The sequence below is a fragment of the Ruditapes philippinarum genome, unplaced genomic scaffold (assembly GCF_026571515.1).
Source record: "Ruditapes philippinarum isolate M1 unplaced genomic scaffold, ASM2657151v2 ctg3307_1_1_1_1, whole genome shotgun sequence".
Taxonomy (NCBI): domain Eukaryota; kingdom Metazoa; phylum Mollusca; class Bivalvia; order Venerida; family Veneridae; genus Ruditapes; species Ruditapes philippinarum.
In genome coordinates, this window is record NW_026855911.1 from 62,735 (window position 1) to 134,823 (window position 72,089).

The 72,089-nt window shown below is 31.1% G+C and overlaps 2 protein-coding genes and 1 long non-coding RNA gene across 4 annotated transcripts in view; 1 reads left to right on the forward strand and 2 right to left on the reverse strand.

Moving 5' to 3' along the window:
* Positions 1-1,636: 1,636 nt before the first annotated feature.
* Positions 1,637-8,978, reverse strand: LOC132744783 (uncharacterized). Its single transcript, XR_009627747.1, has 3 exons — positions 8,650-8,978; positions 2,364-2,419; positions 1,637-1,909 (listed from the first exon to the last, which is right to left on the reverse strand). It is a non-coding gene; the product is annotated as an uncharacterized LOC132744783 (long non-coding RNA).
* A 1,634-nt stretch (positions 8,979-10,612) lies between these two features.
* LOC132744785 (fibropellin-1-like) lies at positions 10,613-36,053 on the reverse strand. The gene is made up of 16 exons (XM_060733564.1): positions 35,821-36,053; positions 32,505-32,674; positions 30,907-31,021; positions 30,343-30,506; positions 26,958-27,085; positions 25,978-26,119; positions 25,456-25,612; positions 19,299-19,477; positions 18,934-19,087; positions 18,468-18,622; positions 18,213-18,301; positions 16,061-17,830; positions 15,716-15,851; positions 14,924-15,149; positions 14,583-14,680; positions 10,613-11,475 (listed from the first exon to the last, which is right to left on the reverse strand). Exons 1-16 carry the CDS (start codon positions 35,866-35,868, stop codon positions 11,391-11,393), a joined length of 3,816 nt encoding a protein of 1,271 aa, XP_060589547.1. The 5' UTR covers positions 35,869-36,053; the 3' UTR covers positions 10,613-11,390.
* Positions 36,054-58,011: 21,958 nt separating this feature from the next.
* LOC132744784 (paired box protein Pax-9-like) overlaps positions 58,012-72,089 on the forward strand; it is a 15,634-nt gene continuing 1,556 nt past the window's right edge. The window contains exons 1-4 of one of the 2 annotated variants that reach the window (XM_060733563.1): positions 58,012-58,139; positions 63,263-63,329; positions 67,636-67,856; positions 68,022-68,562. In XM_060733563.1, the coding sequence (XP_060589546.1) occupies positions 63,317-63,329; positions 67,636-67,856; positions 68,022-68,562 (775 nt within the window). In that variant the 5' untranslated portion in view covers positions 58,012-58,139; positions 63,263-63,316. Of the gene's footprint in view, positions 58,140-58,423; positions 58,721-63,262; positions 63,330-67,635; positions 67,857-68,021; positions 68,563-72,089 lie in introns of those variants that run through there. The other variant, XM_060733562.1, reaches the window with a different exon arrangement.

A 72,089-nucleotide genomic window follows, 5' to 3' on the forward strand; every position in this document is an offset into this window, starting at 1 on the left:
ACATTTTATATTCTATTGACATCTGGCTTTGAAACAAGTTGAAATTTTACACTCTTCTTTGAGAGCATAATAGGACTCTCTTCAAGGCCTATAACTGTAACATGGATTTTGTTAACTTAGAAAATTTTACATTATCAAGGCTTTTTTTCACTATCAAGCACTAAGAATAGTCGAGCGTTGCTGTCCTACCGACAGCTCTTGTTTCAAATACAGACACTTTATTTTGAGTGTTGAACTCTGTTTTAATATTTTCACTAGCAGAACTATTCTTTGTTATTCATCCTGAAATTTTTATCTTCAAATTCAAATATGTATGACAACGTTACATGGTTTTGAAATTAAAAAAACCTATGATCTTCAAACAATTAGCGTTAATTTTCAATTAGTTTCCACGTGTTGATTGCAAATCTGAGTTCAACACTTTTTTTTTTTAATCTTAATGAACATTTTTCTGTCAGATATATAAAAGTGTAACAAATCTGTTACATATCTGTGTTATTAGTATTCTTTGTTTCTTTTCGAAAGAGGTACATGACTGCATTAACTATGAAAGTGAGCTTCCGTATCGTTAAAAGTGAATCACTAAGTATGACTATTTGATAAAACCAAGCTATTATACGGCTTTCGATTGATTTAATGTAAAAGTACAAGCAGATTTTATTGTTGGAAAGTGAAAAATAATATCAAAACAAAAACGAATAATACAGTTTTCATTCATAGTTGACAAATTACAATGGGCTTCTAATTTCGAACTAGTATGACATATAGATTATGAATATAAGTGAGTAAAAAATGTTGAAATAAATGAAGCATACAGCTGGCCATATGATAATTACTTTCATAAACAAGAAGACAAACTAAGTTTTACACTGCGACAATTTAGCAATGAAGTGAATCAAAATGAGTTGTTTTTTCAGCAGCATTTTTATCGTAACGGTAAACGGGGGGTATTTTCTTTATTACAAATATGGCAAAAAACAGCTTGAGGTACTCTTTGAGAAGTTAAACGTGAACCTTTCACGAATTGTTTATATACAAGACACCATGTATAACATCTTCTTGTTCATCTTCACCACATATGCTTCAGTAATATCTGATGTAGATAAGCACATATTCATATGAAAAATCTAAATTCAAAAGTTCTTCACATACTAGTATGTACATGTACACGTTTTTGCAATGTTTTACCAGAACGAGCATTTACAAAATACGACAGGAACCATTCAAGCGATGATAAATCTACAATTTTAAGCCATATATCTTAGTCATGGTGTGCTCCCCTGTCCCGTTTATTATCGGTTGTCCTTTATAGATATATGAATCATATGGCATTGTTAGCAAAGTTTGAAAAGTTTTGCTTTTCGTATATCCTCTGGGAGAAGTTTTTTGAGGTTCCTTCACCTTTGATTAGCTTTAAATCCAAGTTCCCTGCTCATTAGCAACTGCGGCCGCAAGGAGGCGCCCTCCTAATCCCATTTCGTCTGGTAATTTTTGTTGGAACACCTAATGCAAAAGAAATGGATTGCTTCATCGCAGTCGTATTTTTTCAAAGAAGTTTACTTCAGAGTCTTTGTGGTAAGAAAGGTAAAAAGTCCTTTCAAAGGCTCATACTCCAAACTTTGAAAATCAGGCGGGTGGATCCGATTTTTCTCATGATACCAATTATTCTTATTCCCATTAACTCGTTTGTGTCTTTAGCGATCATGCATATTGAAACGTTTTGAATGAGATTTTCGTATGTAGTTTTCCTAAAGTCGTCATTCCATTTGACTCCAAATGACCGGCATAAAGGTTCGTCAGGAGTGAACTGATTTGCCATGATTTCAAAAGTTTCTTCATAGCGATCGCTTGTTATAATTGCAAGGCGTCCATTATCCATCTCATAATCTTTCTTTATTTTGTCTAAAGCCTGAAATTTAAAACCATTAAATTGTATTTGATTGAACAAACATTAAGATTACTGAACGTGATTTTTATACAAATAGGATTAAATGTTTACATGACACAGAATATATAGACACATTAAAAATCGCAAATCTATTGCATTTAAATTTACAAAAAAATAAATAAATAAAAATAAATAAAGAAATAATTCTTATCTATTTAGTTTTTCCAGAATTCATTTTAGTTCGATTGTGCAGGAATCTATAAGCTTTATTCCTGTAACCAACAAGTAGTAAGCAATGAATTGCTCAAGGAAACAATGGCTTGCCTCTGACGAGATCTGCCTTAACTCAGCCATCAATCCTTGGATTCATTATATGGGCACACTTTGTAGTTTATTTATATATTTATATTTAAAATACATGCATGTTTCATTGTTTTCTACAAACAAACTTTCAAATAGAAAGATTATTGTTTACCTTTACAGCTTGATCTAAAGATATATCGCAAGGAGTACCCATGTTAGAACACAAGTCTGTAAGAACAAATAAACTGTTATTCAAAAAATATCCAAAGTTCTTATTCATTGAAAAAATATAATAAATCATTAAAAGATACCGTTGTCTAAACATCTCAACCATGCTAAACAAATTATTGTTTAATGTTATCATTTCTTTAAAAACAATCAAATAAAGAAACAAATATCAAACCCATTTTAAATCAAGTTCAAATTGTAAGCCTACTAATGATACCTGTTAAACTTATTTCTTATATTAGTCAATTAATACAACAGTTCGACGACATTTACAATGTTAATACATAAACAATGTGTAAGAAGGCTAAGTATAGTATAAGTAACGGTCAAATAGAGAAAAACAAAATCCCTAAAAAAAGTCCAACACGGCAAACTTGAAAATGTTGCAGGCTCGGTTTGATTGAGCCTGTTTATGGACGATACTGGAAAGTGCAAGTTACCGTCCACGCCCCCTAGCATCGACATAAGCAGAATTCATCATTTAAACACTAAAATGGTGAAATTTTGAATTTAGAAACATCCATAAAGTCGTCATATTTGAACACGAACGAAACATTTTAACTTTTGGTTTGTCCACTAAGTCAATACGGTGATTTATATTGTGGTACAAAAGATGTAACTCTGTGAATGGCTTCAGACATGAGAGAGCATAGATGCTAGAGAAAACAACAACCTTAAAAACGAACATTTACTAAAACCAATAAGCCATTTTTAATCTCGTACAATGGTTTTTTATGTCAGCAGCAGGCAATATCGATTTGTCCTTAAGTAGCTGTTTTCTGCTCAATATACTACTGTTAGGCTTAAAAATGGTTGCATTGATTTTAGCGAAATCACATGTTTGATTGTATAACAGGCCTTTATAATAAATATACTATATTTGCTTAAATAAAAGCTGTCCCTTAAATGTTTTATCAACAGACAAACGCCCTATCAAATTCTAACTTTTTATTGATATATACGATATTTATCTTTATCATTTTCAAAAAAAGTTATATCGTGGAGATTTAATATCAAATTTGTAACGGTTTTAAGATGATTATTCTAACTCGTTTTTATCGCATATCAGTTAACCCGGTATTTGATAATATCACACAAGAGACATTCTTTCATTATGCTTTGATTGTCATCATCTCCGGTTTAATTGGGATATACATGTGTCGAAAATTGTAATTTTAGAATCATGTATTTTTAGACTAGCAAGACATTATTTTATTTGTATGCATTTCTATGTAACACGAAAACCTTTTAATACATATTGCAATTTTCTTCCTGTTATAAAAAAGAAACAAAGGCGAAATGTAAACTAATCAGATATTTCTACAACATACCTTTGGAATATGGAATATATCGTACAATGTTTTGTTGACTATAATTTTGTTTGTTTGTTTGTTTGGATTTTCACGGCACGTCAACACATAACTGGCCATATCGTGCCGAATGCTATTAAAGGCTTAAAATGTTATGTAAAACTTTGTTAATGACAATAGAAATGAACCAATTAGATCCTAGAATACAAGTTTATTTCTTTCAAATAATCAATTATGTTTTTTGATGGAATTGTATTAAAAAGTTCTTTGAGTGAATTTACAGAATAAAATCTATTACGGGCCTGTGAAAAATCATGACATTCAAAACAGTAAAATTTGCATTACAACCTACACAGAAAGGGGCATTGTCATTTGTAAGGAGATAAGAGTGGGTAATTTTAGTGTGTCCAATTCGGCATCGAAGAAGAACTGTTTGATCACGGCGGTTCGACAGAGATAGAGATGGTGACACATCAAATGTGCATTTACTGGTAGCTGTAGATATGTTTGATAACTTACGTGTAAATTTAAAACTTAAATTATGAACATCCTAATGTATTATATCCGCTCAATTAGGCGAGAATTACTGTTAACTGCACTGAAAGTTTAAACCACAGAACGGTCAACATTTTTTCCTTTTTTTTTAAAACATTATTTCAGTATCTCTCATATATCTTTTGGAAAGAAAAACATGTTTAATTTTAATTATATAATTAATAAAAGTATTTACTGGCGAAATAATGTTAAATCTTGTAACAAATATGGTACCTGATATTTTAAAAGTCTAATAAAATAAAAATTGGAGATAAAAGTATTTTATAATTTACAAGATCTACCATTATACTATTGTGAAAATTTAGGGAAACTTTGAAAACAGCCCGTTATTTTGGTAAATTTTGGGGTTTTTTTTATAAGGCTTTCTAAGTAGGAAATTGGTAAAAAACAAGTGTTAAAACGGGTGGGATAGGGTTACAATTTTATAGATATTTTATAAATTTTGAGTATAAACAATCATTTGATCGCGTGAATGGTTAGCTCAATGTTATTTTTTGTTTTTAACAATAGTTAATGAGAACACATTTTTTTCATAAGGATGATATTGTAGATCATCTAAATGGTCCTTATTTCTGAAAAAAAGGCTGTTCAAACACCCAAGCTTAAGATCAGAAAAGTGGTCATAACTCTTTTACCTACTACACAAACTATTCAATCTTCAATTAGTTTGTGTAGTAGATAATTATTTACTGTTTCCAGAATGATTTTAAAAAATTTTTTACCGTACGTTAAGTTTGTTTAAATTTTGCATGCAGCTGTCTTTTAAGGCACATATCTGACCTATGTTGTCAAATTTTCAGTTCCTTATAGTGCCCGTTAGGGTGATCATACCTTTAACGACAATTCAAAATGATTATACATGTATCAGAATGAAATTGCTTTGATTCTTCACGTAGTGTTTAGGAAACAACATCGATATTTTTATATTCTCACACTGTATGATGATTCATAGAGATTGCATACATGATATTATTTGATTTACTATCAATTACTGACTACTCATTTCTGCCGTTAGCTTGCATTCGAAATGCAGTTAATGGAAGGCATGTTTCTATATAACATAGTCCATGCCCACAGTATTCAAATTTCATAGGATGATTGTCCATATTGTGTAGAAGGCCTCTATTGATTTTGGGGTCACAAGGTCAAGGTCACTTTTACCTTAAAACTGAAAACAATTTCCGCTCAATAACTTAAGTATATATCAACCTACAGCTAAAGTTCCATTAGGCTTACAGTGTTCAAACTTTATAGGATGATTGCCTATATGGAATAAAAGATCCAGTCATATCTAAATTGGGGTCACAAGATCAAAGGACAATATTAAATGACCTTAATATTGTTAACAGTTTTACAACTGTCAAACTTCATAGGATGATCCCTTATATTGAATACATTAATTATATGCCATAAAACATTTGCTTATATTATGTTATACCCCTGACGTCTTTCCGTCCATCCGTCCTAGCATTTTTACTTACAAGATAACAACTTGATGGTGGTGCTTTGAAAACAGGAACTGTATTTATATGATGGTTCTTCAGTCATAAAGGAGGATTGCTTTTAGAAGGAGGTAATACAGTATTTAATTCCTATGTCTTACAAATGCTTCATCCTTACTAAAAAAAAAAAAAAAAAAAAAAAAACCACTTTCGGGCATATAATGCTCCTCCTAGCGGTGCTCTTGTTACTGTATGTTACACACTTTGTATGGTTACATATATATTTATATAATAATAATATTAATAATAATAATAATAATAATTGAACGATTATTTGGTTTTTCTATATAAAAAAGCTCTTTAAGATATGAGGGCGAAACCTGGGTGTTAGATGAGTTGCCGACTTTCTGTAATTTTTCGCATGAAATATCTTTTACTAAAGTCGTGGGAGCATATGTATGCCTATTTTATTATATCATCAGACTAAATATCCGTTTTGGTCTTTAAGATGCTATAGATTGTGAAGTAAAATCTACATAAAATCACATACTCGACTGTGATATTTAAATAAATAACCATAGAAATGATAAGATTAACAATTGTGTATTCTGCGCGTGTTTGCTGACTGGCAATGTAAAGCAGGATGCCTCAAGAATTTTGCTAATTTTCAGGACAATTTTGAAAATTTATTTGAATTAAAATATTGTGAAGTGAACAAAGAAAATAATTAACATATTGCAAACGGCACTTAAAATCGACGTAAATTACCGAACAGAGGACACGATAGGCAAAAATAGCCCTTACTGCGCAAATGAGGCAGTGGAAATACAGTGTTAAATACTGCAAACTCAGTCAGTAATCTCACATAACATGTACATTATTATTTGAATCTTAACTCCTTTTACTTTTTCTTAAATTCTCATTACATTTTCTCCAGTTTAATATATAGAAATACTTTGGCTCATATTGAGGCATGCAGCTTTAATATAAAATATGTTAGCTTCGTCAACCTCACTGGCACCGCTTTACTTAGGAAGGATTAACAATAAGACATCTTTACAGATCAGTTTATGCATATATGCAGTGTTGTTCAATAGTCGATATACTTGAGGACAATGCAAGCTTTAATAAGTTTTATTATACCTCAATATATTCTTCATTGTAAGACACCCATAGACCTATTATGTGTTCTGATTGAATATAACCCTCCTAGGATATATTCCTCTGGGAATATTTCTTATATTCTTGCATAACTCCATATTCAGCAAATTATACATTTATATTATGTCTTTACTGTATGTACAAATGTATAAAATTATTCTTGAACTGGTTTGTTTTGAGCGAAATTAAATTGTGAAATGACGACGTGTATTTATTATATACTAATAAATGAAATATTGAGAAATATTGATGAAATAAAATGCATATTTTCATTTTCCGTATTTTCACTGTAAAAATTTATTTTTCACTGCAGTGAAACATATTTTCCGTATTTTCACTGGTGTCTCGCCGGACTACTTTCTTTTAAATTCTGCCAGTACACAAAATTTAAGGGAAAGTCCTTCAAATTTTATTGCAAAAAAAGAGAAAAATGTATATAATAAACAGAAAATTCAAGTTTTTTCTATAAATACATGATTTATTTTCATCTTGTGGCATGAAAATTACCATATTTCACTCGTGGCTACCGCCACTCATGAAATATTTATTTTCATACCACTCGATGAAAATAAATCATGTATTTATAGAAAAAACTTGAATATCCTCTATTTATTTATTTCATTGATCGCGTACTTGATAAATATCGTAGTTGTACGTCTTACGGTTTAATTAAATAAATAACACATGACTGTCGGGGTGATAGAGGATGTTGCCAACCCTTGAACTGGCATATAACTAGTTCAAGTGTTGACAATATCATCTATCACCCCGACAGCTATGATCTATTTATATAATATTACATAGATATCTTATATTTCTCATATTTTTAAATTATGTTGCAAATATCCAATGTCTACTCATGACAAAACAAAACCATAAACAAAAATGCATTTTAAAACTATTAGCAGACATACGGTTCAAAATGAATCAAATAATTATCAGGAAATGTGTGCAACAGATATCGATATAAATTTGAATTTAAGTTAACAAAATCATTTAGACTGAATGCCGCACAAGTAGCTTTATTTATTGTGCCAGTTTCCGATATAGCTTACATTCATTGGAACAAAACAAACTTACAGAACGTATTTTTATGCCCCCTGCAGCTACATATCGATCTGTTGATGACAGTTTATTTCCTTAATACTCCAGTTAGAGCAGACTTTTCCTAGAGTAACATTGATGAGATGTTATAGAGTTAATGTACTCGTTCCATTTAAGATAGCTCTCTAGCACTCTTGCTAAACTTATAACTTATTGATATTGTACAGAATATTTGATAATCAGTTAAAACGAATCTGACAGATGACATAATAACTACACACAGAATGTGTTCTACACTGTCAACTATTTTCAATACCATTATTTTTCTACTTGTTTTTCACAACCCTGTATTAACGAGTCCTATAACAATATATGTCACTTACTCAGTCGTCAAAATCTGGTGACAAAATAATTAGAGGTCTTGCTCAGATTTGAAGTCACTTTTATTCAGGTCAAAAGTAATGCAACATATTGACTTGGAGACTACTATAAACCCTATTCACTTCACGTTTTTTTATTTGCACCATACATATAAAAGGTCGACTATGCCAGATATGCTACAATAAACAAAATTCTATAAACTTAGCACACAATTTAACTTATAACACTTATTAATTTTCACACAATACATAACTAAAACGCTTAATGTAGTTTATACATATATATATATTTACAGCTAAATTGATACTAAAATTGAATAAGTATAATTAACTCATACCTTTATATTCGTGTCTACCAATATCCAAGATACTGATAAAAACAGCTTAACTTTTAAGATATACCTTCTCTACACAACAGCTCTTTATGAACTGGTCATATTCCGGTTTTACGCTGAGCTCATAAAAATTTACTACAGGAGTATTTCTGCATCGATTTTTACGTGTCTAGAATTCCCTGTAATTGAATCACGATATGTTCTGAGATTATTCCGCTTGGTCGTGCTTGTTTTGACTGGATATCTACCATGTCAAAGTATCGATGCTTCAAACAGTATGTACTAAATACCCGGAAATAATCGTCTATCACGGATCAATATTCAGAGAGAATCTCTTGCTTGGAATATCTGCACATATTTATCTTTATTTTTTTTTGTCTCCTGATCCAGTAAAGCAGGAATGTGAAAATAGCGCATCATTTGTGAAAAAGTAACGCCGAATCTGTGTAAAACTGAAACGTGGCTGAAACGTGTAACACAGTAAGTAAAAGGGTCAAAATATCTTATAGTAAACCAAATTAAAATAAATGAGTAAGTGCATACGTCTGTTTGCTCATGATACATTAATCATCATTATAAATATTTCCAGGGATTTCATTACTATTAAGATAATTCGTGAGAATAACGACCTGATAACCATTTTGAAGACGACATTTGTGTTTCGTCGATATTAATCAGTACAAAACCCCATTCAAAACTTTATTGTCTTTATATTTGGTATACCATAGACAGTTGCAAAACTACTAAAGACATATTTTGCTTTAAGGAAGCAGGTAAGATATGACTCAGATATTTTTTATGAAGTAAACAGAGTTTCTTCTGTGCATCATTCATGGAATCGGCGTTACCTCGTGAAATGGTCTCAGTCATATATTTTCAAAACAATAAGGTCACTTTCAATTTGCTAATCATACAATATGTTAAACGAGATTTTTAACATAATTTCTCAGCAACAGTATACGATAATTTACTTCTTTTAATTTGATTTACGATAAAAGATACAAGTCTAATTATTTAGCGGGGTGGTCGTTTCGGCCGTAGCATTGCACAATTCTGCATTACGATTGCACAATTCATACTTTATTTTCACATGCCTGCGTTACTGGATATACACGGTGTGACAACAGAATAAACAATATAAGGTATTTATTAAAGTTTCTTAAAAAAATTCCTAAACAATTTCATTTACAATTCTGCCCTGCCTTAATATAAAGAATATGCCAGCTGTGAGCAAAATAAAATATTGTTTCAAGCGGAAAATTATCTTTCTAGCCCGATATTGTCAGTTGATTATTTATTATCATACGACCTAAGAGGACACTCCATAACAATACATTATCTTCCTATATGGAGTTATAGTACAACATTGTTCAAAACTAAAAGAAAAAAATTATACATTTGCATTTAATAGTAGATAAATAATCTCGCTTTTGAAACAAGTTTTCTCAACACATGATAAGTTCATATCTATTTCATTCAATACAAAGTAATACAAAAAATGTATAAGGCAGTTATGCAAGAGATGTTATTACTATAAGAATTGCATATATATGTATTTTTGCTACTTATGTCATCTTTGGATTAAAAGGCAAATCACGAGCTGGTGGTGGCATGATACAACTTCATGCAACATTTTATTTAGGACGATATGTCCAAGATCCCTAATATTCTTTTTTTTTTTCAAAATAAATGACATGAGCACATCCTGATATAAATACGTTTAAAAACAGCAACGAGCAAATTAGTTTCTCAGTTTTGCATTTCAAAAGAAAGACTGAAACTCATCTGTTGTTTTTTATCCTTTACTTGAAAATATTTGCCTAGAACAACCTAAATGGATAAGCATTTAAAGAATGGAATATATTTCACGTCTTAACATAAATATATTAATTAATAACAACTTAAAGAGTTTGTGTATAGACAAATAATAAACAACAGATTTTAACAATTAAGATTTTTTTATTGAATAACACAACAGCATAGACATTAATATTATAAAAACAAATTTATTGATATAATTCCATATATATGTAAGAAAACATATGCAAATTCGTTTTGACTAGATTTTTCTCCAAATGTTACAATACATCTAAAATCACATGACTACAACAACAACAACAACAACGATAACAATGTGAGATAAATATTGACATAATATTGCGATAAATTTGTTCAAAATGAAAAAAAAACAACGAGTAGTGATTCTTAAAGATTCATTAAATTATACCCAAACAATGATAATATTTTCATTTTTTAAAAACTCTTTTTGGCGTCCTGTTAACAGTTTTCAATAACAAAAGGTTCATCATAAAGTTGAACCAGTGTTTGCTTTTTTGCATTTAAAACTTCAGTACATCTAAAGTAATTACAGTATTTTATAGTTTTTTTTACAAATATATTGATACAGAAGTCAAAATATAAAGTTGTATACATTTAGCTACTTTTATGACAAATTATTTCATATTCAACGCTTTTTTACTGGTGATGATCACCAAACATGCTCTTAATCAATTATTAAATTGTATAAAATACATGTTTCTCTTTCTAAAAAAAACAGGTACGTACCTTTGTAAGTAAATATTTGACATTAGGCACTTATATAATACAATACTCTAAAAAAACAATAATCTTGCACTCAAACACTATATTATATGTTTTAATATCTGTGTTTTTGCCTAAAACAAATAATTGACAATTTGATTTTGTTATTTTATAATGTAGATATGATGAACAACTAGATCTTCTCATCTCTCATCATATAACTGCAACTCCCTCGTGTAGGAAGGATTAAAAAACCCATCTCCTTCACCAACTTTTATTTTACCAATCCTGAAAAACAAATTAAAGTCATGTCCTTTTTTTAAGGGAAATTTCATTCACTTATGCAAATTAAACTGAAATTTTGTGATCACAACTAAACAGAAATTACAGCTCAAATTCGCTATTCCTTTCATTATCTGTTTACATCAATATTGACAAATACGGGTGTCGATAATTCTTATACAAAAGCATATTATTTATCGCCTAAATCTTTAATCACCAAAATAATTACTCATTTTTAACAGTTCAGCGTATTAGCGTAGTGGTTGAGCGTTGGCTTATCTCAGTGTAAAGACCCTCGTTCGATTCCTGGAAAGGGCATTTTTTCTTTTCTTATATTTTTTGTTGTTTTTTTTACATTTTTTTTCAAAGATCTGGATTTTAGTTCCTCGTGAATTTAGTTCATACAATACTACCGGTATTTGAGAACATTTAGTTTTACAAACATTCGCTTCCGACATGTTAAGTTAGAGGCAACCCGCACAGTCGTGATTAGAGTGATGCTTGAGGATTGGAAGATATTTGAATAGATAAATATACAATTGAGCCGAAATTGTAAAAAATGTAGCAAATTGAATTCAGAGTTTTAGATAGCATTAAATTGACAATACTATTCAATCTGTTCAATGACTGTTTAAATCAAATACATTCAATTTTGCTATTTAACCGTTGAAAGTTTAACTTAAAATTGTACAAAATTATAGATCAAAGGTTTATAAGAGAATATGAAAATGTTTTTTGAAAGTAAAAAACATACAAACATAAAAATTTTGCACAATTGCAGATTTGAACTCGGAAAAAAATCTAAACTTTCTCCTCATAATCTGAACTCTCTAACCACTACGATACTCAGTTTTACGTTTCCATATCCACTTTTATTCTTCTATATCGCAATAAAATGCAAAGTGTAAATAACTGAATAACTTGCACAACCCATTATATCATAATGGTATGACCGATTAATGCAAACGTTATCGTGTTCGACTTATACACCCACATAACATTAAAAAATAAATGAGACACCATTCGAGAAAAATATTCATACTGGAAAGAAAAATAAAAAACAGAAAATCAACACATAAAACAGGTACCTGTAATATGTTATAAAACACAAAAACCAACGTAAATTTGGTTTGAACCTGCCCTTTATAGAATGATTTGGGATAACAAACCTATATTTATAAATTCCTAGAGCGATAAGAATTAATACAAACCTATATTTATAAATTCCTAGAGCAACAAGAATTAATACAAACCTATATTTATAAAGTCCTAGAGCAACAAGAATTAATACAAACCTATATTTATAAATTCCAAGAGCAACAAGAATTAATACAAACCTATATTTATAAATTCCTAGAGAGCAACAAGAATTAATACAAACCTATATTTATAAATTCCTAGAGCAACAAGAATTAATACAAACCTATATTTATAAATTCCAAGAGCAACAAGAATTAATACAAACCTATATTTATAAATTCCTAGAGCAACAAGAATTAATACAAACCTATATTTATAAATTCCTAGAGCAACAAGAATTAATACAAACCTATATTTATAAATTCCTAGAGCAACAAGAATTAATACAAACCTATATTTATAAATTCCTAGAGCAACAAGAATTAATACAAACCTATATTTATAAATTCCTATATTTTATAAGAAAGGGCATTTTTTCTTTTCTTATATTTTTTGTTGTTTTTTTTTTTACATTTTTTTCAAAGATCTGGATTTTAGTTCCTCGTGAATTTAGTTCATACAATACTACCGGTATTTGAGAACATTTAGTTTTACAAACATTCGCTTCCGACATGTTAAGTTAGAGGCAACCCGCACAGCCGTAATTAGAGTGATAAATGAGGATTGGAAGATATTTGAATATTTAAATATACAATTGAGCCGAAATTGTAAAAAATGTAGCAAATTGAATTCAGAGTTTTAGATAGCATTAAATTGACAATACTATTCAATCTGTTCAATGACTGTTTAAATCAAATACATTCAATTTTGCTATTTAACCGTTGTAAGTTTAACTTAAAATTGTACAAAATTATAGATCACAGGTTTATAAGAGAATATGAAAACGTTTTTTGAAAGTAAAAAACATACAAACATAAAAATATTGCACAATTGCAGATTTTAACTCGGAAAAAAATCTAAACTTTCTCCTCATAATCTGAACTCTCTAACCACTACGCTACTCAGTTTTACGTTTCCATATCCACTTTTATTCTTCTATATTGCAATAAAATGCAAAGTGTAAATAACTGAATAACTTGCACAACCCATTATATCATAATGGTATGACCGATTAATGCAAACGTTATCGTGTTCGACTTATACACCCACATAACATTAAAAAATAAATGAGACACCATTCGAGAAAAATATTTCATACTGGAAAGAAAAATAAAAAACAGAAAATCAACACATAAAACAGGTACCTGTAATATGTTATAAAACACAAAAACCAACGTAAATTTGGTTTGAACCTGCCCTTTATAGAATGATTTGGGATAACAAACCTATATTTATAAATTCCTAGAGCGATAAGAATTAATACAAACCTATATTTATAAATTCCTAGAGCAACAAGAATTAATACAAACCTATATTTATAAATTCCTAGAGCAACAAGAATTAATACAAACCTATATTTATAAATTCCAAGAGCAACAAGAATTAATACAAACCTATATTTATAAATTCCAAGAGCAACAAGAATTAATACAAACCTATATTTATAAATTCCAAGAGCAACAAGAATTAATACAAACCTATATTTATAAATTCCTAGAGCAACAAGAATTAATACAAACCTATATTTATAAAGTCCTAGAGCAACAAGAATTAATACAAACCTATATTTATAAATTCCAAGAGCAACAAGAATTAATACAAACCTATATTTATAAATTCCTAGAGCAACAAGAATTAATACAAACCTATATTTATAAATTCCTAGAGCAACAAGAATTAATACAAACCTATATTTATAAATTCCAAGAGCAACAAGAATTAATACAAACCTATATTTATAAATTCCTAGAGCAACAAGAATTAATACAAACCTATATTTATAAATTCTTAGAGCAACAAGAATTAATACAAACCTATGTTTATAAATTCCAAGAGCAACAATAATTAATACAACAACAAGGAACGCAGCTCCACACCCGGCAACGATAGGTATATGTCCAGGCAACCAACTCTGTAATGATCAGCATAATATAAGTGTTAAAAATAATGATATTAATGATACAATACTGTTAACAAGAATGATATTGATTATAAAATATATTAGTGTTAACAATAATGGTGTTAATTGAATGACTGGTTTTTTACGTGAATTCTGACCATTTAAGACTTATTAAATATCTACTGGTTATGCGAATGACAATGTGAACAGATATTTAATAGAACTAAAAGAATTCAAGTTTAATGATTTTCTAACCTGAGTTGTTGGTTTCTTGGAATATTTGTATTCAGATGTAGATTTCGCTGATACTGGTGAAACAGAACTAGTTTTGTATGATGAGTCGACATCTTGTACATTAATTAAAGGAGACGGAAATAAATGAGGTAATGTGTCATTGGACACGAGATTGAGAGCGTCTTTGATTTGATCTGTCGTTACAGAGTGTCCATTACACTGTGCTTTGAACTGAAAGTTATTTGCCCTGGAAAGAACAACAATATGTAACATTGATAATATATGATGATTGATTACAATACAATTCAATAGCTACATTTGAAAATTCTGTGAAATTAATGTTAAACGCGGTCAAATAAAAAGTTAGAGGGCGTGAAATATAAAATAAGCACTTAATAAAACTTGTTACAATATGTTTTCTTTTCGGTATTGAAAAATTTCACTGACTCAAAATATCGTCTGTTTTGGATGATACTGGATCATTCTTAAAGTCAAGTATAAAATGTACTGAAAGTAATTTTAATTAATGGAGCCATTCCGACATGATATTATTAAAACTGTCCTCGAAGTCTAGTGTATAAGATATAGATATCAGTTGACATTTTCAAAATAAATATAATATTGGTATGAAAGTTTCTGATGATTTTATAGGCTCGATGCCTTGTAACTCAATTGAAATTTTCTTCTATGACGTTAAAATATTAAGCATTCAGTTACCTTTAAGTATTAAATGTTCTTAAACAAACGATAGAAGAAGTTATTTTTATGTTTTATCATATATACAAAGAAGAAAAAGAAAGAGAATCTACTTACTGAACAGATTGTAGATGGAAATGAATATCTGAACTGTTGAAAATATAGTCCTCTAAAAACTTGTACACGAAAGTAACAGAAGGTTGAACTAAATCTTTTGATATATTTTTCTGGAACACAAAATTCACTAGCTCCCCTGAAAATTGAAAGGCAAATAATTTACCGGTATAAACAGAATCTTCTTCCTTTCTTGTTTGAAAGACAATAAGAAGTTGATTTTAATAATGATAATAAATGAAGCATAAATAAATACAAGTATGAACAGGAATCGTGTTTTAAACCTTATTCCTTAACTATTATACATATGTTTGCATTTAAAAAAGATTAACCAATAATATACTTCACCTGCGAGGGATTTGATATTTTTTACTTCACATGTCATTCCGATCCACCCAGTTTGACATCCGCAGTTAAAACTTCCAGGAGTATTTTGACATATACCGCTGTTTTTACATACATGGTCTAAACATTCGTTTACATCAGTCTCACATATATTTCCGGTCCAACCACCGTAACACCTACAATAAAAGGACCCATCAATATTTTCACATATTCCAGAATTCAAACAAGGCATTATAGTTTCACACTCGTCCACATCTTGTTCACATAAAATTCCTGTCCATCCTTTCGCGCATGCACATTTTGATTCTGAATTTTTCACAATACAAGTACCATTATTTCTGCACTTCAAGCTTTGGCAAACATTTATAAATATTGAGCAATCATTCCCTGAAAATCCTGGAAAACATGAACATTTGTAGCTTCCTGGTAAATTTGTACATATACCATTTCCAGAACAAGGCATATCAAGAGTTGAGCACTCATCTATGTCTTGAAGGCAATTCTGTCCTTGCCATCCATTTTTGCACGTGCAATTATAGGATCCGAACTTATTGCTACAATTAATCGAATGTGCACCACACATATTCTGGCTGCATTCATTGATATCGGTTTCGCAATCTATTCCTGTAAAACCTGCATCGCAAATACAAGCATGCCCATTCGAACGTTCTTCACAATTTCCATGTCCACTGCAAGTTACATTAACACATGATGGCGACCTTGTAAGACAGTGTGGTCCAGTAAAACCCTTTGAACAATTGCACTTATAACTACCTGGACTATTTAAACAATTGCCATATTTGCAAAGCTTGAACGGACCTTCACATTCATTCATATCTACCGAACAATCATTTCCCGTCCAACCATTTGGGCAGTCACATCTGTAAGAACCAGGTTTGTTCTCACAAAGCCCACCGTTTTTACATACAGACTTAGCACATTCATTGATATCACTGTCACATGTTCTACCTGACCAGAATTTTGTACAATTACACATGAAATCATGGGCACTTTGTTGGCAGGTTCCGTTATGTTGACAATGGATATTGTCACAACGGTTTCTTATTTTTGTTTCACAGTAGTTACCAGTATAATTTAAAGAACACATACAAAAAAATTGCGATCCTCCAATATCTAGGCAAGTACCATTGTTTAAGCAATTAATACCTGCGCATGCCCCAACAATAGTCGCGCACTGATTCCCTCCATAGCCTAGGGCGCACGTGCAGGAATAATTTCCGACATGATTGTGACATTGGCCGCCATCATGACAAGGTTGGGAAAGACACTCATCTATGTCTTCGCTACATGTAGTTCCTTGAAAACCTTTGTGGCAAGTACATGTTTCAATCCCATTTATTGTACGAGCATCGCCATTTTCACATTGATTCTTTTCATTACAATATTTACCTGTCCAACCTTCTATACATTTACACCTAAAGTCTTCTTTCTGAGATTCATCAACTATACAAGTTCCTTGAGAACATGGATTTGGATCACATGATGGAACTTTGTCTTCCGTGCAAATAAACCCGGTCCAAAGAGACGAACAATGACAATTGAATGCACCGTTTGTATTTTGGCACGTGGCATTGTTCTGGCATATGTGTAATGCACATTCATCAACATCTTGCTCACAAGAAGACCCTGTGTAGCCGGGATCACAGGAACAGTTAAACCCATTGTTAGGCAAAAGTGTGCATTTACCCCCGTGTTTGCAAGGATTTGGACTACACGCATTTAAAGATATTTCACATTCGTCACCGTACCATCCTGGAAAAAATGAAAGTCCTTTTTTACTTAATATTCAGGTGCAATTTACATTGGACATTAATAAAAAGAAAACAACTGCCAAAACAAAGTCTTTATATTGCATTTTGTATTATGGTTTCATTTAACGTATTGTTTAGTTTTAGAGTATACTATTGTTTGTAAAAAGTATATAATACCCCGTTCATCCCCCTTTGCCCATTCGAACACTGTGTTCCACGTTCCAAGGCAGTGCACCATTGTATTTGGGCAAATGCTCAATTGTAAGAAAGTTAATTTAATATTTATATAATATACAAAGTAAGAAGATGTCATTAAATAGAAATTTATATCAAGTTAATTTGGAGAATGTATTTAATTCTAACTACTGGAAGCAGTAGCATACCTGGATCACACCTGTCGGTGCCATGATCAGCATGGCATAAAGGACCTGAGTGTCCTGGTGCACACCAAAATAACAATCTCAAAGTTATCCTGCAAGTAAAAATAGTATATCTCTAATTCTGATAAGTTTTTTTGACATAGAAAAACATTTTCAATTCAATTAAAAAAATAATAATACAGAATATATGCATCGTTTTCTAGGTATTGTAGTTATATATCTAAATATGTTACAATAATAAAGTAATTAATAACTTACGATGCAATATTACTGATTTTAACATCAAAACTCTTTGCATGTGTTACATTCGGTCCAGGCTGAACTGTAATATTCTTGGTAAGAACATCTATAATGTCTGACGCACTTCCATTTAAATCACTATCTTTGACGAGTACTTTGATCGATGTTTGATTCTGTTAAATTAACGAGAATGTTTATAATGATGGTATGTCTAATCACTTACTATGTAGTTAGACTGCTTCCTGCAATACAAACTTTAGTGATAAAATAAATCTTAATTAATTGATTTATTTATTGATTAATTTGAAATATCCTACTCAAGCAATTAAAGTAAAATATACATACTTTGCTCATCACACTTGTTGTATTTTATTTAACATTTAATATATGATGTTTAACCTTATTTCATTTGCATTTCTGATGATCTTTTCTTCATGATAAATAAGTTAGACAAATGTATTGAATATGTATTGAATAGCTTTACCTTAGTAAGACGGAATCCTCCAATCATTGGATGTGATACACTTGCTTTGTTATTAGTAAGGTCTAGCAATGTTGGTCCACATGTTGATATAGAACTAGTGTTTACAAATGTAGGGGAAATTGTCACTGCTCCAATACAGTCATCTTGCAGGATTCTTGTGTAAGGAAAAAAAGCAAGACATAAAATAAAGTCGGTTTAATAGAAAGATAATTTATGATTAATTTTAAAATCTCGAGTTGATCACCATAAGCGAAATGCATATTATTTTACTAAAATGACATGTTCTGTGCAATTTATAAATGTTAAGATCACAACAAAATAATTTATATTATTTCTTTTAATAACACAGTAAGTTTGATACATACTCTCCGATACAAACCGACACTTGTAGATCACATAGATCTGTAGCGAATTCGCAATGTTCGGTCTTTGGTTCATCACAGCACCGTCTGGCACCGCTGGTTAAATCACCGTTGTATGAGGTACCCTTTGGATTTGCTAATGTTTTTATTTCCACTCCAATGTAAATGTTTGAAATGATATGCTGAAAATAATTACTTAAATGTACAAAACAAAAATGATTCAAGAATAGTTACATCTTATTATAACATGTCGTAAATGTAATTTCAGTAAGAAATTTGGAATCAAAGTCTGAAGAAAGAGTAATATTTTTTAACATCTGGAGAAAAGTGATCCCTCGGAAGCATAAAAACAGCAAAATTACATGAAAATTGCAGACTCGGTTTGATTGAGTCTCTAGATGAGGTATGCCCCGGTAATGAATAAGTGCAACATCCCTAGCACCGGCTTGAGCGATACTCAATTCTCAACACTTAAAAGTGCTGGACCCAAAGATCTCGAATGACCAGAAAAATGTAACAACATTGAGGTGAAGTACGGGGGAACTTTTCAGGTCTACATTTTTTACTATGGAATCTTTTTTCAAACTTGCCTGTCATCAACAATGAAGGAAAAATTGTAAAATACTATTTGTTACGTCATGGGTTTATGAACGACATAAATATATATGTGCTCTAACTACGTTTATTATCTAAACTATATTATATGATACATGTGTTTACATATCAGTGTCCGTGATGGTAGTATATTAAGATCTAGGGAACTCTCTATTATAAAGAAGCTGTACGCACCTAGAGTATCATGTTACAGCTTACTCATCATGCTACATCTTCCATCTTTTACAAAATTACTGTTATATTTAAACATAATTTTATATAAAGTATAACCGCATAGATTATTTGAATAACGCTTAAATAAATTCAAGGAAGAAAAACTTTATATTAGATGATGATTACAGTAACATGTAGTTAATAAATGTTCATTATCATGAGTCGTTTATAACATGTACTAATCATGATTAATACTGTAAATTTCTTCATTACAAACAATCACTGTCTATTTACAAGTCTATTACAGCACGTGGCTTCACCTTTCTGCCTGCGCGAGTGAAATAATTAGCATTATCCGGAGGATTCAAAACCACAGGCTGTTTATTGCTATCGGTACGCTATGACCCTACGTTAATCATTCTGTCATTAACTGACATTTCAAGGCCAGAATTCAAAGCACCATGTGTCAATAAAGGTGATTCTTTAGATTTCAACAAATCTTTACGATTTCTGCGATATTGTTGTCCGTTTTCTGTTTCAACAATATAGGACCTATCGCTGTGATTTTTAATTACAACAGCGGGACTCCAGGACTTGTCTAGACGTTGAATTCTAGCGGGATCTCCAACATTTAAGGGAGACAGAGGTTTAGCATTTTTATCATAGTAATGCTTAGATTTGACCTTGGATTCTGCGATTTTTTGTTTGACAACATCTGGGGGCGGTACCCGTGGTATAAGGTTTTCCCTTACAGTGGGAAGGATAGAACGAAGTTGTCGTGATTGGACTAACTGCGCTGGACTGAAATTTCCTATATCAGCGAGAGGAGTAGAACGATATTCTAAAAATCCTATTCTCGGATCAGAATTATCATCTTTTGCCTTTCTAAGTATACGTTTGGCAACTTTAACCATCGCCTCAGCCAAACCATTTGTTTGGTTATGATATGGACTACATTTTACATGTACAAAATCCCATGACTTTGAAAACTCCTCAAATTCTTGACTAGAAAAAGTGACTATTTTCTCACATATGCCCCAATGTGACATGATATTTTTCATGTGGGAAATAACAGTTGAACTTTTTATGTTTGAAAGTTCATGAACTATGGGATACCTAGAATAGTAGTCGGACATGACCATGAAATTTTTCTCATTAAGTGAGAACAAGTCACACCCTGCAATTTGAAACGGATAGTCTGGGATTTCAGAGCTGATTAATGGCTCCTTCTGTTGCGATGACCAGACAAATCTGACATTGATTTACCATTGCAATTATATCATATGAAATTCCCGGCCAAAACATTATTGACCTTGCTCTACTAAGACATTTCTGCGCACCCAGATGACTGGAATGCAGCACCTTTAACATTTCAGATCTGAGTGACCTGGGCATGACGATTTTTTCTCCTTTCATTATTAAACCATTAACCTCAGATAACTCATCCCTATAGTTCCAAAAGGCTGCAATTAACTGATGACAAGCCTTTTTGTACTTAGGCCAACCAAACTTTATTGTTTGTTGTAATGTACATAATTGTTCATCTTGTTTTGTGTGTAACCTGATTTCCTCAAGTTTTCTATCTGACACGGGTAAAGATGAGATAACCATGCAAACGTGTGCCTCAATACCCTCATTAAGTTCTGGGCTTGTTTCCGGACTGGCGTTTTTGCTAAGTCCATCTGCTAATGGGATTTTCTTACCGGACATGTGACGAAACTGAAACCTATATGGAGTTAATTTCAAGACTAAACGCTGCAACCTAGCAGGTATTGAATGCATAGGCTTTTTTCAGCAAATCCCTGTATAGGGAGATGGTCATTTTTCTACAATGACATCACGGCCATAGCAGTACTGATAAAATTTCGTAAATCCAAAGACAATAGATAATAATTCTTTAGAAATTTGACCCATATTTCTCTGTGATTCAGTTAAGCTACGGGACGCAAATGCTATAGGACGTTTTTCCTGAAGGATTACTGCCCCTAAAGATTTTGAAGAAGAATCAACTTGCAATGTCAAGGGATTTGTTGGGTCATAATAAGCTAAACATGTGTCCTTACAAATGACTTCTTTCATTTTTTCAAAGGAATGACTTTGAGGCTTTTTGCCACGTGAATATAGTGTCCTTATGCAATAACTCTCTCATAGGAGCGGTAATCTCTGATTAAATTGTCAGAACATAACGACTGAGATAATTTTAACCCTCGTGCCTAATACCACCTGTAGTTCAACTTTTGAGGATGTGGTGGTTTCTCATATCCTTTTAAATGGCCCTCAAATTTTTGGCGGGATCCGGCCTTTAAGCCTTCCTGCAGTTTAAACACGTGAACCAAAATAACACTAAATCCTCGGTGAGACCTGCTTCCACTTTCTGAAATTCGAAAACGAATGCCTTTGTTTAAAGCACGTTCAAGGACAGCTACTTAAAATTTTCGGTCATGACTTTCCCTCGTGGAACCCCATACACAAAATATCATCAACAATTGTAGCTAGCCCCTTCGAGGACCTATCAGTGCCTACCTTCAAGGGCCGCGAAAACCCAAAAAATTCACCTGATACGTTTAATCCGTTACCTGGACATCGAAGATACCTGAAGACCCCCAATGGACTGTTAAATGCAGTCAAATATGACGACTCTTCAGATAATTGTATTGACCAGTAAGCACTAGTTAAGTCCAATTTAGTGAAATACTTTGCATTACCAAACTTATGTAATACGTCATCAAGTGTTTTGAGCGGGTAGAGTGTACGCTTAATTGCACTATTCAGCGAACGAGGGTCTAAACAAAGACGTATATCGCCATTACTTTTTTCAGTAACAACTAAATTATTACACCATTCAGTGGGTGTTGAAATCTTAGCAATTACTCCCATTTTTTCCATTCTTGTAAGTTCCTGTTTCACTTTATCTTGTAAAGCAACTGGAATCCTACGGGGAGGATGAACAACTGGTGTAGCATTTGGGTCAACATGAATGTTACATTCCCCGGGGAGTAAAATATGATAAACAAGATCAACAAGGAAAGGCGGCGTTCAATGAACCCTATGACATCAAAAACCTGGGCATAATCCGTCAAAAGGGACTCTTTAGTAAGAAATGCCTCTTTATTTCTATGATTATAATCATTTTGTACAGAATGAGTAAATTCTATGAGCTTAAAGCCCAAGCACGACTCGCAACCTAATAGTGGTGGGGATTTCGTGTCTACGACATGAAACGTGACATTTTTTGCTTGACCTGAAACAGCATGAGAACAAGGGAGAGTGATTTGCCCTTTGCTATGCAAGGAATTGCCATTGTAGGCGGTCAATTTAGATGTGGGCTTTTCAAGTGGTGCCTTGATTCCTAAACCTTGAAAGGTAGATAATGGCAAAATGTTTACCTGAGAGCCAGTGTCTAACTTCATTTGCACGGCCTTTTTACTATATCCAATTAATATTTCTGTAAACATCTGCCCATTTTTTACTGTTACACAGTCAAGACTGTCCACATTTTCTACACAGTCAATTTATAATTCAGAACTTAAATTTGAAATTTCATTCACTGTTCTAGATTTACAAACATTGCTCCAGTGGTTCCATTTTTTACAATTGTTACATTGTGTGCCTTTTGCTGGACAACGCTGCTTGTCAATATGTTGATTTCCACATTTGTTACATTTTGTACTGTGTGACCGTTCCCCAGTGCGACCTGGATTGCTTGATGTTTCTGTATATCGACCTGGATTCATCGATGAAGGGTTCCGAGACGAACGACCTTGGATGCCCGATGAACGGCTAGGCATCCGTCCCTTCGGTCTTGATACTGCATGTACCGGAGCACTTTCTTGGACGTTATTGAACATTTTTATTTGAGATGCAGCATATTCGAATTCCTGGCAAATTTTTGTTGCCGTGTCTAATTTCAGATCTTTCCCTACTTGCAAAAGCCTTTCTCTCAATTTCGTGGATGACACACCAAATATAATTCTATCTCTGATCATGTCATCTTTCATTGTTCCAAAATCACACTCTGCAACCTTGTTTTTTATTATTGTGATGAATTGTTCCATAGTTTTTTCGCCTTGTGTGATATTATTGAATTGATAGCGGCTAAATATTGGGTTAATTATGGGAGCGATGTGTTCTCGGACTTTTTGGAAGATCTTTTTTGTTTCTTTTCTATCTGCATTAGATAAATTGGCGGCTCTATATATTTCTCTTCCCTTGGAACCCATATAAAGCAATAGCATTGTAACATGGACATCTTCTTCTTGCTCTTTCAAGGGTCCTTTAAATACTAATTCACAGTGCTCTTGAAATTTTGCGAATTCTTCTACAAGATTGGTTGATGTCCAGTCCATTTGAGGTTGCGGGATACCACTTAAATTCATTTTTTTATAATATTCCAGCACTTAAGGAAATGTTAATGTAATATTCCAACAAGAAGGAATTATAGTTTATGTCTGTCCTTTTTTAAAGAATGTTTAGCACATTTATTAATATTCCGTCATTAGGAATGATTTTCCTTTTTATATAATATTCTTTCCTTAGGAATTATAATTATACTATTTAAAATATTCCGTCTTTAAGAATTATTATCTTTCCAGTTCTGACACCATGTTATGTCATGGGTTTATGAACGACATAAATATATATGTGCTCTAACTACGTTTATTATCTAAACTATATTATATGATACATGTGTTTACATATCAGTGTCCGTGATGGTAGTATATTAAGATCTAGGGAACTCTCTATTATAAAGGAGCTGTACGCACCTAGAGTATCATGTTACAGTTTACTCATCATGCTACACTATTCATATTAAAATACACAACATGCCTTAACGAAAAAATTATTAATTCAGAAAATATGACATTGTGACATTTTGCATTTCCGTGTCATCTATTTTTTTTTGAATATTTTAAAAACTTAATTTACCGATTGAATACATTATATTTCATATCTTTCAAAGTGGAATATCATAAATATATATTTAACATTTTATAAGCAGATAAAAACTGGGAAAATTCAAACGTGCTTCAAGGTCTTAAATATTTTGAAGTTTTCCACTGTTTTGGAGTTTGGACAGAAAGTGACAACAAATGTGAGTATTTTTGAATGAATAAAAATAGTTTTATTTCTTACGAAGTATTCAAGTGATTTGAGCCGTGTCATGACAAAACCGACATAATGGGTTTGCGACCAGCATGGATCCAGACCAGCCTGCGCATCCGTGCAGTCTGATCAGGATCCATGCAGTTCGCTATCATTTTCTCTACTTGTAGTAGAGTTGGTAAGCGAACAGCATGGATCCTCATCAGACTGCGCGGATGCGCAGGCTGGTCTTGATCCATGCTGGCCGCAAACGCACTATGTTGGTATTGTAGTGACGCGGCTCATTTACCTCTCCGTATCCGGTAGGGCTCACAGCTGGTCCGGTTATAACACCGTTGTTGAAATAATTCTTGAGGTTAGAAGGTTTTTGGAGCTTCAAAACTGAATCAAACACGAGAGGTGTTATTTGATGATTCCCACAGTCAGCTATGAACGTGAACGTATTACTGAAATCGTGCAAAATTAAAAGTTGTTTGTAGACATTTAGACTGACTGACGAGTTTTGATATTGTAACAATGGCTCCGGGTGGATTTCCCCCAGTTGTTGGTAAATTACATCGCCATTTCAAATAGATCCCAGACTTTTCGGATTCTAATAAGTTTAATTTTCTATATAATCATAAAATGGACAACATATTTTCCTACACAGAAAAAAAAGAGAAAGAAAGTTTGCACCTGCATGTCATAGACTAAGATTGAGTCAATTGAAAAAAAAAACATTTGTTTTTTATATTTTAACCTTTTTTCTGGTTGCTTTCCTTAAATACAGCAATATATAAGTTTAACATATCAACATTTTTATGAAACTCACGTGTTTGTGTCAAGAGCTGGATACTGTAAACTGAGTTGCTCTCCTGAACAAACTTTATCTTGCATAAATCTGTGAGCATTCAAATCTATATCCGGTAATTGATCTTTCTTTGTCTGGTTTTTGAATTCAAGTAATAGAGCATCTGTCGAGACATAACGAACAATATATGAGCCGCGTCATGACAAAACCAACATAATGGGTTTGCGACAAGCATGGATCCAGACCAGCCTGCACATCCGCGCAGTCTGATCAGGATCCATGCTGTTCGCTATCAGTTTTTCTACTTGTTAAAGGGTCTGTAAGCGAACAGCATGGATCCTGATCAGACTGCGCGGATGCGCAGGCTGGTCTGGATCCATGCTGGTCGCAAACCCACTATGTTGGTTTTGTCGTGACGCGGCTCACATACATTTCAACCACGTGATGTAACATTACCATTGATATAATTGACCCAAATATTCACGTTTAGTATTCTCTTTTGTTATTTTTGCAGATCTGATAGACCAGATATTTATTGAAAAACTTTAAAACCATTGATTTAATGAGATTTTTTTTGCAATTTTGTTTACGACTTTGTTATAATAAACAAATTACTAATTATAAAAAGGTGACCATGTAGACTACAAGTTGAAAACTGTTCAGTATATATATATTCTTATACTACCAAAAATCAGTAAAAAACTGCAATAATTGCACATTATTGATCTCAAGTTCTTGCATGACTTATGAACGTAATAAGATAGCAGCAATAACTCAAGACTATAAACACACAACCTGTTCTTTATTAAAAGCATTTTACATGACTTATGAGGGACAATCTTTTCCTTCAATGCATTTTGATCAACTCTCTATATTAACTCTCTATATTAACTATTGATTTTTACAATAATAACATTGTCTAAAAGATGATGTTGCAAGTGCGATGTCTACGTTTTTAAGAAAACGTTATTCGTGATTTGTTAAAACATTGTTATATTTACCTGAAGGTTGGCACGACAGTTTACCGGTGGACTCGCACACAGCCATTGGACTGATGCCTCTACAATAACTGCTACAAAACTCCCCATAATAATCTTTGTCACACCATACTGATACACTTATATTCAATCTATACACAATAAAATGATACAAACACGAATACATATACAATAAACTTTAAAACATTGCAGAAAAAATTAATTGTGTAAATGTTGTAAACGACATCATTTCGATGACGAATATCATTTTAATACTGATATTACAATGATTTAATCAAACCACACGACTATGTTGTACTCATATATAAAGTTAGCGTTTCTTTTTACAAAAACGGAGAAATCAACAACCGCTCTGAAAGTGATTTATCCAAAAATATGATAACAACATAACTTGTATAAGATGACTGAAATCATTTTGGCATACATTTGTATATACATGTATAAATAAAATATAATTATAATAAATAATTTTATTCGGTAAAAGTGTACATGACATGGCAATGACATAATGATGCATAATGATACAATACATATAACAATAATCAAAATATTAAAGAGACTAGAAATATCACATGACATAAGTATACGACAAAATATAAATATATGAGCCATGTAGTGCCCACCAATACCAGGGATAACACAAAAAAAGTGGAAAGGATTCCTCTTATTTCTATTGTGGTCCCTGACATTGGAGGCATGACACAGAAAGTCATGTTAATTTGTATGAAATTGAAATAAATTCTTTTACTAATAAGGCATAAATTGCAATAATTTAGTTGAGATCACAATATATCACAGTCCAAGTTTGTATCACATTAAAATCACAGTTAGTTCATATTGTATCACATCAATAAATCATGAAATAGTGCATCACAGAAATTGTCAGTCAAACTGTAAAAATTTAATAAAAATATTATAAAACGTTAAATGTGCAAGCTAAAAATGGGTAAATTACTAAAGGACACAACATATGTGTGTTGTGCTTAAACTTAAGAATAAGTAAAATCTGGGACTCTATTAAGACTATTAAAAGATTCAAATACTATTGAAAAATAAACTAAAATTAACTGGCCATTAAATGGGTTTTGATGGCATGCTTGAAGGTGTGGGAAGATTGAATATTTCTAAGATTTTGAGGAAGGCCGTTCCATAGTGAAATACCATTAAAAGTAAAAGATTTTCTACCAAAGCTTCCTACCTTTGGTAAAGAAAATCGTCCTGTGTCACTAAAAGAATAGCTTACACAGGAATCTGATGATGAAAGTGCAGACACTCTGGACCTGGTACAGCGGTCATGGACCTGATTAAGGGGTACAAAATGCTCCTTAAGGTATTTTGGGGCTGTGTCAGACTTTATTTTATGGACATGGCAAAGAGTTATCTGATCAACTCTTTTGGAGACCGGTAACCAGTTAAGAACCTTAAATTGCTCTGGCCCAACATGTGACCTGCTGTCCTTATTCAAAACAAAACGAACCAATTTATTCTGGGTTGTTTGGAGCCTTTTCTTCCAATACTGAGTCAAACTTGGGTACCAAAAAGAACAAACATAATCAAAATGGCATTGAATTAAGGACATGACCAAGAGTTTCCTAGTGTGGAGATCCAAGAATTGACTTTTCCTATACAAGTATTTCAGCCGGGCATTTGCTTTCGTAACCACTGACCGTGCAATTTCTTCACAGGAAAGGTTCTGGTCCAAAGTTGCACCGAGATATTTAACTGAGTTGGTAGCCTGGATATTTATACCATTACATGAAATATTTAAATTGCCTTTTGACCTTAACCTTGGTTTTGAACCAAACAGAATAAATTCTGTTTTGCCAAGATGGAGTGAAAGCTTGTTATCGACAAGCCATTCACTAACATACTCCATCTCAAGTGATAAAAGAGATTCAATGTCGGAAGTACTTTTACCACACACAAGAATCCCAGAGTCGTCGGCATACAATAAAAGTTTGTTTTTAACAACAGCCGACAGATCATTAACATAAATTAAAAATAGAAGGGGGCCCAATATTGATCCTTGGGGTATCCTTGGCTGGAATAAACACCAGATACCTGAACTAACTGTTGCGTATCTGAAAGATAAGATTGAAACAATCGGACAGCATCAGAACTGAGGCAAATTGCATTCAGTTTCATTAATAAAATACTATGATTGACCGTGTCGAACGCTTTCTGCAAATCAAGGAGAACCATTCCCACCATGTTACCTTTATCCATTTGAAATTTTACAAAATCAGATAAATGGATAAGACACGTGTCTGTAGAAAAACCGCGTCTAAAACCGGACTGAAAACTGTATAAAATCTTGTTCTTACTCAAATACCCTTCCAAATATATTTATGTGCTGCTGCTAAAGCACCTGACCGAATGTTGGGACTAAACAAAAACAAGCCATTATTTACGTTTTGAGGCCAGATTTGTAACAAATATGTTAAAAAATTGCAGTTATTTTTAAAAATCATTTATTTGTTAAATATTATGGTTATAATAAAAGCGCAGTTGAATAAATGCCCTTATATCTAGGTTCCTATAAGCGCAATTTAGCTCAGAGAATATCTCGTAGTTGATACTGCTTGTCTCTAAACACATAAAACATTATGCTTTTACACATTATACAAATAATTATTATGGTTTGTTTTTAAGACTCACACAGTTACATCATGCTTTATCAAATTTACAGTCTCGCCACGAAGTTAAATAATCATCTCATGCTTTGTCGGGAGACGACTGTCGTAGTTGTCTCCCATTATCTTCATTTTATCTCTGTTCTGATTTAAATCAAAAGATAACATACTTTCTTCTCCTTTTATTTTGTTTATCATATTGTACATTTGATTAAACTCAATATTGTCACCACGTTCATTAAAACCTTTACTGAAAACTAAGAATTTTCAGCATACGTGATAATTCATTTGTGTTGATTTCCGTCCATTTAATTTTTTTTTACCCAACCCCCCCGCCCAAAAAAAAATAAATAAAAAAATGAGAATTTATAGACCAGAAATGCCTGAATGCATATAACGTTTAACGCGAGTGATTATCAGTGATATAATTATGATAAAATCCAAAATTTAGACTAATGAAACGATGATTATCTTCACCTGTCACTGTCCGAGACTACTCATATATAACATTGAAAAGAAAGAACGCATTTAAATAAGACACCACAAGAAGCAGATATATGAAAGTTCATAGGTCTACTTGTTCCACCTCATTCAAATAAGGCTTTGTTAAGTTTTATAAGGGGATGATTAAATATGATAATATGATAATTCTTAGACTTGCCTTATTTTACCTTGCCATTCAAATGGATAAAACTCGGACTAAGTTTGGTCAGGGTATGGTAAGAATGTATCATACTTCATACCAGTAGACTTACCTTGCTCTACCTTGCCATGCAAAGGGGTAAGGTTGGGACGATGTTTGGTCAGGAGATGGTATGAATTTTATCTCGTCTATTAACGTGTCAATGTGCTCATGTTTCTTGATAACTGGTGTACCAAATGAATCATCGTCTCTTATAAACACAAATATACTCATACCCTGTAGTAGATGGACACAGATAAATACGCTATTAATTAGATGTGTACGAGTAAACTTGATATGAAATGTATAATTATATGCTGCCAACAACAACTAGTTATACTTACTTTTGGATGGATATATGTTCATTTCTAAAGCATGCACAAATTGCAGGAATATATTGTATGAAAGAATGACATGTTCACCATAAAAGTTGCGATTTACAGATACATTTCGAGATAAATTCCATACACGTATATAAACTTTTTAATCTTTCATACTACTCATATGTAACACGATTTTTCTTCGGCTTCTCCTCATATTTAGGCACTGAGAAATTCTATCATCACCATTAAAACATAAGATAGTGCTAGTCATAGATCTATTATGTGATGATAGCAAACAAAGTCTTGTAACTTACAGGTCCCCAGAAATCCGATTTACTCTCCATCATGGATAGATTACTAATGGTATTTGTATTCTGTAATGGTTTTGTTTGGAAGAAAGCTCCTTTGCAACCCCAATCAGGCTCCATTCTGAAAGTAACATATAAATCTACCAATAAAAAAGATATAAATATAAATCGTTTCTTTTTAAAATAACCGTAAGTAGTTGTTTTATAGGTCATATCTATCCACTGAATTCTAAGAAAATATATCGATGTTTGTTTTCTTTCATTTTTTTTCAAGTACCCTGAAGGAACCCCACTGAGTTCTAAAAGACTAAAAACATAAAATTGAATTTTCTTATTATAGATCTGCACTAAACAGAAATATTTGCAAAAGATAATTGAAATATACCCAGAAATAAATGGAAAATCGTATTTTAACCAGTGTTAATTTGATTTGAGTGATAAACGTTGCAACAGTCTTAATGTTGGGTCGCTTTTCACAATTAGAATAAATATTCTAGTAAAACGATGAGTGAATGATCTGACTTTTGCACACAAATTATTGATCTGGACCTACATTTATTGGATCAATTATCCCTTCATGTCAAAAAATCGGAGTGGATTCTCTTTAAAAAAATCCTATTTGTAAAACTTATATCTGTAGAAAGATGTAAAATGTCAGTCAAGTATCTGCACTATACTTTTGATGGCTGACACAAACACTGATATTTTACCAAACACACAAATTATTGAATTGCGAGCTTTATCATGATATTTCGAAATGCAGAATTATCTTAAATAAAAACTGTAAATTCAAAATTCATAAAGTTCTCTGATGAATATACGTTTAAGTGAAGATTTTTAAAGAAGAACGACTGCTAATGAATGTATGATAAATATCAGTGTTTGTTAGAATGTACCGAAATTCAACTTGTTAAAGATTTATTCTAAACATTGAGACATCAATTTTAGCTTTAAACCACGTTTTCCCAAATATATTAGGAAAATCAGGAAGGTATATATGCGTTCCTGGTAAATCAGGTGTTAAAAGATGACATTGCTAACGATAAGGTTATATGACATTTGAGCCGCGTCATGACAAAACCAACATAGTGGGTTTGCGAAGATTTTTAAAGAAGAACGACTGCTAATGAATGTATGATAAATATCAGTGTTTGTTAGAATGTACCGAAATTCAACTTGTTAAAGATTTATTCTAAACATTGAGACATTAATTTTAGCTTTAAACCACGTTTTCCCAAATATATTAGGAAAATCAGGAAGGTATATATGCGTTCCTGGTATATCAGGTCTTAAAAGATGACATTGCTAACGATAAGGTTATATGACATTTGAGCCGCGTCATGACAAAACCAACATAGTGGGTTTGCGACCAGCATGGATCCAGACCAGCCTGCGCTTCCGCGCAGTCTCATCAGGATCCATGCTATTCGCTTACTAACTCTATTACAAGTTGAGAAACTGATAGCGAACAGCATGGATCCTGATCAGACTGCGCGGATGCGCAGGCTGGTCTGGATCCATGCTGGTCACAAACCCATTATGTTGGTTTTGTCATGACGCGGCTCATTTTATTATTGCTCTCATAGAGAATAAATTAAACGTACATGCCCACACAAATGTCGAAATATGTATCACACGTATCGCCCGTCTGACAATTTGATCTTTGCGGCCCATCACAACACTTTCTGTTTGATGTACTATCGGCGTAACATGTTCCATTGGGGTTTGAAAAGGAGTGTATAGTAACACTGACAATAACACCGGCATCACACACCTGTGTAAAAGTAAGTTGCAACTAGTAAATGGTAAAAACATGTAAATTAGGCATTTGTTAAAACTGACTATGGATCAATTTTAAATATTATGATAGTACATATATATCAACTTAAAGGTTAATCTTATCTAATTCTTTGTAAATCATATAGAGTATACTTTAGCTAATAATCATATAATTATATCACTGACAATCACATGTCACTTGAATTAAGCATTCTTAATTATGACTAGGCAATTATGAATTATATTCCTTTTCTTTCAGACATTCAATTGCAGAAACTACAAATGCACTTGTTCATCAACGAGCTTTCCCGCAGGTACAAAACATCAATAACTGCAACAAAGGGAAAGAAAAAAAACATGTGGATAAAAAGACAATTTGTGGTGTCTAAAACGTTCATATTTTGTTAAATCGTTGATCAATTAGTACAAAAATGTGCTCAAAAATGTTTTGCTACTGTCATGTGCTCTATGTATTCTTTTTTTTTCGATGTTATTGTAATACTATACTAAGTTGCAAAAGAAAATGTGCTCTTGGTAACAGAAAATTTTTGTGAACTTTTTAAAGCAATTTATTGGAATATTTGGTATTAAAATATGCAGAAATATATTGACTACACGATGGATAAAATGCGTTTTGCCTTTGGATACTCGAATATTTGTATGGAGTATCATTCAATGACAAGTCCATATGCCGTTATGTCAATTTCATCCAGTCTCGAACACTTTTGTTGATCCATTTATGAAATGGACACAACAGACACTGGGCAAAAGCGTTTAAAAATCACAATTCTGGAATCAAAACTTCTTGACTTTCCGCTATTAACACGAAGCCACATTTTTCTTAAATATAAATTATAAATTACAAAAAAAGTAAACCATTGTGTGGTCAATTCTAATTGTGATACATAATTTGTCAATAATGTCAAATGAGTAAAATACCAAAGTAAATAAATTTGTATGCAAATGAGTGTAGAGTAAGTCAAAAACAATTAAGTAATTCCACATTTTCTCATTAATTCCGAAGGAATTTGCCTATCATAGTTTGTGTTAATATTAACTACGGTCCAAACAAAATACGATATTTTTATGTGAACATTTCTGATATCTGAATGGTCATGCAATTTTTGAATTAGTAGAGGTTCAGATCCAGATCCTGAACTGTGATAGTATAATGATGCTTTTTTAAATTTCCTGTTCAACTGTAGTTATCAGTTTAAGGGACGACTGGAAGAAAAAGTACCTCATATATGTTCTGATTTTTCCCCATCTTAATTATAACTACAGCTTTAGATTTTTAGGTGATTGGAAAACAACCTTGCTGCTTAAATTAATACCATTTTGTATTTTACGTTTGGTACGTTTTGAAAACAGTGCAAAAGTTATATTCAGTTGAAGTATAGTTCGTATATTATTGGTTCTAGGTGCCAAAATGGCGAGAGGTAAATGTTGAATAACTTGTCTTTCGCCACTGCGCCCTTAAATCCCACCAGGGTATTTGCATTTATAGCTGTAAGAAAGGTTACTGAAGACCGGTTGATCTACTCGGGTGTCTGTCTGTGTCTAAAAAAAGGTGGTTGGAGATGCAATTTTGAAACCATCATCAACCAGAAGCGGGACAATTGTCATGTAACATTACCAGTCAAAGATCTATTTCCTCTTACAATTGTATTTTTAATTTTCGTTTTAGTAAAATATTCATGCTGAAATATAGTTACTAAGGAAGGCCAATCAACTTTACTTTCTGTATATCTGTTTAAAAAAAACAACAATTAAATGTATTGATTATGATGGTATCGATGCGAGGGATACTTAGAAAGGTAGATCCCTCAAGAACAATGAAAACCAAGAAATATTTCTAATAAATAAATTGTTCTAGATAATACCTGAGATAGCACAATATTCAATTTTCAGAACAAAAAAGGTGTTGGAGTCAATAATCCCTGTGGACTAATAAACTATATATCATTATTTAGGTACTGTACTTGGACACTTTGAAAAACCAAAAACACAACACTAAATATCCGATATATTTTTGTGGGCATAAATATGTATGGTCTAAAATAGAGAGATTCTTTGAAGATAACGATAACACCGGATTAAATGAACTTTTTACACTCTGGGTTAGAATTAAACAGGACAATGTAAGAAAGTCCGATGGATTGGTTTAAACAAAGTCTGTTAACTAAGTGTTGTGGACTTACTTGATATACATATGTAAATTGATAATTGAAAACTTTGTTTTTCTTTTGGCAAAGAGTAAACTTATATTTGTTTTACTTTAGGTTATTTATGCTGTTATTATGAATCCAGATAAAGTAAACATTTAGTATTCGGTATTGAACCAAATTATAGCTACATTTTAAATATTGCTTTGAAATTGACCTCCCAACATATTTAAACGGTTCATTACCATATAACAAAATATTTTTCTTCACTTGACAAAAAGTAATGAATAGAAGGAAAATAATTATCACCCAAAAATTTAAATTTTGTATCATAAAGAAAATGTTTTAGAAATGTTTTTATTTTTTTTTGCAAGATTTTAAACATTCTACCGCAAATAAGATAAATAAAATTCTAAATTTTACGTGGCCATTTTGTAACAGAGATAGGCCATGAGGAGTACTTTTACATGGGTCAAACTGACACTGTTAAAATTTATTTATTAGTTCCCTGTATTTTTTTTTTCAAATTTAGGAAAGTTAGATAATTTGTAGACTTGAAACATGAAAATAGTGTCATTAGTACAATCCAGGAGACTTAAATCAAATTACTTTTTGTAGATTTAATGTGTATCCTAACTTTATAATATGTTTAGTTCAATAGATACGTATAAAAAGGAGGTGATATATACCATGGAATGATAGTAAATTAACTGTTTAAAGTGGTTCTGATAAGCTAAATAAATTTAATTCATATTTATAGCATCATTTAAAGTATTCTATATATAGTACTGTCATTAGAATACGTAAGTAGAGTAACAACAAAAATAAAAAATATAGAAGAATTCAGTTACCACAGACAAATTTACACACACAAAAATTTAGGTCAAATACATTTAGGCTACCCACATTTTAATACTATTCTTTGTGTTTTAGAACCAACTAACCTATATGAAGAACATTCAGCAAATTAACTTACCTTTATAAGAATCAAACACGAAAGAATCAATCTCATATTAACATCCATGGTGAGTGTAAGACAAAAAGATTTGTAAATGTTAAATCATGTGACACATGTGATTAAATAGTAGTGATGTTAGTTCAATTTAACACTCATGTATACGATTTCATCGAGTGTTCAGATTAATTATAGTTAAAAAAAATTTAACTTTTTTTCTTTAACTTGCTTTTGTTATATATGTTTGAAAAACGCAACTGTCCTATTTCCCGATAAAAATGAGAATTAGAACTAAATATATGCATAGTTGATAGACGTACATGTATATAATCTTGATATGTGAAGATAAAAATTGTTATTCAATCCATTGTTTATTATCAACTCATACTGTAAGTAACAAATACGGTAGTCACTGTTTAATGTTGTATTAATTCATTGTATTATCAGGTATCATATAAACGTTTCAAACAACTTAACTTACTCATTTAACCTGCTGACTTTTGTGACTAAATTTTCCAAGGTTTTGGAACAATCCAAACAAAGTTTTGTCTGGATTTCAATATTAAGATACAAAACTTGAACTGCCAACATTACACAACCTGTTCAGATTGCATGGATGTACATGCTGACCTGTTTCTATCAAGGGCTAATACCATTTCTTATCCAGCTGACTCAGTGTCAAGGTTCATTGCAATATTCATTGAAAATATGTAGAAATATATATTTTTTAGATAAGAAATAATGTAAATTAACTTTGCAACAAGAGTTTCTGGCAGTTACTGGTATCCTAATTGCCGTCATATGTTACATATAAACCTGTATCAACATTTTCTATTATGTCTATACCTACTAGTATTTCTCTTCAAGTTCTTCATTCTCACCTATATCATGAACGCAGCCTATAATGATAATAAATATATAGGGCATATTTGTTTGTTTGTGTGTAACATGAAATTTTATTTCATCGAGTGGGCTTTAAAAACAGCAACTCGTGAGAATACTGTTTTTAAAGTTCACGAGATGAAATAAAATTACATCTTACACAACAAACAAACAAATTTTCTTTTTATTTTATACTAAAAACAAGTTAAAAGGAAATTTCCTTAATATTAACGTTAATATTAAAATCTGTTTTCCCCATTGAGAGCCTCATTTAGTCGAATTTCTCATTAAATACAAGAAGTCTTGGGCTGAAAAATAAGTTCGACAACCAACATTAAATTGCGGTGATATTATTAATTTTTATAAAAAAAATATAAATGATCGCTTGTTTTAATAATAAAAACAAACAATTCTAGTAGATGAAAAAGTCCAACCATCCATCCTTCCATATTTCTGTTACTCACTGCGAATTTGTATTAGACTTGGCTCTGTGAAATGTAAGCGGCCTCCATTTTTAAAAATTGTGTACTTCACGGTATGAAATTAATTTGTGTGATTCAGAAGTATATCATTTGGATTTGATAGTCATACAACACCTTTATAAAAGAAAGAAAACTTATTTGAGGATTGTAACAGACAATAAATAAGTGTTGACAAAAGTGTAAACATTAAAAAAGCGGCTAGGAAATTGGAAAACTTGGAGTCTTGGAAGGCTGCCTAACGAACGCTGGGTTGTGTACTTATTTTTCGGGCTGATGGCTGTCACTGCTTTTCAAGTTTCCATAAAGCATACAGCAGTTATTGCTCGTATGATACTTAAATATGGCCAAATGTCATCAAGAGCAGTTTTGCATGTGGAAGGAATGTATTTTTCAGACTGTAAAAATGAAACAAAACAAAAATTCGAGACGATATTTGGTGATGAATAGAAGTAAGTTTTCTTCTTTTTATTCCTTTCAGACATTTAAGTTATTTACCAATTTCAGTTTAACTTTTCTCTGAACAGCCTGACATTGTCAGAATATTCAGCAAAAATAAATTGAGGTACCACATGGGGGAAAATCATAAGAAAGTAGTTTCGTCATTGAAAAGTGTGAAATTATATTTTGATAATTTTCACTGTGAAATAATCAAATATAATTTTCACGGATAAATCAGTAATTCACTGAAAAGCATAAGATGAATCTGTGTATTTTGTCCTTTCTTATTTCTTTATTTACTTTTGCAACTAAATTCCAGTTATTCTCAATTCGTACTAATCATAGTCATGTTAACTTATTTCTTAGTTATCTATTTCACCTATGTCTATTCCTTAACCCCTTCTCCCTCTTTACCTAGTTCTAGTTTGTCTTTACCTATCTATTTCACACGTATCTTGGTCATATTTACAAAGTTTGTCTATCTCTCTTGTAAGCGTTTCATCTTCTCACACTTCATTTATCTATTTTATTTATCTAAACCTTAATTATTCATATTTTGTATATACAAATAACTATTTTATCGTTTCATTTGTCTTTATCAATGTAATTATATTACCAATTGTATTTTATATGACCATACCATAAAATATAATAATTCCGATATAACGATCTTAAGATTAAATATCTAGCTATCAAGTCAATAAATTTATTTCTACAATAAACAATCATAAGGAATATATTTTTGTTTTATTTGTTTTATTTTATTCATATAAAATTGTCATTTGACAAATGATATGCCCCTGTTTTTTTTTCCAAACAAATGGCATAAAATATCAAATACTAGCGCTCTTTACGTATTCATGTGTATTAGTTATTTTTCTAAGAATTATCGATACCTAAAATACATTATGGAAGTTTTCACCCGAATTGTCGTTGTTCCGAACGATCCCTTTAAAATTCAACTCTAAAAAACAAATGTTGTAACGGAGGAGGTATTTGAAAATATTCGGTGATCTTTGTCTTAATCAAGTTGTCTCAAACCAACGCTACACCGCCATTGTAATGACATGTAAACTACTCTTTTATGTCTTACTATTAAACATGTGTTTGGCTGTAAAATATAACTAACATGACTGTATTTACCTTAAAAATAAAACAGATGGATTGAATAAATAAATTGTTATTCTCGTAATTTAAATATCTAATACATAAAATATGTTTTGTTCTTTTTCTCTTTTATTGTTGATGATGTTGTTTGTTTATTGCTGCTGATTTTTTTAAAAAAAGATTCTGCTGTATGCTTAATAATGTAGTAAATGGGCGTTTACAACTTAAGTGTAACTACATTGTAATACAATGAACTTGAACGGTTTAACAGAAAGCCAAAATCAAATAATAAAAAGGAAAAAGGCTTAATGTATTAAGATTTTCCCATCATTATACAAACGTATTAATCTTCAAAAGTCTTCTTTATCGTACAAATATATCAAATTTGTTACTACTAAACTTAATTCTATCCTCTATAGCCTGAAGAAATTTATTAATTTTACGCCTCTTATTTGCTACTTATGAGAACTAATGCGGAGCAAATAATGTGAAATATTTGTTTGAAGTCCTTTTTTCTTATTAATTTAGATGAAGAATTGATCTAAGGTCAAAACATTCCATGAACAAAACGTCATGCTACATTGAAAATATCTTAAAATGTTATAATTTTGAAATTTTGTGAGGTTAATATGCTATAAACAAAAACTGTTCAAATTTTGATCGTATGAAGCTGCACTACACGGTGAATGCTCGTACCAGTTATTTGCTGTTAAATTTATTTTATTGAGATAATAATCTATGAAAGGTTGCAGTAAACATTTCAAATTGATATGATATACTTCGTATTATGAGTGCTTAATCGCTGGTTTGATGCACAGTGATTTTTCAGATTTATTTAAGATAAAGTATCCAGATATTTAATGTCTTTATTAAACAGCTAAACGATTTAATATGCCCCTATGGTATGTATTCTTCAACGAGATTGAGATATCAATCATATATATATAATTTATATATATATATATGTGTGTGTTAGCAAATAAATTTATAACAACACTACTCCATATGCTCTATCATTTTTTTTTTCATTTTGTAATTCCGCACCTGTTCGGGTATCTAAGATCAGATATGCTATAAAACCTTTAAAGGAACATATGCGCAATTAAATGTTCCGCCTAAGCTGACAAAGCTCGTATATTAAAGTCAGCTTTAAGGTATTAAGATTATTTTCTTAAGCGAGAAAGTTAAATTACTTTAAGAATGTAATCGTTACACTATATATATAATCACTAAAAATTGGAAAAACGGGACACGTTTTGTGTTAAAGTTTTCTAACTCCATGGACAACTTCTTGTTTATTTCTATTTCAATAGTTTAATTACTCGTGCTAAACTATTACAAAGTAGCAGTTGTGTTTATTTTAGATGATTTTTACCGTCATTTATCAATCCCGACAATGAGTGATGCTCGCAAATAGAAGCATAGCATATTGGGAAGATCAGTTAAGAGACCTAATGCGTCATTTTATGTGACAATAACCTTTGCTTAAATTCTGGCATGACAGTTTTTAATATGTTCATTACAATCTAAATTCTAAAGTACTATAAAAATAGCATGATGGCTAATTAGTAACTGCAATAAAATCTAATGATACTAGTAAAATAATCATTAGTTACTTTAATCCTAAATTAATGAGGATTTTTTTTAATTTTATATTTGAAGACAAAAAGCAAAACATTTGAAGATGATAATTTTAGTCTTTCGAATTCTTTTAACATTAAAATCAATGAACTAACAGTTCATGAAAGTTTTTAATTTCTTTTCAGAATTTAATTTTCAACATAATTCGACATTTCCGTGTATTCAGACAGAGAAATTTGTATTGAACATAAAATTCAAAACAATAAATTTGACTGCAGAGATTCAACACGTATCAACATAAATAAAACTTTGCTAGGGGGCATGGACGGTATACCTGCACTTGTCAGTACCGTTCAAGAACAGGCTCAAATCAAACCGATCCTGCAACATTTTCAATTTTGCCGTGTTGGACTTTCTTTAGGGATTCTGTTTTTCTCATTTTTGAAAGAAAATTTTAAGTAAATTCAGAGGATGAAACAAATTTAAACAGAAATTGGTTTATTTTCGGACTAAAATTACAGCTTTACACTCATTTAGTTTTCAGATGAAATGTTTAAATGAAGATTAATTATATACTTTAACCAAAATGATAGCCTATTGTAATACATTTAAAAAGGTACACGGTTGCCCTAGAAATTTAACTGAAACCTATTGCACGGTATGGAAATAAATTCTTCAATGAGAAGTATTTTTTGGGTCACATCAGGGTGTATGGTTTTTATCCTTAGATCATGCTTTCTATAACCTTAGAAGAAGTCCACTAGACAGTGTTATTTGTTCAATAGTGTTTATTTTCAAAGTTTAGGTTCTCTATTAGTATATTAGGCCATTATAAATATGATTCCGGACAGGATTTTTCTTTGTCACCTAAGGGCAATGATTAAAAGGCATTCAATTTTCATTACAAAAAGTTTTGGAAACAATATCATCGAATGACCAAAAAATGGGGCAACTTCTTATAGCTGCAACTTTTGAAAAGATCCACAAATCAGTGGTATATATGCCAACATCTATAAGAAAATCTAAATTAATTATTTGTAAAAGTGACCCGTGTGTGGAACCAATTTTGATTTTAGGACATTTACATTAGTTTTGTAGAGGATGTATATTTGATGCTATTTAACAAATACCCAAGCTTTGGTTATTGAAGATTCTGAGATGAAGATTTTAAAGTCTTTTTTTATATAAGGTTTTGTCAACTGAATGTTTATCCAAGGGTAGAGGTCCCCTGGGCAATACATCAAGCCGACAGGAAATATAGGGACTGAATTTTACACAAGAAAATTTAACTGTAATATTTCTTATATAAATCTTTTATCAAACAAAGAAACCCAAGGAAGGAGCAAATTTTGACCTAAGAGCAGAGGTTATATAATTATATAAGGGCACCACAAGATGATGCCACATGCTAGAAATGGAAGCATTTGTCATTGCAGCTTCTTTTTTTCAGGAGTAGACTTTTAACGGTGATTTCACTATAGTATATGTTTACTTAATCTCCAAAAAACATTGTTATTGTTTGACTCCATGCTCATAATTTATATAACTTATGTAGAGGTCACGGGAAGATACTTCATGCCAAATATCTAAGGTTGATATTGTAATTTCACAAAATAAAGTTTAATGTCCTTCCTTACATATGTTCGATATAAGTCAGTATTAACTAAGTGACCTCATGGCTGGGCCAATTTTGACGTCAAAGGGGTATGATTTACATAAATTTTGTAAAAGTCCACAAGAATACTACATGCCAAATACTCTAGTCATGGGTCGGGTCGTAGCTTTTAAGGAAGTAATTCTAAAAACATCATTTTTGGTTTAATTTATAGGAGAAAAAGTAGAGCTATTTTCTTGGCTTATCCCACATCGGCGGCGTTTCGGTTTATATTTCCTTTATATTATAACTCATGTGTTTTATATACGTCAGAGTGTTACCATTAGTAATGTCACGTTATATCATATTTAACATCAATTTTTGGTTTGCTGACATTACAAACCCGCCATCATACGCTATCCGAGTGCCGAGGTCTAGTAATTAGATGTCTTTCTTTAATATTGATTTGTTCGGTATAATGTAATAAATATGACAGCCCACAACGGGTGAAAGAGTAAAATGTTCACTCTTTGCAAGTTGATACCAACCTCAGCTAAGGCCTCGTCTAATATCACTAATCTTTGGGAATCATTTCGTTCTATTACCTTCAGTGGGATGTGTATTGGAACCGTTATGAGTTCTACCTGTCACACATTTTTAACTCATCTGAGCACAAAAATGCTTAAGGTGATTTTTTTAACAATTTTTCCCGGTGTCCATCGTCGATCTGTCTGTCCGTGCGTCAGTCGTCAACTTTTTACAAACGACCTCTCCTCTTAAACCACTATTTCAAATTTGATGAAATTTTCCCTGGATGTTTCTAGCAAAGAACACTACTAAAATTGTTCACATGGTCCTGCTCCGAATCGGCCCTGGACTTCTCCTTATATGGTAAATAATTAAAAAATCTTCTTGAAAACTGCAAAGGCTATATCTTAGATAGTTAGCATGAAACATTCTCTAGTGGACCTCTACAAAAAATTGTTCAAATTATAGCCATTTCGTCAAAATTGGCCCTCCAAGGGGTCATGTGTTTTCCACTATGTATACATGTATAGTACAAACTTCTTCTCCTCTAAAACTATAAAGGTTCAAGCTAAGATATTTGGCATGAAACATTTTTGACCTCTATGAAGTTTATTCAAATTATTGCTCTCACGATAGGCGGCCATGCAATTTCTTTATAATTATAGTTAAAATTTTAAAAAATCTACTTTTCTATAATAATGAACTCTAAAGCTAAGATATTTAGCATGAAACATTGATATATATTTGGCATGGAACATTGTCTTCTGACCTTCTTCCAAGTGTGTTCAAATTATAACCTTGAAGTCTAATTTTGCCTTTTCGCAAGGTGTCATTGATTTTCCTTATTTGTATATTGTTAACTCGTAAGAGTAAAACACTAGACATTTAGTATGAAACCTTGTCTAGTAGACATTTACCAAGTTGTTCAAATTAAAGCCCTAAGGTTTAAATTGGCCGCACATTGATGGATCATTTATCTCTTTTATTTGTATACAGTAAAAACTTAAAACCTTTGACCTATTTTTTGCTTGTTTTTTAAGCTACAGCTATGGAATTTGGACGAAATGCACATTTAAAGATGTTAAATTGAACTTTGAAATTTGTTCACTTGGATTTTGTTCCAGTGACCTACTTTTGATAAACAGAGATAAAGCTATGAAATATTGACATTTAGTATTTAGTACAGTTTCAGATAGAGAATTGAATTTTGACCTAGATTTTAATTTTGACCCAGTGACCTGCTTTAAATTAATTGAGCATTTGGACAATATCAAGAGTTTCAGATGCAGACTTATAATTTGACCTAAATATTGACTCACTGGCGTACTATTTGTATTGAGATATACAGCATTGAAAATTAAACTACCAATACAGATTCAGACTTTGATATATGTTGACTTAGAATTTGACCCCGATACCTCCTTTTGCAGTAAGACCTTCGTGTATGAAATTTCTACTTATGCACAGTTTCAGATGCAGATATGATCTTTGATATCAGTTGACCTTGATTTCGTTTTATCCATAGTTACTCATCAAATCATCAGTTCTCGCTTTATTTTGATCCTTTATATTCAGTTAAGTGATAAAGGGCGATCAGAGTCCATTTGCTGAGGCCAAAAGGTCAAAGTTAAAGGTCACTGGTATCATTAATAGCAAAACTTTTAAATTTGTCATTCGGTAAAATTGCAAATAACCATCCAGTTCTTACAAAACTGGAGCGAGCTCACATTGGTAAAACAGCGTCCTATTTGTTTATCTGACTAGAACATTTTACAAGTTTCGTAGAGTGTCACATAATGCTCATTATTGTGAAGTTTTGTCACAATCCACCATTGGATTTAGGATGAGATGTTGGTTAAAGATATTGTTGGTAACGACGAACTTCTGACAAGATGACATCTAAAAAGCTCACCTCTGGAGTAATACAAGTCAATTCTAGAACAATTGATGTACATGCAAACCATTGATACCTGAAATAAGAATACAAAATGTTAATGATAATGAATGACAGAAATATGTAACAAGTGCATAGTTGAATTTATTAAGAATTACATATTAATATATTTCTTGTCCAACTTAAAAAATGCGCTGAGACTTAATGTAAGCATTGTAGAACGGGAAAACATATGCAGAATATCATAATAAAACTTAAAAAATACATTTTTACATTTAGAAATAACTAAAAGCGGTATTAAAGTATATAATTTATGCTCTTTGTTGACTCGTACATGACTGATGTTTTTTATGTCTTTAAATTTGGAGAAATAGCTCTCAATTTTAATCTGTGGTTGGTTCCATTTAAAAGTCATCCAAAACAGCTTAAACCGTTTACATTTGATCTTAACTAAATTGACATTTCCCTGTGTATCCTTATAATCTGTAAATCACAAATGTATAAATGTACTAAAAACTGGTTGAAACTGTCCATTGATAATATTATAAATGTTTTTCTTGGCCAATAAGCATTGCAAGCATATTGCGAAATACTTGTTCGAATACTTTAAATATTATTCCGTTTGAACAACACAGAAAAGCTAGCGTAACATCTTTTCATTATTTTATTAAAGTCAGTTATTGAAGATGACTAACAACTGATAAAATCAATATACTATGAAGTGGTCCTCATTATAGTATAGAGAAAAAAAACAATTTGAATACCTGTTAAATTTTGTGCGTTTTAAATTGTTTAAAATTACCTGTCACCTCCATATACTAAAATTTCATCTTTAAACGGCACCCCAAGTTTATGATAGGTGCGCACTAGATTGTAAAGCAAGCGGTCCTATCAAGCCATATGCCCACATCTCCTTGAAAGGTGGCTAACAATGAACTATAAAATATAACTAGTTTAGTTATACCTTAACTCAGCCCGGTAGCCTGTTTCAAAACGGATATCTAACGTAATTATCCTATTAATGTGCCAGAAGATGTCTTTGTTGGGGATTTCTTCACTAAATTGTACGAGTTTTACGATTAAATTGATACAGGTGCATTGAAAGGGAATGAGCAAAGGCCGACGAAGAAGAAAGCGCCCTCCGATTTTAATATGTCCAAAGAGACTGGCATTGCCGAATTTTATTTCAACTTTTATTGGGGCGCGCGTGTCCCTTAAAGTTATATTGTCATCGAAAAACGTTTAAATGGTGTAACACTAGCGTCTTTGATTGCCACATTACTATCTTATAATTACAAGGAAATCGTCTTAAGTTATGAGTGATCTTATATGCGTGAGGTTAGATACGCGTGGCATAAAACTTGTTCTGCTTTGCCAGATAAAACTTATTCCCGCTTGAATATGTTTTATCTGCTTTATCTGAATTTAATGAACATAATGGTATAATGACCCTCGTAAGGCTAAATGGCAGATGTATCAAAACTTTGCTCTTTTCGTGTTTTCTTTTCGATTAAGAAAAACTCATTTACAGTCCATACATCTTTAGCTAATCCTTTGTTGACAATTTCCTTTAATAACATAATTAACGTTTGCAGATTTCTTCCATTACCGTTTTCGTAGATGTTAAGATACAAAGGTCAATTTGTTAATTTGTTTCAATAAGTTTCTAATATGATACAAATTGATGCATTGCTTTGACACTTAATTACAGAATAACACGGCAAAGACATCTTCTCCAGCCTACTTAATAAGTTCCTAAGCATCACCTATGTTATTCATCTGCTTTGTGACATGGTTAAGCATCTCGCGCACAGTTGGTTTCGTGTTCAGAAAAAATATTCTTAATTTGACATTTGTAATGCTTATAAAGTTTTAGCTTAAATATTCTTTATTGCTTTCATTATAATATGTTTTTAAATACTTGTACCTCACTTCAACGAAACTTGCAGGCAATATGAATTTCATACATACATACAGTCATATACAAGTGGAAAAGTTTAGATTCATTTTCAATTAAAATTATCGAATTTCAGATAACATGAAATTGATTACAATTGAATTGTCTTAATATTTGTTTTAGGAAAACTATGCCAAGTGAAAACGGGTATGTTAACAGGCTTATCAGAATAAAGAAAAATGAAATGATATTTTACATATTGTATGAAAGATTCATAAATCTATCACAGAAACGTAACAAAGACAGCCATACTCAACGATTCGCAAAGCCAACAGTACTCCATAGAAGGAAGGAAAATTTCAACTAGTACAGAGATTTTTTTTAAATGTTGCATGATTAAAGAAAACCATAATTAAACCAAATTTAGGGGAAAAAATTCTTTTGAATTTTCTGAAAGTATTTTTAGCTCCTGAATATCATTTCTAAGAGCAGATATCATTCCTTGTCATGATGAATTTATGATGAACTTTTATGTGATATATATTATTCTAAAGCTACTTATGCTAAATAATAGACATAATAACAGATCAAGTTCCTGTATTGACATTTTTGGCATATGTTTCTTTTTTTATTATAATTATATTCCATGCAGAATAACTCTTGTGTAAAAAGGTAATTACTGCTTAGTTATCCAGGAAAAAAAACAAGATAAATTACCAAAATGTGTTAAAATCGGCGTAAACATTAGAAGAAACAAAACAAACAAAACAAATTATCCTCACATATGATACAGGCATCATTTCCACTGCTGCACGTGATTGTTGTTCATACTTACCGGTAGTTTATTTTAATATATGTTTGCGCATTCAGAACAATGTTTAATAATATTTAAATTGATAAAACTAGGACTATCGGAACTAATGCATATTAAATGGCGACCAAAGAGAAATTTGGTTGAGTGTAGGACTTTAAGTTCACCATGCATGCTTTTGAAATAGACTTGAAAGTAAGAAATACATTTAATCAATAAACGTATTGCACTTAACATATTCCAGATTATAAAAAATATTAAGAATTCTATAAATATTTACAAAATTTGCCATTTACCAATCTTCAATGCATACATAAAACTTATCCGAGTTGCCACTTCAGGTAAAGAAATGACATTTTATTGAAATAAGAGCAAATCATATTTTCTTTCAAGCAAATAATGATGTGTCTTTTCTCGTAAAAAATATAAAATATTGCGAGGAAAAGTGGGCGGATTTGAAAATATTGCACATTTAAAATGCAAAAAGATACCACAAACGTGTTTCCATGTGCATTACGTTGTCTTTGATAAGGTTTATAGAGCTTTTGACTGGGAAATTTCCTTTTGGCATGCAAGAAAATGCGTATGGCTAAACAGTCGTCGAATATACAAGATTAACCAGGCGTTACGTAGCATATGCTAACACAATATTGCAGAAAAGTTTGCACCAATCTTTCTGCAACACGCATGTGCTGCAAGGCTGTGTCGTCTTCATTTTACAATTATATTACCATCTCTGATATTGGCCGTACATGTATTTCACAGAATTTAAAAAAGAACGTAATGAAGAAGCAAATTTAACCTTGAGAAGTTTTTTAATATGAATTTCACTATGTTTTTTTATATACTCCAGAAACTGTAAGTAAATCATGTACACAAGTGTTGTACCTCATTCAGTTCCAAATCAATGGACTTCTCTGTTCTTTTATTGTTTCATACTTGTGTACGCTTTCGTAAATACGGCCAAAAGGCATTGAGTACTCTCCTTCGTAGCATACATTTTTTGCAAGTGTTACATACATTATCTTACAATTTGTAGACATCTTTTTGCTTTTTTTAATATATTTACTATTAAGCTGATATATATATAATACAAAGTAAAAATATTTTTAAATGTTATTTCACAACATTATCTTCCAGTGAAGTTTTGTGAAACTATACAATGTATTTATGGATATTCTTCTTTTACAATTGTTTCATCTGTTTGATTGTATTGTATATGAAAGAACATGAAAAATAGGTAAGCAATAACAATACATTTGTGCACATATTGCTATATGACAAAATGTGAATAGAATTATAATAAATCTTAATTTAAACACAAAAAAAGTCTTGGCTTTAATCAAATCGTGATGCAACAATGTTGGTATGTTAAAGAATTGGTGACTATGTTCAAATTTTCTTTATTCATGATCTTGATGTTATTCAAGGAGTATTACCATCAAGTTCTTCGGTAGCTTTACAGGTACGATTGGTGAAGTTATCAATTCAAATTAGTTTACCGATATTATCAACGTTCGAAAAGTTAACGAGTTACATAAAATGGTTATTTTTATTTTTATTTATTTATTTATTTATTTTTTTTTTTTTTGATAATTTAGTTCCCGAGACTGAAGTGTCTAACTTAATTGTGACAAGTGTAAGTAATATGTAAATTTTTTATTCGATATTATGTAAGCTTATGTGTGACACGTTGTTTTAGCGTATAGATACAATATCAGAAAGTTATGGCTTGATTTGATGATTCATGTAAGATTGATAGATACATCGTAATTTAGTGTTTAAATGTTAAATGACTTAACCATATTTAGATAAATTTCAATACGAAATTTTATGAGGTATTATTTGTGAGCGACAGCTCTATCAAATCGAATTGCATGACGGTTTAAAGAAAATTGTAGAAAAAAAAAGATAATTAAAAAACAGACATAAAAACAGGCATAAAAACGAAATGGTTGTTGGAGTGCTTTTTGCAATCGGTCTAAATTACATTTGTTTTGTTTTTTTGCCCTTAATTTTTCATGATTAGTTCTTTTTTTCAATCAAAACTATTTCCGAGGATATCAAGTACAAGCAAGCTGTTGCTGGGAAACATCAGTTTTGATGTTTATCATCGCATTGTGTTTCTTTTGGCGCCTTAAATTTGTGATACGAACGTGTCCATAAAATAATGTTACAGTTCAAATCATAGTTCATCACTTTAGAAATTATATAATATGAACGTGTCCATGAAATAATGTTACAGTTCAAATCATAGTTCATCACTTTAGAAATTATATAATATGAACATGTCCATGAGAGATGATACAGCTCATATCAATGTTCACTACTATAAAAATTATACAATACGGAGATAATTCAGCACATATAATAGTTCATCACTATAGGAATTGTACAGTATGAACGTGTCCTCTACCACTATTGAAATTATACATACTGTCAAACATTGAGATGGAGCGGATTCTCGTTTCTTGTTCTTGATATTATTTATTTATTTATTCGTTTTATCCCTATAGTATAAAAAAAGAAACACCACTTGCGAGTATCAACTAAAACATGTGGTCAAGTGTAGCGAAAACCAATGACAATGTTGAAATTGGCAGATATTACAAATTCGCACCATCACAACGTTTATCTTATACGAGAATGCGCCGATGTGGAAATAAATATCAATATAACTTTTTATCTTGTCAAGGAAATCACCATAACGCAAAAAAGAACATCGACAGATAATCAATGAAAATGTTGACTGATCTATCAAGCTACCTTCTCTAACAATTACAAAGATTTTAAACACGAATAACTTGAAATAATTTGTCATAATGCGGGATTTTATGTGACATGTACTGTAAAAGTGACCAGACAAATTCACTTAAGATGTACTGATAATTTACGACAAAAAGTGTGTAAATCGAATGACCACCCGTTGAAGCGTCTTAAGTAAAGTATAAAATCGATATCGTCCGAATTTTCTACTCCATATTCATCGCGTACCATCGCTGAACACTGAATTAATTGGTGTCATATAGATGTTCGGTGATAATTGCGATAAACACTTCATCTGAACTGTGAGAAAAAATGTATTTTTATCATTTTGAAATGAACTTCAAGCAACCAGTGTTCGATTAAATATTTTATAAATTTTCTCGCTTTGTGCAATCCATTTGCAAAACTTGGTGAAGATGAAGTGTCGTCTTCAAGCATTTCACATCAATAATTGTTATCATATTGCATTTAATATCAATAAAATATTAAATATGAAAGGTACTTTTACAATGAAATGAACCACCATATAATGTCTGTGTTAATTATAAAGCATGTAATAATATCATTCTCATAATGAATTTATCCTTACTTTCGAATTTCAATAAAAGCCAGTAATTTGAACTTATTAAGTTAAAATACTTCTTTATCATGCTTGAAATGAAAATTCATTTCATGATTATTTCATTGATTGTTAAAATGAGATGAAAGATTCAATTGAAATAAGTAGGATAATTTAAGGGACAATTGATATAGACTAGATATTCAGAAAATCTTTTGGCTACTGGTGTGCAACAATCACTAAATCTAACCAAAGACAATCGGATTCAATTTAAGCCCTTTGAACATTTATAAAATTTGTAAGCTTTTGAAATTTAAGTGTATATATGTTTAAAAGCGTGCAATGATTAAAGTGTTGATGCAATAAATTCATGAACTTAAAAGGAAATTTGAAGAAGTATTTACTTGAGTTAATGTACGTAGGTTGAGGTGGGCTCATAAATTGGTGTATGCACATTAAAATTTAATTGTGACTTGTATGAAATAAATAATTACCAATCATATAAAATTTAGAGCTAAATATATACTGTACTATTACTTTCATGAATTTAACGCACACTGTTATTAAGTTATAAATATACTTTCTTCTAAAAGACATATATAATTGTAACATCACTTAAATCTTAAATCATTCTAGTTTAAGATGAAATTTTTATTTTAAGACTTGAACATTATTTTTGGTTTTAATGACAATAAAGTTATAAACGACATTTAAAATGTAATTATAAATACTCTTTTACATATTTGATAACTTATTTGATATTCCTATTTTATAACATCGTGGTAAAAAGGAACAGTTTATGTCCCATTACAAGCACCTTTTGAAAAAGAAATTACATATAATAAAATGACAAACACAATCTTTGAGTTAAGTAATTTAATGATTTGCCTATTTGCTTATAATATGCAAGAAATGTGCGGACAACTCTATATACAAATCCTGAACATTTGCTCTACATTTCAGCTCCTATTGCACCCATTAGTGTCGTCACCTCTACTGCAAGACCAACTGGGGCATGCTAGCTAAACTGACAAATCTTGATAGTCACATATTTTGAAGATAACCATGTCCTCCTGTTAAGTTTTGGCCAGTTTGTGCTTCGCACCGCACCATATTTTTTTGTTCACATCGGGACATCAAGTATTTAGACGATATCATGGCATTTTATACGCGTGAACGATTACTTTTTAAGACGTAATGTTTTTTTCCTGTAAAGGCAATATAAACATTAATTTTGATACAACACGTGTATTGCTAATGGGAACGGAATCTCATTTCCTGAAAAATGATTTCAGGGATAGTCAATCTTTGGTCTTAGTACATAAATTCAAAATAAATATTATTTTTAACAATCTCAGACAATTATTTACTATCAATATATAATTGATACATTCATTTGTTAACAGTCAATTCAAAATGGTACATAAAATTACACATATATTTATCTATGATATATGCAAATCAAACGCAAAAATAACAACTGCAGTACGTTTAAGAGATTTATCCTTTTAAAACGGCAGAAAAAACAACCCGTTTAAATATTCAAACAGTCACTGATAAGGACGCAGTGCATTAAATAGGCGTAATCAAATTTGTTACTTTCACTTTGAAAAATCATTACAGCTTATGGAAAAAAAGAACAGGATATGAAATATTTCCATTCGGTAAAATGAACAATATATATCTATATCGTAAAGGTTTTTGAGTAACCTCAAAACATAAGATTGTTGATATGTTAAATATAAAATCCTAGCTATGTTGAAAGTGTATTCAGAACATGTGAAAATAAAGTTGTCTTCTAACAACCATAACAGTCAAATTTAAATTGAGACCATCATCATCATCAATAAATCTATTGAAGTGAGTGACAATGCCAGTTGAAATAGACAAAAGCACAGCAGCTACTTTCTTAGCAAAAAACATATATCCGTTCTCATTACTGTGAATGAAATAAACTAAATACTTAAATACTAAATACTAATAATCTCACAAGTCTTTTAGACTTTTAATAAACAGAGGTACATGGGATGAAAAATAAAAACAATACAAGGAAACCGTATTAGGTAATAGAGATCAGAAGCGTCATATTGGTTATCCCTCGGGATATATTCAGTGTTATAGCATAACATCCTCATTTCATTATTATTATCTTCAATATCATAAGGTGATGCTGCGAAGGTCAAACGTTAACAACATCAATTACCTTTACATGAATTACGATTAGAAGAAATCACAAGATGTCTGTCACATTAGTACAACTTTGTACCAATAACAGGGTCTGCTCATATATGGCACCAACATAAATTTTGACTTGAAGCACTTCTTTGTTGCAACATGCTAAACGGTCTTATATATTAGAGGATAATAATAAAGATAACAGTTGTTGTTGGCATTTTGACGGTCGGTATTGCTCCTGGCATGAAGTAATTCGTTTTTGATTGTCAGACTCACTTTAATAATTATATGACGCCAAATATGGCTAAGTATCTTGAAATGTATCTAATTCTTTTTAGCAAAACTTTGACTAAATAATTGAAAAAAAAAACATTTACAGCCTGATGTTTACAATATAAGGACTGCACAATGCACTAAAAATGTTTTGCAAAATACTCTTGACAAATCTTATAAATGTGCATATATAAATGGTCAAAATTGTGTGTCAGTTTTGGAACGATCGTGCTGAAACTTTCAATAAATACAGTTGAGAGACAAGATATGAAATTCCATTTATTAAATATCGTAAGAAACACAAATTTAATAAAAATGCCAAATAAAAGTGATAGTGCGTTATAAGCCAATGTTGCAAAATGAATGTATCAATGAAAATTATTCTCATATTGTATGCCCAACCTGGCTGTTGATTTCAAACTGGCAGCGTTGTTGCATGGATGTGACCCAATCTTTTTCATAACATTTGGGTAGATTTATTCACTATTGGACAATGTTTGCATAGTCGTAGGCGATGGTTTGTCGCACTGCACTGAGGCGGTTCATTTCACCCCGTATATCACTGTCACATTTCCGTAAAGCGTCTATTACATTTAATTCTAGAGATTTTGGTGATATTCCATTACGTAGATGTTGTTTATAAATGTTCAGAATGATTGTTGGCACTCTGACCATGTTCTTGTTAGGCATAATATAGAATCTGCAATCATATGTTGTTCTTAGACATTGATAAAACCGTAGTTTGAAGCTCATCGTATTGGTAATGATAGGCGCTGAGATTACTGTTTATGAACACATTGTTAGTGACAACAGTCTTCCTGAACTTCCCCGACCATCGCAAATTAACCAGCCTAGATTTCTAACCAAACATTTAATGTACAACGATAAATCAAAACTACCATGTTGTTATCAAAGTCAACGTAAGCATTCGTTGATTTAGAATAGAGATCACAGATATAATAATATTGCGACATTTATTTACTTTTTAAGAACACTCACATTTATTGGGCATGTATGTTAAATGTGTGTTTGTTATGAAATTAAATAAATTGAATATCATATCATGCCTCCCAACTGTATTTATTGAAAATTCAAGCATGATAGGGTCAATATCATAAGATAGTTAAGTGTGAATGAATTCTTTTTCAATAGTTTTATTTTTTAAAAACCGTCACGACTTATTAATTGTATAAAATCTACATGTGTTTAAATGTTTATGTTTTCTTTGTAAAGGCGGTGCTCGGGACGTAAAATGTACTCAGCATTACAATCAATAATCTGGTTTATTTTTAAGAACTGTCTGGTATTATATTCTATTCCTAATCGGCGTAAATCAAACCCGATTAGTATCTCCCCATGATGCATCCACTTTTATTTTTAAAATGTTTTTTTTTTAGAAAAATCATTATATGAAAACCATCGATTCTGAAATGCAACTGTGCTATTTTGTAAAGTAACCATATATTTATTTACACTTAAACTAACGCAAGCTGTCTGAAATTGCTAAATTATGAAAATTATTATTCATTGTCGTTTTTGTAATTGATATGAAATGACTGCATATGCCATGGTAAAATTGTGCCATGACAATAGTAAGAAAAATCCTCATTTCGGAATGGCCTTTTGTTATATTGCGAATAATTTGCACAAATTAAATATTAATTGTTAATTGATTTCATTCAATTTTTGTAGCGTTATTTTCATAGTTAAATACCTTTTTGCTTCTTTTGTAAATGGAATAGAAACTACATCATATAAATGATTTAGATGACAATTACATGACTTCTTGCCTACAGAAGCCCTTGGTATTTGGGTGCCATATGTAATAAGATTTTTTTCAAGTTTTTATTGTTAACCTTTGAACAATTAATTTTGATCATACATCTACTTTTAGGATTGATATGGCTGGAACGATGAACTTGCTACGTTTTGTAACATGTAACTGTTTCCGTTTCCTTTAATCTCAAAATGTTTCCTTTATTAAGAAATATTGATGTGAGATTTTCTTAAAACAATACATGACGCATGATTGCTCCCTTTTTATCCCTGCTGAATAAAACAGATAAAAATGTGCGAAAAGAGGAAACACTGAAAGTTTAATTTCGAGACAATAGTATGAGCACTCACGAGACAATAGCATGAACAAACATTCAAAAACAATGAAAGGTGTTCCATAAACAACAAGCACCTTTCAGCAACTCATTATAATCAGACTTTATTACGCATTTAGGCCACTCAGAATTACATCGTATTAATTAAGTAGAAAATCATGTAAATGAAGATCTTATCAGAGAAACCAACATAATGCAAGACTATTTCTAGACCGCATGACTTCTGCGAATGCTATAGACGTCGTGTTTATTATGTTCGATTTCCGTGATAGAACCAAAGCATTTTTGACGGCGTACCTTGTTCCATGATGTTCCAGAAATACTTCTTCATTAATTGCTAATTTACAAGACAACATGGCTTTCGTTAATGGAGTCCTATGTTCACTTGAAGCGTTTATGTTTTACACTTCTTGAGAATTAGAAGATATGACTTTATTTGGGAAAACATACAGGTAAATTACAATATTCAATTGGAAGTTACTTCCGCTGGGCAATTCTCGCTGAGTAATAGTGCGAAAAGTGAGGCAATCTATTTCCTTTGCGGGCAGGCGTTAATTGTCGTAGTCGATATAAAACATTTCTAGAAAAAACAAAATACATTTAGAAATTGGATGAGAATTCAACTCGGTACATCAACGGAGTGAAACAAACTTTAACGAGCATCCTAAAACTCGGCTATGGGATAGTTCAACATATGTCACCTCAATCCCTAAACAAATCCGTAACAGATAAAAGATTCTTTAGGAAGAAATATAAGTATTAAAACAGCATAGGGTATATTTTTGATTTTTTTTCTCATATCATGTGATGAATAGAGTGAAATTTTTGGTTTGTTACATTATATCAGCGAGATTTTTTACCCTAATGTGCATCAATGAACGGTCACATAGGACAACATAATTTTGAAACTGATATTCTCTTTGACTTTTAATTTTGGAAATTGAAATAATTTATACATACATTTCCATATATTATGGTCAAAGTCTTCAATTGAAAATTTACTTCAAATCCTTTAATATCAGAATATTTGATAGTTTTCAGCGCACTTGCCATATAACTTTTTTTAAGATCAAAGATCGAACAACCGTTATTGTTTTTTTTGTTTTGTTTTTTTTTGCATTTCATTGTAAGTATTTGTTAAATATACAAGTTTCACTCTACAAAAACTTCAAATCACAACAAAATATTCAATATTCAAAACTTAGAATCCTCAGTATTGCTCATTTTTATTCAAGAATATGTAACTTTAATTTTTAAAACCATAAAAAATATTTGCAAAAACATGTTGTATTTGATATTACTTACATTTGTGACTGCATCTTCGCTGTCAACAATGTACAACATAAACCGCCATACATGTACAGTGCATATATTAAATAACATACTATTAGTCATTTGTCATTTTTTTTTAATTTGAAGGCTAGAATATTTAGATACCATATCGTAAACTATTGATAAATTTACTAAAAGATTGAACAATAGCTTACGATATTTCACGGCTGTCTTGATACCGACATGAAGCTTGAGATACAAACATAAATCTTTTTTTCATATTTGAAACCTTGCATTTAAAATATTGTAATGCCATGTGGTCGTTTTCAGCGTTAAGGTTTTTTGTTGAAGCGATCCAATTAGGCGTCTGTACCTGTATGGAAGAAATGGGATAATTGATAATTTAATGTTTAATTTATTAATCAGTTTATAATCAGGTAATGAATTAATTTGTGATTAATTATTACTAAAATGAATTTTAATTATTTTCAAATTAGATACAATATTAATTCTTCAGAAAATTTAAATAATTTAGTCTTGAGATGAAAATGTGAATGATTTAACAGCAGTGATATTTTAATGTTTGCCTTTTCTCACATAAGGTTTGGTTATTTTGAAAGGGAAAATATTCTATTGGTGGATTGCCAGTTACTATAAGAGAAGAGCTTTTTATGCAAAGAATCACATCTTAGAGTCTATATAGCTTCTTCTCCTTCTGTAATGTTATACTTTTAAAGTCAATATCTGCTCTAGAAAAAGACATTAAAAAATAAGATTTAAAAAAGGAAGTCCTATTTCTGACACAAAATAACATTAACTTGATTGATCAATGCAAATGCGGTAAAACTATTTCTTAAGTTTAAGTTTCAATGAGAAATACTTAAGAATAAAACACTATACAGAGTATCTTTCCTTGTAATTGTCAGACAATCAAATGATTTAATACATTATATATCTATATATGTACAGAATGATTATATTTGGTAAAAAATATCTCACATCATGTTGAGTATCACGTTGGTCATCTTGTCGTACAAGTCAATTTTATATATTTGAATTTCATGGATATATAAAATGAAATTAGATTAAATTATATATAAATAAAATATACTCACGCAGTACATTTTTGGGGTTTTTTACGTACAGGATAGAAAAATAAAATAATTAGAATAAATTAGAAAAGGGCATAAGAAAAGGGCATTAGAATTCCTTGGTAATAAATTGTTGACCATAAATGTCAGGCAATTTTGGTCTTTGATAAAGAAAATCTGAACATACAGAAAGTAGTCTCATTAACTACAATTACAACATAAATGTTAAAATTGCTTTCCTTAGTACATAATTAAGGTTTCCTTATTTGTTTTCACAAAATCAAAAATGACGACAGTCAATTTACCCAAGTTATATGTTTAAGAGTGTTTCAGATACTTTCATGCCGTCAATAATGTCTTCAAACTAACTAGCTCCGAGATAAAATTCTTCAAGAAATGCACGAATCGGCATAAAGATTAATTACTTCTCAAATCAGTTAGACTCAAACCTTCGTTAAAACATCTGTCTTGGTCACAACGAGCGCTCTCATCGTTACTTTATTTTCATCGCGCACGATTTCTCCTAATTTGTTCTTGTTTACCAATCCTCGCTTTCGATATGCTTTAAAAATTCATGAGGTGAAATAAACCAGTGTAAATGATTTGTATTGTAACGGCTGCGAAGTTAATTTCCGATTCTAAATGAAAGCTGTATTGCGATTGGCTTAGGGCTATGATAGGGCGAGAACGTGCTCACGCGGAGCGTATCATGGCCACGCGCTCTTTTCCAGTTTCGGTAGAAATAATACCATGAAAACTTACTTTAAAACATTAAATACCCTGGATACATACGTAAGAAGTAACAGAAAATAATATTTTTTGCATGTTTTGAATTATTTTTAATCCGTGCAGATTCTGTTATTCATTTGACTATACCATGTAAGTAATTTATGTTTTTGCTATGTGTCATTAATTTGAAATATAATTTAAATACTTTATAATTTCTCAAATATGTAGATAACTAACGATTTAAAAATATTCTCATAACACTTAATCTTGGAGATAAAGTTATGGATAAGTAGATATTTACAGTATGAGATGCTGAATGAAATGGGTTGGAAAAGAGAAGATATTATCGTGAATTTAATTTATTTCATTAAATGCTATATGCACTTAAAATTTTCACTGCAAAATTAGAAAAACGATGATATATGTTTGGATAGTAAAATTTGTTGTCGTGATTATGACATTTTCATATGAATATATCTAGAGGTTTGAGGATTCATTTCATAAACGTAGCGTTCTTGTACTTGTATGAGTGCATTTAAAGAAAATATGACAAGGAAATTATTTTGCTTTTGATAGCATCGTTTTTGAACAGTTTTAAAGTGTGTTTTATGAAGAAGAAAAATATAATAAGCTAACAAATGTGGAAAATGTATGTAAGATGCAGACTCTTTGGTGCACTGATGGTGCACTGGTAGAATATGTGTTTATATACATGTATATCGATATTGCATGTAAGTTTGAAATTGTACATTGGCTTCTTGTATATCAATAATTTGCTTATAAGCTATCATTTCAATTTTACTATATTTGCAGAACTTTATAACATAGTACATTTTTTAAAATATTATCCCAAATATCACCATAGTGAGCTTTTTATACCTGTAGTTACTAATTTACAAATCAACACATATTAATATAATCATTTTTATATATTATTCCATTTTTCATATTGATTACGAGTATATTCAGTTCTTATAACTGTACTGTGATTTTATGTTTCAAATTATTTATAATAATGTTGCCACGAGCATAATTGAATTGATAAAATAACAATAGTAATTGTGACGTAAATATCAAACACTGCATTCAAATATTGTATTAATCCTAATAACAAAATGTATATTCCATAAGCACATTTTTTTTTACATTGTAATTTTGTTCACAATTTTCGATGTTTGATCAGATGATTAATTATATAGTAAATGTGTGTTAAATCTGAGAGTTAAAGATCGTAATTTTTTGGGATATATTTTATACAGCATGTTATCATCTTTCATTTAATCATAGAATATTTGATTTCCATCCAACATACTATTTTAAAGTCAAGTTCTTCCACATTAAATACGCCCTTCCCAGTATCACTGAGTCAAGTCGAAATAATATGAATTTGCGCAACACCTTTTTCCACCCACAAACCAGTAGGCTTTACAATAGTAAGTCATTCAAGGGTATGCCAAACTGAGTTTTTTAAACTAATGAATTAGCCTTATAGATCCTTTTTGATAATTGAAAAAAATACAACCATGGAAAGATATTAAAGAATAAGTGATGCAGTCTTTACTGATAGTTGCACATTACAATAATCAATATTAAAGTTATCGCAACAAATGTGCTTTCGAATGATTCAGACACAAATGTTTTTTGATATATCTTAATTCTCCAATGTTTAGGAAAATCACTAACGTCTTGCGTTTAGTCTCAAAGCAAACAGAGATTCAAATCAGCTCCCATCAAATGTTTTATTTTCCAACTTTAATTGCGGTTGTGGCTTCCAACGGAACAAGCTTCCGGTAATAATCTTCGGATGCGTGCACACTTCCGGTAGATCCCATTGTCTGCGTTTGCTGTTGCTTCAGAATTGTCTGCGTGCGCAATGATCTACTTAGTGGCAATATGTTAAACATGTCTTGATATATATGTGAACAGACGTTATTGCAATCATCGTAAAATAAATGTTCTGTAACAGATAAAACATTAGCAAATGACTTAAAATGTACTTTTGTCTCATTGTAAAATGATCAATCGTTTCATAAGACACTGGAAATACTTTATCGATTCACATGTGCATACAAAGTAGACAATATATGATAATATATTCAAAAATATAACCTTAAAAGGTATGCCTTAATTTGCTGTGACTGTATCAAATATCAAAACTGTATTAAAACAGACTCGTTATAATTATTCTAAAAACTGACTAAAGCCACTCATTAGAATTGAATGATGCCTTTAATTTCCCTGTAACATTTTTGTTTATTTTAATAGTTTAAACATATTTTATTGCATCAATTACATGTCAGCTATTATACAAATGATGAGTTTATAACAAAAAGCAAAAGGGTTTGGCAACAAGTTCTAGCAACATTAGATTAAGTCCTTCCAAGGTTAATTTTATAAGTTTACTTAGATAATATCATAAATGTAATTTATTAATACGTTTTCTCTGAACATTCTCAACTTTAAATTGAACCTGGTTGCGCCATGCATCAAAATATGGAATAGTTTTCTTCTCACACAAACATTACCTTATAATTATTTTTAAGTACGCGAACTGCATTATCATGAAGGACTCGAAATGTATACATTTTATAATAAACTAGAACTTGTTTGGCAAATATCTATTTATGAGTGGTCGCCCCATTAAATCGCATTTATAATTCCTTTATTTAATTTTATTTAACAACAAACTTTTAACTTGGCTCAAAAGATATTACATAAAATAACGATTAAGATCCTCTTGCAATAAAGGAATAATAATTAGAAGTTTTGTCAAAGATATTTGTACGGTAAAAGTAAATATATATTCAGTATATAGGGTATTATATGGGATAAAGGGACCGGCAGAGCAACCTTTCTTTCTACATACAGTTTAATTATGTACTATTTAGTACATTATTTGCCATTAATTCATTTGGAAGAATTTATGGAATTGACTAGAAGTTGTTTCAGTCATCAGCTGTGAGTTTGTAAGGCAGGTCAGAGCCAACTTTTATATTTTCCGTTATACCAATGAACCGAACCTACTGGTCAATTTAATATCAGCGGATAACATACAAAAACGTTGAATATTTTTTAATTCAAACATTCTTATATTCGGACTTCGAATGTAATGCTGAGAAAACTTCAAATGGCTCCAACCTTGTAATGAAAACCCAGTATAAAATCTTTAAATATATTTTTGTTTAATGAATATTATAAATATCTTTGTGTTAATTGTGTTTAATTGTGTTATTTTATAATAACGATAGCAAAGTTTGTGATATCTGATGAAATAAAATTTAAAATGGAGGCACCATCTGTTGGTTGTCATCACGATTTTTTTACAATATTTATTTTACAAATGTTTACATATGTAATTGAAAACAAATCTCTGACCCTTCCTGGCACACGATTTCAACATTTTTACAGCTTTGAGTAGATAAGAAACCATAAAAACTGTTTTTTAAAGTATTTTTTCAATCAATATACCAGCTATTTTCTGGTGGTGAAACATTGTATCACATTGTGATTGTGGTTATGATCAAAGATTGTAAATCACTGACTGAACCAACCGGTACTAGAGCTACTGACACCATTATCATATCAGTGTTTGTTCAAGCAAAGTCATTACTTATAACTGGATTAGTCATAAGTTAATGTTGCAAATTGGCATCCCGGAGAACGTCACCAGATTAAAGCAAATTGGCTCATAATCTTTCAATTTATCAAATTTTTGAAAATAAAGGCGTGAGAAAAAATCCGGTGATTTGTAACAGTACAAATGTATCATAAATTATAAGTACTGCATTCCTGTGTAATATACACAATAAAATGTAACATAATTTTCACAAGCATATTTCATTTAAAACACATAAAACTCATTCTTAGTTCTACGACGATTAAATCATTTTTAAAACTCAATTCTTCCGTAAAATGTGTTTTATTTACAACTAAAACTTCTGATGGAAGCAAAGAATGTAAATGATGGCTTAATAATGGAGAAAACATTTCAATTACACTGATATTTACGGGTGATAACTCATGAATTGATATACCTTGCCAGTTCAAACACTTTTAAATGAAAGCAATAAAAGTTTCAAAAGGCGATAAATTGGTCTAATTGTTACACTGTAAAGTAGCAACTATCATTCTCAAATTTTACTTTATGAAAGAACAATCAAAGACAACGTACAAAGACGTTTCAAACAAAATAAATTTCTTCTGAATAGAAAGACAAAGAAATAAAATGAGGTCTTTAATGCATAAAAAGGCAGATATTTGTACTTAGTAGTATTTTAAGATAATAGCTGGACGGTGTGTAATAACAATTGAAATCATTTTACTGATCAATATAAATGAGAACTATCAATATAAATTAAGAGATGACTGATAAAGAGCCGGCTTAGGACAATTTCCTTTGAAGTATTTAACAACAGTCACCTTTGTCACTCCCAAGAAAATAAATAATCAAATGAAGAAAATATTTTCAAAATCATATTGAGGGTTTTAAAATATAAACAGTATATACCATAAAAGTGCAGTTATGATTATAGTAAGTAATGCGCAGAAATTTTTTGTTTCTAATACACGTTGTGCTTTTTTAATATACATAATTTGTGAAAATGTGCTAACAACTTAAGAGGAATGTATACTTTTTCATACATTATTCCTAAAATAAGGCGGATATGTAGAATGGTCAGGTAGAAATATATTTAACAACCTTACATCAAGTCATAATAGCAAATGACCATTGTGTAAAGTGAGGCAAGGAAGGCAGAATATGTGATATAATTCTAATCTTAATTTAGCAAGCATTTTTCTCAACACGATATTATAATATCATAGAATAAATCATGTGTTATGTCTGAAAGTTGTTCATCGTAAAATTACCTGCTCAGGATTGATAAATAAACAGCCGATTTACCTCTTTAAGAATTAAGTATATTCATCTTATTACAGCTAAGCTTATTTGTATAATATTTTATGACACTCATTTACGTGTTACGTCGGGAAAAATATAACGAAACAGTAAAAAAATGGAAAGTAGTATCTATTAGTAGTGCGGTTTTATCAACTTTATACAGCACGGATGAGTTTATCGTATTCATTTAACCTCTTAAATTGAGTATGAAAGAGCTGCTTACAACAGTCATTTCAGTTTACAGTTGAAGAAATGCGTGAATGCAAGCAATTATACGGTTATGTGCTTAAGTTTTCAAAATGGCCGTAACCATTTAAGACTTGCTTTAAATATTTAAAACCTTTAATTGCTCAATAGGTTTTATGTATTTCAGATCGTGCTGTGATAGTAAGCGTATAGGCGTCATTAAGGTGACATAAATCAAAGCATGCCGCACACAGGTGAGTAAAGTTGAAAGCACAAATATTGTTTTATGAGTTAATCTCATGTTTAATAAAGAAGTAATCTTGCAATGTCATAGTTAAGCGTAATATAAGGCGGAAATATCGCCCAATTTACCAAAATTAATTGTATTTTGTCATTTTGGATATTCAATATCGGATAATAGCGTCAACAGTCTTATATTTGTTTGATAGAATGGGTTTCTTTTACTTTCAAAAGTTCTCGAGTGTTGAAACGCCGGAATAATTTTAACTTAAAGCTTTTTAACTGAATGTTTAGGCATATAAGTTTGTATTCAATTGACATTTGTCCCATAATTATATATATTTAATCTCAGAAAATAATTTCCCGAAAAAGGTAACGCATTATTTTCGTGGATGGCATTTATATGTGGACACGTGATGAGCGTTGGCGTGATTTTAAAACCGACTTAAGGCATCTGTAATAACAATGTTGTTATCAATGTTGTTATATTTCATGGTCCTTCAGGATCATTGATTCCAGCACATTTCAACAATGAAAATTGAATACCTCTTAAGCCGGTGCTAGGGTGTGTGAGAGATGTTGCAATTTTCCAGTATCCCTCATGAATAGATCCAATCAAAAACGAGTCTGCAATTTTTATGTAATTTGTTTTCATTGCCATCCTTTTCAGTTGTTTTTATTAATTTGTCAGTGTGAACGTGCGCGTCTTGTAAAACAGATAATTTAGGATATTTACTAAATGAGTTCTCAGAGTGAATAGTAGAATGATATATTGTTGTTTTTACTAAATCCAAATGTGGCATATGTAATTTTCTTTGCTTTATTCATACATTTATCAATCAATTGTTTAATATAATTATTTTTTAATTCAGGTTATATCCATGGAATTATTCTTTAAGAGTATTTGTACATGTTTGTTAGAATGTCTATTGCTTTTTGAAACTAAATTAAGGTCAAAAAAATTGTTTTGGTGTTACCTGTGTTTAAGTAAGCTATCAAAAAATACATTTGTTACGGACATAGTCATTTGTCACGGGCATTAACATTTTAAATTTAGTTTTTTTTTAATGTGACACTTGCGATAAGAAATGTTTTATATGTTTATCTCATAAGAAATGGCGTATCATGGCACGTGATGATACTGAATTAAATGATACCCATTTATTGTTAAATTATTGCTAATATTAAATGTCAAAGATTTGATCGTTTTATATTATTATAACAATAAAAACTGAAGCTGTTTTTATTACAATCTAGGATTTATGTCGTCTTGAGATATTGCAGTACATTTATTGTTATTTTCTCTATTTTTTCTTTAAAAAATGTTTAATTTAAATAACTTTCAGTTAAATGCAAGAGTAAAAATATTCATGTTAAATAAATAAATAAATAAATAAATAAAAACGTTTTAATGTTTATATAAAATTACCATTTATATGAATGTGAACAATTTAGTTTTTTTATTGAAAATGCCGAGAATTAGAGAAATTAGAAAATACAAATACAATTGTTTATTAAAATTGTTAAATAAAATTGTTAAAAGACCACAATTTTGATTTGATTTTGAGAATGTATACACAATACAAACCTGTGTCCGCTTATAAAGGTGTGTTTATCCAGATGTTTCTTCTTCGTCAACTATGTTACATTTCTGTAAAAGTCGTCGACAAAATTAATATTTGGAATAAAAATTATGCATGATAGGCATTAAATTTTGTAAAAGAAGAGGGCGTGTCGTGTTTACATGTACACGTTTTCAGATATTTGCGTGTTAATATTAAATTTTTAATATAAAAATATTAAAAAAGAAAATACTTTGGAATATAATTGAGCAGATTATTTTCGGCAAGATACAGTGGTTTTCTATGAAACGGCTCCTACATATTTACATATTTATATGAACAGTGAAATCATACATCTAAATTTATACATATAAAAATGCATATATTTACCATTGCTTTTTATTATTTGAATTAAATGCATTCCATCAAAAACATTCCCCGTCTTTGAGTTAGTTTGTAACCGAAATAAAATATTTGCAACATTATGGGCTACCAATTTTCTAGTAAATCGTGTTTTTGTTTGTTAGTTTTACTGTTTGTCTGTGTGTGTTTGCTTGCTAAGACATTAATATTATATCATATATGCCCATGAAATATTTTGATGTTTGTAGTTGTGTATTTTTTAATTGAAATTGAAAGTCATAATTACAACTTTTGTTAATTAACAATTTGATCATAAAGCCCATTTTAAAGTCGGTATTTATTTTAGAAATTTATCAAATAGTTGAGGCATGCATGATGTAGACACTAAGAGTACGTGTCTGCCTTGTTTTTATTTCATATTTAAGAAACGACAGTAATGCGTGTCGATTAAATTAAGTTTGAAAGCTATGTCGCCAGAGTAGGTAAATTAACATAGCCTTTTTATACGGTTTAATCGAATCACAATTTATTAAGTTATTTTTCATACTAGCATATCCGTGAAAGAACCATAACAGTTTGCCTTGTTCACGCGTCTCAAGACGTTACAGACAAACCTTCGCCGATACAATAATCTTAATTGTATGTGATCACGGCTTGATAGTGCCGGATCCCGGACGATAGTACCGTCCCGTGTGACACGGAGGTTATATTAATATCAAAATTAATATTTCAACTTCTAAGATACAGGATCACTAAAATTTCTTTTAACATGCAAAGTCATTCCTGATCGTCACTGTTTTATTATTGAAAATCGATTTCAAATATTTTATCTGCCCATCTCCTCTATCGATGTCCAATTTAGAGTAGAAAAAGTCAGACCCCTAATGCATCAGCGTCGGATGCTGGGACGATATAGCCATTTAAAGGATTAAAGCATATGTGCTCAGTTCATGCCGGAGGTCATAATTTAGAGAAATGCAGTCAAGAAGATTTTATGATGCCAACTATTGCGTCATTGATTTCACGGAAAAACTTGAATTCTGTAATTACAGTAATACAATAATGTAATATTGATAACATATTTCTAACTGATATGAACATTAGAACAGATTTTCGTGTAAAAACAATTGCTCAATTTAGTGATTATTATTGTTGTGCAAATTGAAACATAATAAATGCCTTTCTAATCATTTTCTATTAGTTCGAAAGCTAAAATAATCAATGAAAAGGTTTGCATGTGAGGTAATGAAACCATTGCAATTCACGCAATGTGCGTGTTTTTTAACACATCGTGCTTTAGAAAAAAAGGAAACAAAAAGAGAAACACAACAGCTTTACAAAAAAATCTCATTATGATTAGGTTTGTAAAAAAAGTGTACATTTGAAAGATTTTTTGAAAATAGGGGCGTTACTTTAATAGCCACTGTCAATGCCGACTTTTTTTTTTTTGTAAAAATCTTTAAAATTTCACTAACTGATACAATGCAGAAAAGAAATGGTATCTAATTTGGCCCATCTGATACCAAATCCATTTACCTGTCCAAATAGTAAAACAAGTCATGGAGCCAATAACGTAATACGTATAATGAAACATTGTATATCTTAGATAAATAAGAAATAACAATAAATGTATAAAGTAAGCTTGTCAAATCTTCACTTTTACCGATGAGATCCCTATAACGCCATTACAATATTCTTTCGGCAATTATTTCACTGATGATTTATATAAAAAAAAGCTTTTCTTCAGAAAAAAGAACAGAAATAATTCATTTTTCTCATTATTTATTCCCGTACAAAGGTAACGACCCAAGCCCGATTGTATTGTTGATTTTTAAATGTCCAAAATACGAATTTAAGATAACATTAATCACGTAAAAAATAAAAAAGGGTTCACAGTTCATTAACCCACGCATGTCACCTTCAACGGGAAACCTTTATTCTTGATAGTAAAGGCGCATGCCTAAGCAGGCTGTGACATAATCGGCCATTTCTTTCTTTGGCTATACCTTTTTCAGGAACACGTGACCTACGTTATGCTGAAGTCGTTCGATTTTAATGAAATAGCAATTTAACCTGCATTTGACCAATAAATTTGATACTTTCCGGCAACCTGATGATTATTGCCCTGATACATATATATTATCTAATTATTACGATAATATGCTTTCAAAGTGACAAAACAAAAATAGAATATCTTCAATATTTGTATGAAAAATATGAGTGTAAAGCGTCATGCGTGTGCCAAAATTGATGATATCAGATAAAAAATAATTAATTTTCTATCAAACAATGATGTTGGAGTTTGAGATGGTTTATAATGTGTCAAGTGTAACATCAGTTGAACAATTCCGTACAGGAGAGATAATGATTTTCTTCTTCTTCAAATTATTTTAAGGTCAAACTGGCGTAAACCAACTTGGAGGGGTATTTGTCAATGGCCGGCCTTTACCGGATCACGTGAGACGGAGGATTGTAGAGTTAGCTCATATGGGCGTTAGACCCTGCGATATTTCCCGCCAACTGCTAGTTTCACATGGTTGTGTGAGCAAGATTTTGACTCGTTATTATGAGACCGGATCCATTAAACCAGGCTCCATTGGCGGAAATAAACCAAAGGTAAAACCACCATAGTATTGTATGCCTCATTAGTATTTCATACCCGTTTTGAAGATGCTTTAAAATAGAATTTCAATGAATTTCAGAAGTCTGCGAGATTATTAACATTTTCTGCCTTTCTTTTGAAATTTCGCTATTTTATTAGTATTTGATGATTTATTGCAGCAAGTTGCCACGCCCCTCGTCGTTCGAAAGATTCTGCAACTGAAGAAAGAAAACCCGTCTATATTTGCGTGGGAGATTCGAGATTATCTTCTGTCTCAAAGAATTTGTGATGATCAATCTATTCCCAGCATAAGTTCTATAAATAGAATACTTCGCAATGCCGGTGCTTTCAACAGTGACGGTGTCTTGTCAAACGAAATGTCTCCAGTATTTTATCCTCCTATACCATCACCCACATTACAGGCTTTATATCAAAGACATAACCCTGCAGCACTTTACCCTTTAAGCATCCCAGGGCTCTCATATCCACGCCTTGTTCAACCTTTGCCAGCGCTTCTGGAGCCCGGAGAGGTTCCGAACGATAAATCTTTACCAGAACATTCAGTTAAAGGCATTGAATCTACCCGTGATATAAATGACAGAAAAAGACAATTATCTGAAGACGAAAAGAGCACATCAGCCGAAAGCAAAAGATTAAGATGTGACAGTTTGAATTACAGTGGCAGGACGGACGATAAACAAAACGGAGAAATAACAAAAGGTATCGTTTTATTTCAATATTTACTGTCGATTACAGTAATTGCTTGTAAATTATTGATGAAATAAAGAAGATTTTGTTGGGCATGAATCATTTATTGGATGTTTAACGTCCATGTTTTGTCCTGATAATAAATAGGCGGACAGTAGCTAATACTTCAATTATTGAGTACAGGGTCGTAGTAATTGAAAAGAGAGGAAATTGGAGAGGGGTAATTCCAGCTGTTTACGGCGATGGGAATTTTAAGACTGTTGTATACAGTCATCATTGTATCTAATACCAGTTCGTGTCTTCCCGGTGTTTTAAATATGTTCATCTTCCATGGGAACGCCATCTTATAAATAAAGACAAAAAATGGAAAAGGAAACCTGTTACGAAATGTTACCTCTTCACCTTTATAAACTATCGTAGAAAAAAGATACCCTGGAATAATATTCTGTTTGAAATGTAAACCTTACATTTTTCTTCATTTTTTATAATGGTCTTTATTGTTAGTTGTATGCTTTGCAGTCAATCTTTAAAGTGCAAGTGTTAAGGTACATGTATACAAAAAACACACATCAAAATGATAGATAAATGTTTTGTCTGTAGGTATTGTCTGCTTAAAAAGTCATAAATTACAACGAAAACTACAACACCCAATCTATAGCTTTTTAGTTGAAATAAAATCAATGTAAATAAGAACATTTAACAATACATTTAGAAATCATATGCAATATATTTTAGAGATTGTAATCTTTATATGCTGTGTCGGGTTAAATATAAGCATTTAAGCAATAAATAAAAATTACGAAAATTAGCGAAAACTAGAAACTAATTTTCATGCCGCGTCATGCTCTGGAAAAATAGTATACCGTCGCGGTGTTTCTTTTAAATTTGTTAAATAAGTGTATAAAATTATCTACCTGTCTGATTCAAACGAAACATTGAGTCATTAAGATTAAATACTTAAACCACAAAATTCACATCATTTTTGCTATATATTATCAAATGATCGGTGTAAATTATTAGTTCGTCTTTGTGTAAGTTACCCAGCGTTGTACGAGTTTTTTTTTAAGTAAACAACCATAAGTATATAAATTATAATAAGTTTTTACTTAAATGTAATTATTCTCTCATTAGCAGTAGAAAAATCAATCTTTTAACGTGTGTCATTATATTATGATAGCAGCATTAACATTAAGTCATAAATTGCATGTAAAGTAACCACACATTTGGTATGAAACAAATTAAAGCAACAGAAATTACACGCTGCTTATTCAAAGTGCATTCAATCAAATTACATGATACTTTAAAACTAGATGTTAATGCTTTTTGGAGTCAAATAATACACACTCATCATTGGGCTTGGCGAAACCAATTTATTACAATATGTTTTCATACATATAAACAATGTTACGTAAGTTTGTATTCTGTAAAAATATTATGTAAAATAAACACAATGAAATACATACATTTCCTCTTTCAGCAATACTTATAAAACTAATATAGAGCAGAAACCATCATTTTTTTGCAATTACCAAATCGGCATTCAATGACCATACCATTACGTAATTTAGTTATTAATTAACTCTTATAAGTCTAAATAACGCTATTGTTTTCCCTTTTGTTTCCCTTGCGATATTAGTGATTTTAATTAATTGCAATATGCTTAACAGTGACAAATGGGGCGAAACGATGAGCTATAGGCGCTATTGGGCGTTACGGACTTACAGGCCAATTAGATCTTTACGGACTTACAGACCCTTTAGGTCTTTGCGGACATACAAGCCCATAAGGTCTATACGGAAATACAGACCCATGCATTATGTCAATATGGACTTACATGCCCATTACGTCTTTACGGACTTACATACCAATTAAGTCTTTATGAACTTACAGGTCCATTATGTTTTTACTGACTTGCAGCCCAATAAGGTCTTTACGGACTTACAGGTTCCATCAGATCTTTATGGACTTACAGGTCCATTAGGTATTTACTGACTTACAGGCCCATAAGATCTTTACGGACTTCCAGACCAATTAGGTCTTTACGGACTGAGAGGCCCATTATGTCTTTCCACTGGAGCTTCAAGAAGACTTAAAAGCCTATTGGTGTTTTACAATAACTTACATATTTTACGGAATAACATGAAATCACACAATTTATTTATATGCAGTCTAAAAAAGTAATTCAACCAATAATGACTTCTCATTTTCCTTTTTGATCAGTAAACACTTCAATACGTGCACTCTTTAATAGCTTCACAAACATTGAAAAGTATTTCAGATTAGAGCAAAAAAAAACTTTCTTATACAGGTGGTTTACAAAAACTGATAATTGTCACAAATGCCATCATTAAATGTTGAGCGCGTCATAAATATCACACAAAATAGATACACAGGTATTAATCCACTAAATTCTCTCTCTAACCCCGTAATGTCCTGTACATATCATATTACCGTCAATACGGCATTTATCGTATGGCATAAAACGTGAAATGCGCAATAAAACGTTATTCGGCTTATCCTAGGTAATAGTTAACTATGGATTGCTTGCTATTTAGTGGGTATTTAGTGATGTTTGAGCGTTTAATCAAACGGCAGGAAGAATGGCACCTGTTTATTAATGTTATAAGATATGGGTGAATGTGTGACACATTGACGAGTTATTTCTACACATTCACATCAATGTTGCAGAGACTGGTGAATGAATTCCCAGAGAGTGTGACAACCATATTAATATTTGATTATTTCATTAAAACCGTTATTTCTAATACATTTAATGCCCGATTATCGGTTAATTTACGATAGCCCCTTTGACGACCTGACAACTGCAAATGTTATAGGCTGTTTTTGTTTCCCCTGCCCGCGGAGGGAAAATGTGATAAATCGATGGTCATATAAGTGAAAAGATTCCAAGAATGATTAACAGGAATTGGACAGACATTGTAATCTGTGCTTTACCATAAACGTAGATACTTGTCTTGCCGAAGCTTTGATAAGTGAATCATAACAAATGAAAACCATTATTGACACCCACCCCTTAACATTATGTGTTTTTCTCTTTAGCATGATCTGAATTTAAGAATGCTTATCTATAAGACAAAAGGTCCCGATCGTTATGGTTAGTTGAAAAAGCTATCACTTTAATGATTTATTAATTTGCATGAAATTTTACCCGAGAGTCAGATCATCCATAAAAGCACAACAAAAATTCTTATTAAAATGTACTGATATAATATTGAGTTGTATGTCTACGTATTTTTTTAATGAAATTATTCATTGTTAGAATTTTGTTAAATTAAAACCTTTCATTTCCACCCATTGCTAGAAAATCAGCGTTTTTTTAAATTAATCGTATATATACCTTTAATGACCACATGATTTTTGGAATTATTTGTAGATTGGCTACATACAAGAACATTGTTTGTGTGTTTTTTATAATGTTTCACACGTGTATCAATCGTGATCACGGATGAGTACATTTCGCCATTAGTATGGTCATGGAATAATGTATAAAAAAAGGGGTCTTTGTACTGTAATTGTCT

Excerpts from the sequence above, each read along its gene's own strand:
- LOC132744785 (XM_060733564.1), bottom strand. The coding sequence starts at position 35,868 with ATGGATGTTAATATGAGATTGATTCTTTCGTGTTTGATTCTTATAAAG. Across the intron at positions 25,613-25,977 it reads CCAGCTCTTGACACAAACAC|TAATACGTTCACGTTCATAG; the intron begins GTGAGTTTCATA and ends GCACGATTTCAG. Across the intron at positions 17,831-18,212 it reads CACCGACAGGTGTGATCCAG|GATGGTACGGTGACGAATGT; the intron begins GTATGCTACTGC and ends CATTTTTTCCAG.